This window comes from Mya arenaria, chromosome 12 (genome assembly GCF_026914265.1).
Source record: "Mya arenaria isolate MELC-2E11 chromosome 12, ASM2691426v1".
NCBI classification, from domain to species: Eukaryota; Metazoa; Mollusca; class Bivalvia; order Myida; family Myidae; genus Mya; species Mya arenaria.
In genome coordinates this window covers 14982859-15054947 of record NC_069133.1, presented here as the reverse complement: position 1 = coordinate 15054947, position 72089 = coordinate 14982859, and the positions used below count along the sequence as shown (strand labels likewise).

The window sequence follows — 72089 nt, the reverse complement described above, 5'->3', positions numbered from 1 at the left end:
TGTATAAGTGTTGAAGTCCTATTTAAGAAGTTTTTTTTCAAAAAATCCTTTTTCTGAGAATTCTCATATTTCCCTTCTAAATATGGCTTAGTGAAAAAGGAAAGCGAAAAGAGATAATTATACATAAGTAAGGAAAAAGGCACTTGAGAGACATATTTTATTTGTGTCTTTCATATAGCAACTAAATCATCCTACTTTTTTAAGTTATGTTTTCTTGTTTCAGCGTATGTCTTACAATGGTTACTTTCATGCAAAATATTAAACAAGTCATGACTAAGGTAAATTTTCCTTTGTCCTTGAAGTACCTGTCGAAAAAATACTACCTTTCAATGATACACAAGAATGCATAGGACGTATAACTTATCATTTTAATAAGTTTTAAGGTAAGCATTATTAAAGAATAGTCATAAAAGGAGAATATCATTAATATCTTAAAACAAATTATATCATTTTCCACTTTTCAATCTGTAGAATTGTCCCATGGATGAAGTAAACTTCCTGGATATAACTAAGTGGATTTCAGGATCGATTTAATGTATGTGTTTAAAGGTCAATAGCATTTAGAATGTGCGTTTCAGTATCCTAAATGACATCGTATATCGGAAACAATATTAAGATTTGAAAAACATATTTAGTACAAACAAATTCAAGATACCCCTTCTTCCATACATGATGATACATCAAATTGAAGTTAGACCTAAGATTTTCGAAATAGTTGAAGTATTTACGTATAAAAGATAAACGTTAGATATGGCAAGACTAATATAGTTTTATACTTTGCTATATACTTGTTATAATCATCGACATCGTTTCATGCATGAAAGTCAACATGTACTTATCATCGACAAGGTTCCATGCATGGAAGATAATCCTACTATCGACAATTTTGTTTGTTTGTTTGTTAGATCATCCTACCAACGACAAAATTCCATGAATACAACTTATCATATACTAATCATCCATGTTCCATACATGGAAGATAAGATATTCTTATTATCGATAAAGTTCGATGCATTGAAAATAACATTAACTAATAATTGATAACTTCCAAGCATTGACGATAACATGTACTGATCGTTGACAATATTCCATGACTGGAAGACATGCATGGAAGACAGCATGTACTGAATCATCATTCCATGCATGGACCCATATATGTCCTAAACATCGACAAAGCTGCGTGCATGGAAGATATCATGTATCTACTGGTGTCGTATTTTTACACTTGCACGGACGACAACATGTACTTATTGTTGACTAAGTTCCAAGCACGGAAGACAACATGTAATTATTTTCGGCAAACTTCCGTGGATGTTTGACAACTTGTGCGAATAATCGAGTTCCATGCATAGATCAAAGATTCGATTCAGATGCCGAAACGCTTTGCTCGCATGCCATTCGAAAATATTTTTAATAAGTCTGTATATATTCGCCCTTTCATTATTTTCTAATTTGTCAAATGTCTATGGAGACTGATTTCAACAATGTCCTGTTAGTTTTTAATGGCCCTCTCGGTTATAAGGTCTATGGTGAAAGGGAAAAAATACACACCATGAGGCAATATGAAAACACGCTTTGTTGCCGTGCCGAAATTGTAAACAAGCGCCGAACACCGTTGAGAGAAAGCGTCGAAAACACGAACTGACAGAAATAAGCTACTATAATTGTTCGATATCTAGAGGCTTAAAACAGCCTAGTCACGTTGATATGAACAATTCAAATGGTTGACTTTCGCTTTGGCTAATGACATAGTGTTTATAATTTTAATCGTGTGAAAAGAAAATGTTTATAGTACGTCAAAAGTAATATTGTCTTACTTTATTCACTTCACTAACATGCATGATTTAATATAAAACGCATAAATTGCAAGTTTTAGCATTGAAATGTTCGTTTGGTTTAAACAAGCCAAATCTACAAACAAAGTTTACGGGAATTGCACGTGTTATTTAATTGATACTTGCGGCAAGCATAAACCACTAAAACTCTAACCCTAGCAATGATACATTACGAGAATCAAAGCCTTATAAAGGCTAGTGAATGCTCAAATATAGTAATTATGCATTGCTAATTGTTTCATTGTATTTTTTTGCATTGAACTTTACAGCAAAACAAAACCATGCGTAACACTATTAACACAGTTTTTAAAATGGGTGTTATCAATTGACAAAAGTACTTTCTTGATATCAGGGCCAACTGTTAACAATAAAACCTCAAGGCAAAGGATTTAGTAATAAGGACGTTGACCCATACGCATGGCGTGTTAGGCTGTAGGTGTGTTCTGTCAACAAGTTTCTCAAAAGCTGCACCACTCTCACTGATTGTCAACTTTTTTTTCTTATCTTGAAACAAGCAATGTTTTGCGAAAGTGCTTGATATAAGAATGCTGACAAAAGATGAGATCGCAGGTTTTCATATTTATGTTCACAAATGATGTTTCATGCGTGACTGCTTTAAGTCATTCAATATTTATTTACGAATAGAAATATGAAAAATATGCGATCTGACCTTTTGTCAGCAGTCTATTAGCATTGGTTGTTGGTTGTAATCACAAACATTGGCTCATTCCAGGACCAACAATAAAAAAAGTTGTCAAAAGACATATCTGTGATAGTGCAGCTTTAAAGTAAGAAACATTGCCACAGTAAAGGACGATAAAAAACGTTCGAAATGCAAAGCATATTAGATGATGAGTGATAAATGGTTTGCTGTTAAGTTTGCTTAAGGGGTTTTGAGTATACAAGGACTTTCAATGAGGTTTTTCATTCACATGACAAGTTATGTGGAAGTGGCATTCCTGGCAAATCACTTTTGGTGATCATAAGGTGAAATATATTGCACTGAAACAACGATTATTTTTAGTGTATGCCTAAATTGTAGATTGAAGTCTTTTAATTACACTTGTTTAGAAAAATGAGCCAATTTGTATGCGCACGTAGCGTCATTTCAGAGATGATGTCGTTGAATGCGTGATTAAGCTCTGTGCGCGCTGACGTTTTATTTTGAGCTGGAAGCGCCTTAGATATTTAAAACATTTAAAAATATCATTTTGATATTTTCACTTTTTGAAACAGTGAAATATCAATGTTATTTCACTGATAAATCTCTATATCACACCGGTAATCATATGATATAAACCCATTGATTTCATGTTATAACACATGTAATCAAAGCGCTGATAGCGCTGTATGAACAGGGTTTTATACGGGTTTTCACCATTATGATTTACGATAATAAGGTGCTGATATGTTGCACAGTGAATCTAAGAGTCCGCGTGTAAAACAACCATAGGGGCCGCCCCAGGTTTATTGAAGCATGATAGTAAATGAAAAAATAATATTTTATTGACAATAAAATTAATATGGCTGTGTAAGAAGGCAAACAATGATGGAGAACGTAACCAATCCGAGCAGAACTCCATCATATGGTGTAACATATGAGTATATATATACTAAACTTTACTCATTAGAAAGAGTTTGCCTATGCTATTCACAAAACAACTTCGAAAATAATACAGATTAAAGAGAAATGGTTTCTTAATTAAAATGATGAAAAATTAAAGAATTGATTTCAAACAATTGTAGATATATATACATCATATAAAGTTAGCATAAAATCTTTTATTTCAAAACTTTTTTTTCCTTCATTGTCTATATGGTCAGCAACTCTCTCCTATTTCTTTATCGTCAGGTAACTCGTCAGCACTTTAGCACGTTTGTTATTCCCACGTGGGCTATCACGTGATGTTTTAAGCAGGGAAACTGTGTGATAATTAAGATCAATGAGACCATTGTTGCTTTCTATGTCATTCGACGTTTTAAGATGGGAATACATTTGTAATTCCTAATCGAGGGTGGGTCTATATGTCCAGGTTACCATATGTAGCAGTTAAAATTCAAACAACAAACACAGTGTTCTTCAATATCTCTATATTCAACATTATCGAATGTAGATATAATATCGGAGCGTCATGAAAATATGAATATAAACAATCATAAGATAATGAATAATAATATGTTTATAAGTTAACATCGTAAATAGTCTTATATCTTATACCAGGTATGTTTTAATCGTGTGCAGTGGCAGATTAAATTAAATGGCTAAAGCATATAAAACACACATATAATACAAGCGATTACAACAACACAGTACATCATAAAACAAATTATTGACATATAACTTACTGATTTATGGAATCAAACACTCCTACTCCCTCGTACACCCATGGTGACTTCTGTTTTCCATGCATGTTATCATCAGTGACCAAACCCACATATATTATTATATGGAAAGAGGCTAAACGAATATCACGGAACTGCCATTCTCGGTTTAATTACAAATTCTGCTGATGTCGTAAAAATACATGACAAAACTAAATAAATGCAGCTGAATGAAATAATGATCATTCCAATCCATTGCTAATCCAAGACAAACACAAAAGACTACAAATGCAAATCAATACTAACCATCAGAACATCAGATTCCAAGTAAAACAATCAGGTTTTCTAAAACAAAGTAAAACAAACATCTCTGTAGACTTCGAATGTGCACGACAATCAACCAAGCTTGGATTTCCCGCGTCTTCTTTACAAAGGCAAGGCAGTGAAATCTGATTACCTTACTGGATTATCTCATTATAGGATTATATCTCTTCGACTGTAAATTCACTTGGCTTCATCATTGTGTCACGTGATTGAATGATGCGCTTAGAGTGGATAGTAATTCTTTGTTTACGTTTCGATGTTCATTCATCTTTTGGTGCAGCGATACTACTTTAATGTTATCTTTCAAGTTCAACAGATTAAATTATTTAAACAGATATTGCGTTATGATTGCTTCTTGCTTTGTCAAATCTATCTTGGTTATTTGAAACATAGCTTGCAATTAATATAGTCTGCACTTTCTCAAACTATATTTTTGGTGGTAAATCGGCTGGCGACATTTGTTACTATTAATAGGAATTTTCTGTTGTGAGTGTCGAGTTTGTGGCTACACTGAACAGGGTTGAAAACAACCCTGTTCAAAAATGACGACGAGAGGGATTGGGTCGATGCCTGTTCTCAATAAAGCTATAAATAATAGTGTTAAATTGCACATCATGAAATAACGAAAACAGATGCAGGCGTGGACACAGAGTGACGCACGACTTGAAGTGAATCATCAGTGGGCTGATAAACATACTGTTTGAACACAAGCAGATATATAGGGAATGTTTTAATGGGTAAGTGTTTGCACAATATCAAAGACAGGAACGGATTAAATTTGACATATTTGATTATAAAGCACAGGTAATCATTGATTATCGCTCAAAGCGCATTTAGACAATAACAACAACGTAAACTATTGTTTTTTAACCTGTCATTCATACAAACTAGTTAAATGTTCTTAAGGGAACTGTCTAATTCTGGAATCCCTATACTGTTTTAGTGTTTTTACTTTAAGGATTTATAAGTTCGCCTGTTCACGCAATGCACATTTGTCTTTAAACATTAATCTCTTGGAAATCTCGCGGTTTTGGACAGCCCGGACAGCTGGTTTCTCCTTACATACACGATATATTACAGGTTGAAATTTCCACGTTTTGTAAACCTTTATAAATGGTTACTGATGTTTAGTGAAAAACGATATCTAACTTTTTTCGTGTTAGCATTTAGTTGACCAACTAGCTCCGCCCTTGAGTAGCCACGTGTTATTTTGGCGCAAAAGTAAAACCAGCCGGAGTAAGTTTCGTGAAATTAAGTGTGGAGCAACAGTTAATAGGGTAATTTTTCGATTGAAATTGGCCTACAAATATGTTTAGTTTAAGTAACGTTTGATAACACTCTTGACAGTTATTTGTCGCAGCATCGAATGGTGAAACGATGTTTAAACTACAACATTCAAATATGTACTAAATATGTAGTAATGGCGACATTGTAAATTATGATTTTGAAAGATTATAAGTATTCATACTTGAAGTAAGCCTAAAACTAAAGTTTAAGAAACCTTTGGTAGCACATTTCACTGTTGTTTTAATGTTGAAAGCGTCTACAACACTTTCCAGACAAATCATTATTCACTAACTTTTTAAAGTTGATGAATGGCTTTCAATGTGTTCAAGTGTTGTGTCTACTGGAACTTTATCAAAGATTGAATAATGAGTCAGTCAAATCTTGAGATATTATTGCACATTTGAAATTCTGAGGTTGCCACTTGAACCAAAGGTTTTTAAGTTGTAAGTTTCAAGACAATATTATTTTGTAAACAAAACATCGATAAAATCAAAGCATTGGCGCATTCGGCACTTCCAGAGATTGTCTTACACTACCTATTGTTTCAGACTTGGTCGAACATCAGCCATTTAAATATACCACCTAAAGAAACTGATAAATCAGGCCAAATATCACAACAGACTGACATTGAGATTTTGTGATGTAGCAGCCAGATGTTTATAATGCATTACCAAGTTTTAACGATATTGGTAATGTGGTATACCATTTTATCGAAACAGCCATTGTACAAGGCCGGTATTTAATATTGGTCTTTATTGGATGTATGATTGATGTAGCTAATCGGATCACTTGCTATTAATAACTGACAAATAAAGAAAATAAAGTCATTGCGGAATGAACCAAAATATAATTTAATGTTAAATATGGACTACCAAACATGGACCTTTGAGCTTAACCTATTTGATCCTATAATCTTGCACCATACCACACAGTAGACCCTTGTACTTACAATTGGAGATGGCGTTCACGCATTTATCATTTCAAAGAAAAGAATACTATTTTCTTCATAAGCATGAGCTGGGACCTATCACAAATCCTTCTCCCAAGTCAATAGTACGTTTTTTTCACATTGATAAAATGGCAAGATGAATGTATTTAACATAGATGATGCTTTTTCGTACGATAATTAAGACAATGATGATCACCATCATACCAATAATCGTCCTTTTCCTACTACTGACCATCATCAGTTTTATTATCATCCTCACGATGACGAATCTTATTATCTTATCACAACATTTGCTATGATGTTGATTGTGATGATGTCCAATGCAATAATGACCGTTAGGATGACGACCATCATTATCATCGTAAGCAAAATCTACATTTTCATCAAAACATCTTGTTTAATAATGTCATCTTTATCATCATATAAAATCGAATGAAGACCTTGATGGTAATGCTGGTAAGAGTAACGTTGCGGATAATTGTTGTTGCAGTGTAACATTTGCAATATAGTTCACCGAATGAGCACCAAAAGCTAGTGTCATTTCATTTTGATGATCTTACGGAAAATATATTGCAATCATCCACTGAAGTAAACATGTTTCCATTTATTATATGCATTAAATGCGCACCAATTTGTATGTGAGCGTAACGTCATTTCAGATTTGACGTCGTCGAAATGATGTTCCAGGCCTGTGCGCGCTTACCTGTGATTTGGAAATGAATGTAGGTCTATATAACAGTGAAACTAACTCGTCATACTATTCTTTAACTCGTTGAAACAGTGACACATGATGTTTATTTCAATCTCATTAGATACACAGAATGAGTACATTTAGATCATGATGGTGATGCAGGACGATCGACCATATTGATTCATTTAACATTTCTGATGTTCTGTAGGACAGTGACTCTTTGCGATTCCTTCATCAACGCAGTTCCCAAATGTGGAAGGACCTCTATATTGTCTTGCACTGCAGTTTGATGTTTTAGGCAATGCTGTTTACTGTTACCCACCCACAAATAAACTACAAGACGATTCATAGTGTGTATTAAATTTGTTTAAAAAAAAATTACGAGCAAGCATTTTTTATCAGAAATGATGAAAGAAAATTACCCAAATTACAAAAATATAGCGGACATTCATAAACAATAAAACGTTAAGTTTAAGTTCTTTGTTTTATGTAACTCACATATGTTAACATATTTTATTACATATTCTAAGATCTATAAGCAGAAAGGATCAATGAATTTATCTGAAACAATTATCGTCATCAATCAAATACACGCTCCAGATATGTTTTCGAAACAATGTTGATTATGACGACCGTAACAAACACCATATCCGGCCGAACCGGTCCAAGATCAGCTCATGTATCCTCCGCCATGTCAAAAGTGACCGTGTCCACCGTGTTTACCGTATCCACCTCCACCGTATCCACCGCCACCGTATCCTCCAATGCCACCGTATCCACCACCACCGTATCCACCGCCACCGTATTCTCCAATGCCACCGTATCCACCACCACCGTAACCTCCAATGCCACCGTATCCACCGCCACCGTATCCTCCAATGCCACGGTATCCACCGCCACCGTAACCTCCAATGCCACCGTATCCACCGCCTCCATATCCTCCTCCGATTCCACCGCCACCGATTCCACCGCCACCGTATCCACCGCCACCGTATCCACCGCCACCGTATCCACCGCCACCGTACCCAGCATGAAGGCCACCGTATCGACCGCCACCGTATCCACCGCCACCGTATCCTCCAATGCCACCGTATCCACCGCCTCCGTAACCTCCAATGCCACCGTATCCACCACCTCCATATCCTCCTCCGATTCCACCGCCACCGTATCCACCGCCACCAATTCCACCGCCACCGTATCCACCGCCACCGTATCCACCGCCACCGTATCCACCGCCACCGTATCCTCCACCTAGTCCACCGCCACCGTATCCACCGCCACCGTACCCACCGCTTCCGTATCCACCACTATAGTAACCGCCACGTACATGACCGTAGGATACAGAGAGTGAAAGTGCAAGGCAGATTCCAAAAAAGAAAAGGACCTTCATTGTTCCTGAAAAGTGAGTTTTAATGCGTAAATAATTACAATCAGGATATTTCATGGAGAAATAACTGTAGTAACTTCACCATGTGCGGCTGTAAAATTTGTTGTTGCTTTTAATTACGGGCACAAGGAAGCGCTATGGCTAACATTTGCAAATTTAACGAACTACGAAGGGTCATGTTAAACCCTTCAGATATTACATTTCCGGATTAAAGTGACTTGTTCACGTTTTACGTAAACACACATCGAATAAATTATTTAGTGTAAAATGTAAACATGGTTTATGTTTAAATGATATAGCACCGTAAACAGTTCAAACAAGAGCTCAACTGTGAAGAATAATTTAGAAATGTGTCAGAAAAATTACTGTTTTCCTAGAACTCGTTGGAACTATTAAAAAATAATAATTAAGGTTTAGATTTACAATATTCTGTTCGAATGAGTGGTTGTAAAAAAACCCGTAAAATATCGTAATCAAACAAAGTTTAAACTTATTGTTGCCATCATTAAGTGTTACCATAATCATGCATTAAGACTTATATCGAAACAAATGAAGTTCTTTATGTATGGATAGCATTTTTGTGGCATTTAGATATGATCGACTAAAGGGCCATCATTCATAAAATATCTTTAGTCATTTCTAATCTCAAGTTAATTTCATAAGTTATGTATCTCACTGATCATATGGTATAATGACTTACTATTATCTAATATACATTATATTCATTATTCTTATGTAATATACATGCTTTAAAAACTAACAAGCTGATAGTCCTTTAATTTGACTATGAACATGTTAAGAAATTGTCTTCAGTTAAGAAATGACTTATTATGACTGCGGGGTCTTTGTTCCGGTTCACTGTAAAGTACGGTCCCCGATGGTGCTACCGCACATGCACAGCTATTTCGAGTTAAGATAGAAGAACCATTAATGCAAAATACTACATAATTCGATATTGTTTTGAGTTCAAAGTTATTTTTGTATTCGGTACAAGTACAATAATGAACAAGGAATAAGAAAACAAGTTCAGCAAACTTATATAAGTTCCTCTCCTCTTTATTATCCTAAATTAACACTGCTACCGGAAAGAAACATTTATTTTATATAAAACCCATGGGTGATTTGTTGATTTAGGTACAATCTTATAATATAGTATAAAAATATGTAAAGTGGAGCGTGATGACGTCATTTAATAAAATATTTCGTAAAATCTTTAATCTTGGAAAAATAAGTTCAACCTAAAACCGGTATTGGTGATAAATTCCATTATGTTCTAGTATGTAGCTTTTTTTACAGAATGCAGAAAAAAATATCTTTAGAGAAAAGTATCATACCAACATCCTAATGTTTTGATATTTAAAGAAAGCAAGAAAATCAATCCCAATGATAATACAAAATTGTTTTGTTAATAAATTTAGTCTAAGAATGTTACACTATTTTCCCCTCTACAAATAGATGTACATTTGTTTTAACTTATATATTAATTTTCAATAACCTATAACGTAATTATAGTTAGAAAATATAAATAAATATCTGTATTATGTCCTATTTGTTTGTAATGTTTCAATTAGTTGTATCGTATTTTTTCATGCAATTTTGTCCTGTATCTATGACATGAGTGTTGTTTAATTAACTTGAAAACTGCAAACATTACAACATACCACCTGATGAAATCTATCTTAACACCTTCAAAATGCACATAATTACACCATCATATTTGCAATTCAAATAAGTCTGAGAAAACTTTGAAAATGAAATAATTTGACAACATTACAATTAACATCAACACTACCGAACCGTTAATCAGTAAACGAAACACTTACAAGTTTGCAGGTATCACCGTAGTACCAGGAGACACTGTGATGTTTGCAATTTGAGTAGAGGTCTTATATAATGCCGTGGACCTTTAATGGACTCGGTAGGAACGATTGTCCTCTATGAACGTAGACGCATCGTAATCAATCACCAGTTGTTTGTTTTAATAGGCCCTCATCCATCAATCGTTAATTTGTAGAAATACCGTGTTTTTTCTTTTGACTTAGCTCTTTAATTGAGGGCTAACTCCAATCTGAAAATGAACATATAGAAATGTAAATATTAGAATAATTAATAAATTCAAAGCGTTGTGGTTGGGTGATGAAGGGGTCTCAACTACAAAACAATAGCATTTTATTGGTCAAAATGTCTTTAGTAAGAGTGAGCGGATACAGAACAAGACACCACCAGAATACCTATCTTTCCAAACACCCAAGAAAAGAATGCATTTTGACCCGGAAAAGGTTTCAGACTGGGTCGTGTGTGTCCCTTTAATCGAAATATCGACTATATCTAATAGCATAAGACAAGTGTTGTTTTTTGCTCAAAGCCTATTTACTGTGGTTTTATCGTTTTTATGTTATATCATTTAATGATGGTTATGTTTTTGGTTAATACGATTTATGCGATGAGCCTTTACTTTAAACTACAGTTTTTATATCATATTAAACAGAACGGTTTGTTTTATCAAACCAACTTAGTATAATTGTTACAAGCGAACGGTTTGTTTTAACACATCAACTTTGAAGCGTTGTAAAAGGTGAGCGGATTTATGTGTTGATGACTTTAATGTTATAACTTGTCTATTGAACAAACGAATGTATTTCGTTTATCACCTACATAAAGGAAAACGTGTTTTTTTGGGGTGATTTTATTATGCGATCTATCCCTGAAGCAACTAACTATATCGGGTAATGTTTATATTTGGCACATTCTGTGTCTTTTAAGTCGTGCTTGATTCCTTAAGATCAAATGAAAAAAGTGTCTTGAAACCAAGTCAATTGATGTAATATAATGGAAATATATCAAGTCCTCAACAGTTACCTATAGTGTCCTTAAATGCACTCTTATATTTGTTTATTCACCTTGAAGTTCTTTTTAAGAAGTTTGTAAAAAGACATTTATGTAAGAATTATTGTATATTCCTTCTGATCGAAATATGACTCATTGAAAGTGAAAAGCAAAAAGGGATAATCATATATATGTAAAATGCAGAGAAAAATATTTTAATTGGTGTCTTATATATAGCAATGACATAATCCTTCTGCCTCATGCTATCGTTAGTTGAAGAGTTTCAACGAATATCATTATATGGTTACTTGTATGCAATGATTATTATAAAGTCATAAATACGGTAAATTGTCCTTTATATTGGAAAAATAGCTAATACGCCCTTACAGAATCTGTCTTGAAAATACTACTATTTATTTATTCACAAGAATGCATATGACTTATATCTGTTTTTAAACATATTTGAAGGTAAGCATTAACGATACATAAAAGGAGAATATTAAAAGTAACTGAAATAATTTTTAACATTTTTCATTTTACAATCAGTAGAATTATCTCATAAAACAGGTAAATGTTCCGCATTCAACTAAGTGGATTTCAGGACCGATTTAAAGTGAGTACTGAAAAGTCAATGTCAATGCGAACGTGCGTGTCAACAACCTAAATGTCATCGTATACTGTAAACAAAATTAGGATTTTAAAACTATCTGCAGTACAAGAAAATCAAGACACCACCACGTCCATACATGCAGATATATCAAATTGAATATAGGCCTAAGATCTTCAGAATAGTTCTATTATTAAAGCATCCAAAGATAAACGTAGCATGTATGTATGTGACAAGATTAATATAGTTGTATACTTTGCTATTAATTCCATGCATGGAATATAACACGTACTTATCGTTGACGAAGATCCATGCATGAAAGGTAACATGACCTTATCATCGACAAAGCTTTTTGTATGGACGAAAACATGTACTTACCATTGACGGAGTCTCATGAATGGAAGTAATAATGTATCATTGACGAAGTCTCATGATTGGAAGATAATTAGTACTTATCGTTGACGAAGTTTCATGCATCGAAGATAACATATACTTAGCTAAGACGAAGTTTCATGCATCGAAGATAACATGTACTTAGCTAAGACGACGTTTCTTGCATCGAAGATAGCATGTACTTAGCTAAGACGACGTTTCATGCATCGAAGATAACATGTACTTAGCTAAGACGACGTTTCATGCATCGAAGATAACATGCACTTAGCTAAGACGAAGTTTCATGCATCGAAGATAACATGTACTTATCTTAGACGAAGTTTCATGCATCGAAGATAACATGCACTTATCGAAGACGAAGTTTCATGCATCGAAGATAACATGTACTTATCTAAGATGACGTTTCATGCATGAACGATTTCATGAACTTATCGTTGACGGAAGTATCATTCATGAAAGGTAACATTCACTTATCGTTAATGAAGTTTCATACATGGAAGACAACATGTTCTTATGATTACTAAGTTACGTGCATATAGTTTATCATGAACTTATCGTTCTATGCACGGACGAAAATATGTACGTTTTGTTGACGAAGGTCCAACCTAGGAAAACAATATGATATTATTTTCGGCAAACTTCCGTGCATGTAAGATAACATATGCGAATCATCGAGCTCTTTGCTGACTAGCATGCCATTCGAAAACATGTTGATCATTCAGTTTAGTTTAGCATACATTATCATCTAATTTGTCAAAGTTCTATGGAGACTGATATCAGGAATGTCCTGTTAGATTTTAACGGTCCTCTGGGATATTTGGTCTACGGCGAAATGGCAAAAATGCAACAAATGACGCAATGTGAAAATACACCTTGTTGCGGGGCCGACAAGGTAAAATGCTTGAACGACGGTGAAAGAAAGCACCGAAAGCACGAACTTTAAGAAATAATCCACCATAATTGTCCGTTATCTAGGGGCTTAAACAGCCAAGTGACGTGAATATGATCGATGACAATCGCTGACTATCGCTTTGGCTAGTGACATTGTGTGTATAATTCTAACCGCGATCAATATAAACCATGTTTAAATGACGTCAAAGGAATTATTGTCTTACTTTCTTCACTTCAATAACATGCATGATTTTATGATTTAACGTAAAATGCACATATTTGAATTGCAAGTTATGGCCTTAATCGTTTAATTTAATCACGCATGGCTTATCACATCTTCAAACAAGCTTTACGGAAATTTCACTTGTCATTTGATTGATACTTGCGGCCAGCATATACCGCTAAAACAATAACCACAGCATTGATACATTACGCTAATCAAAGCCTATTAAACTCTAGTAAACGCTCAAATAAAGTAATTATACACTGAAAACCGTTTCATTTAATAGTTTTTGCATTGAACTTTACAGCGTAACAAAACAAGGCGTAACAATTAGTTCACCATTTTTTAAAATGGATCTTGGCAAATGACTTAAGTACTTTTGTGATATCAGGGCCAACTGTTTAACAATGAAGCCTCAAGGCTAAGGATCTAGTTATTAGACATTGATTCATAAGCATGATGTGTTTGGCTGAAGGTGTGTTTGGTTGTCAACAAGTTTATTTTAAGCTTCACCACTTTCCAGTTAAAATGGTTTGATACAGTAACTGAGTTTGTCAAGGGGTTTGGAGTGCACACGGACCTTTAATGACGTTTTCCATTCACATGGCAAGTTATGTGGAGGTGGCATTCCTGGCAAATCACTTTTGGTGTTCAGGTGAAATATTGTTAAATATATTGTTATCTTACACTAAAACAAACATTTCTTTTCTTTTTATTGTTTGCCTAAATCGTAGTAAAAATTCATTTAATTACACTATTTTAGAAAAAAACTGCGAACATTCGTATGCGCACGTAACGTCATTTCGGAGATGATGTCGTTGTAAGTGTGCCCAAGCTCCGTGCACGCTGCCGTTTTATGTGGAATGTATAACAGTAAAAATCAGATATTTTCACTCTTTGAAACAGTGACTGATATGATCAACCGGAAAGCATATGATCAATATATGTATCCATACATTGTATGATCACTCTTGACTTTCCATTACACATGTCAAAATGACGACGAGAGGGATTGGGTCGAGGCCTGCAATCATTAAAACTATAAACAATAGTGTTCAAATGCGCATCGTGAAAAGGCAAAAACAGATGAAAGCGGCGGGACACAAAATGACGGACGACGTTAAGTGATTCAACAATGGGCTGATAAACAGACTGTTTGAACACAAGCAGATAGATAGCGCATACTTTTAACGGGCCGGTTTTTGCACAAACTCACAGACTGGAACGAATTAATTTTGACATAAATGATGATATAGCACAGGTATTCATTGATTATCGATCAAATCGTGTTTAGAAGTGATCTTATAATTTGCATGTAGCATAATGCTTGCCAATCGTGTTTTAAGAGCGTGACTCTGTGGTTGATTCGGTTCAGATGTTACAGCTCGTAATGCTTCAAAATTGCACAGGTGTCATAAGGCATTTAGTTTCAAGGAAAATTCTGGCGCGTTTGGACTGGTTCTCCTAACGTTCATGCTACTGTTTATTTCTAATAATATTAAGTCATGATAACAACAATGTAAACAATTGTTCTTTAACCTGTCATATGTTCAAAATATTTAAATGTTCTAAAGGTGACTGTTGAATTCTGGAATACTTACAAGGTTTAGGTGTGTGTTTGTTTCAGGATTTATAAGTTCACATGTTCACACCACTTGTAATGTTTTACGATTGCACAATTGTCTTCAAAAATTAATATCATGGGAAACCTCACGGTTTGGACTGCCCGGATAGCTTGTTTATCCTCACATACATGATATACCACATATCGAAAATTACACTTGATGTTAACCTAAATTGATAATTACTGATGTATTGTGAAAAATTAATTATATTTGTTTTGCTGCCAGGCTTTTGATTCATAAAATGCGTGTAGAGAAATGGTAAATTTTCGCGGCTTTGTGAATATTTTATAAAAGCAAATAAAAAGGATGAATGTTTAGGTTTTTAGAATAAAAAGCATTGTACAGAACTTTACTGGGATGACCTCTTTTATATCTTTATTCATTATGATCAATTAAAGATTGAATAACTGATATCATATTTATTTCCAATTCGGGTTCATGACCAAGCTTACTGCCTCTAGACAACGTCACCCTCAACGGTGATATAAATAACGGAACTCAAGGGTAAATGAAGTGGCGGATCCGTTGTCTAGTGGTAACACACTTGACTGTCATTCCAGGGTCGGAAGGTTCGAAACCGCGCCGCACCGCTAAATGTACTAATCGTCTTCCTGAAGGGACGTTAAATGGGGGGTCCTGCGTGACAGTTAAAGAACCCGGGTATCTCTAACCAGAGTAATATTCTGTCTGTGCATTATGCCCAAAAAAACTTAAAACGTCTAACAATCTCATCGAAGCACTCGCCGAATGGGCAAAGCCCGAACGCAAGTAAAATGAAGCTCATATACACGCTGAAGGAAGTCTATGGTGTGTATGTGAATCCTATTCAATGCTTAAGATCTTTATTGATAATGGATCATCAAACGCTTACAATTATGCGTTTCAGATAAAAAAAACTTTTCTTGACATCCAGAGCTACATTGGGGAAAATCAGAGCATTAATGAAGCCCCAATAGACCTCAATTCAAACAGTTCAACAAAACTAAAATCATACTGCTTGTATAAACACTTGGATGAGATAGAAAACTAACAAAAACATCCGCAATGCTTTTATAGCATTAAGTGTGATCTTCACAAAACATTGGCAGATATATTTAATTTAATACACCGAAAAACCAAAGGTTATGCTTTAACTGCAATATCATACAGACCGAAAGTGAATTTTATTTTCTTCTTGTGTGCCCTAAATATATTGACTTGAGACGAAAATATTTGAGCCCATATTATTGTCATTGGCCAAATCTACAAAAAATGAAAACCTTATGAATACTACATCAAGAAAAACAATAGAAAATATAGCAAAATTCTTATGCCATGCAAGGAACCTAACCTCAAAAGAATTGCTAATATAAAATCCATCGCCACATGCTTAAATTTGAACAAAAATCAATTTAACTCCAAATGTCATATCATAACCAGCTCCATAAATACGAATTTAATCGTTCTTCATAATTATATGACCTTGATTTTTCTTTTCCGAAATAACAAGGGTAATATTATGGCAAAATCAGCAATAAAAAATAAAAGCTGCAACGTTTCCTAAAATACCAGTGTCAGATTGCAAAACGTTTATATTTATGGAAGACATTGACAGTCAATCAAGTATGCAGTTTGTATTCAAAGATGTTACTTAATGAAGTTTCAATTTACTATGTATTCCCTTATAAAATTAGTTCATGAATACCACACTTTGTACTCGAATAATCAAATGTTACAATAATTTACTTCTGTATTTTGTTAATTTATATTTTCGCATTTAATTTTAATTGCTTGGAGGGAAATGTTTATGTTATTTTTTTCCCTTATTAAAATTGACCATGAAAGTTACTCTTTTTACTTCAATAATATAATGTTATATTGATTTACTTCTGTTTATGGAATATTTAAATGTTCGCATTCTAACTAATTGCTTCGATGAGAATGAAAAAGCTCATTGTTTGTATTTTTGTTTGTTTTTGATATAGGTATGGAAGTACTTGATAACATAATTGAAATAAATGGTAAATGTTTTACGGAGTCATGCCTTTCGATAAATTATAATAAAACGTTTTGATTATTTTACATTATCTTAAACAAAGCTTGTTAAATGTGGTTAAATCCTCACACGTGCATAAACATCAGAAAACAAAATATTGCATACTTGGTTTCACATCATTCAGATGAAACTGTTGAGTGACCTTGATGAAATTGGTTAAACAGTTGTTTATTTACAGTGAACATTCAAACAAAAGATAGTTTGAGGCTGAGTTTGGGATTTCACGAAACGGTGCATATCAGACAAAAAGTTGCTGAGATCCTTAATTTTATTAATAGTTTTATTACATGTTGTATTTTTAATTGAATTGCAATACATATCTTAAAAACATATTCCAGTTTACAATTATTCCTGATTTCAAACGGCTCCAGGGCTATTCATTACTGATGTGATAATTATTGCCTTTGCCTTCGGTGTTCATCGTCAACGCTGGTGCATTTCTGTAAGTAGACTTTCCTGGTAAACCCTTAGTTTCAGCAGCTAAAGCTGTGTGCGCATTTTAGATGGATATACGACTGCAATCGTTCACCGATTTATTCAGAGATCGAGGTGTCTGTCTGAGGTTCTCGGTTTGAATATACCTTAGTCGCAGTAATGATGTCTAGAGCTGTACCGTTTTCCAGATCGTCGTAATATTGTCACATATTATTATTAGGAGCAGTAGCTGTAGCAGTAGCAGTAGCAGTAGTAGTAGTAGCAGTATTAGTAGCGGTAGCAGTAGCAGTAGAAGTAGTAGCAGTAGCAGTAGCAGTAGCAGTAGCAGTAGCAGCAGCAGCAGCAGCAGCAGCAGTAGTAGTAGTAGTAGTTGTAGTAGTAGTAGTAGTAGTAGTAGTAGTAGTAGTAGTAGTAGTAGTAGTAGTAGAAGTAGTAGTAGTAGTAGTAGTAGTAGTAGTAGTAGTAGTAGTAGTAGTAGTAGTAGTAGTAGTAGTAGTAGTAGTAGTAGTAGTAGTAGTAGTAGAAGTTGAAATAGCTGTAGCAGTTGTAACAATGGGGTTGCATTATATTTTAAGATACCTGTCGATTTACTTGGTCGAACATCGACTTGTGAGATATGATGATGATGATGATGCGTAAGGTATATTCACCGCCCAATGATTAAAGCATTTCATCTTTGACACTATTTTCTTTACGATGGAAACATGCCAATCTACGTTTTCATGCAACATGACTAAGTACAGTATCAATTTGCCAACCGTAAATGCATTTCATTCAGTACTTTGATTTATTTGGGTCGGCAAAACAAAACGACACGATGCATTTTAGGAGTTCCGTGCTGTTATCAAATGTATAATTACAGTGCAGTGTGAAGCAATATAAAGCCTATGCAACAATGAGCCAACGGAGGAGCTCTCTGCGTTCTGTCCTGATGGATGAAGATTCCCTAGGAGCTCTTTGCGTTACATAACGACTCATATTGTCAAACATTTGAGCTGTATGCGTTGTCCTTTCACACCAACTTAAATATTGATCTTTCTTCTGGACGCAAAGAGTTACCCACCTCCGATAATGACTGTTATACTCATATTCACTGATATCACTACATTCCATATCATACTTCTTGATGTCTAAATGATCATCATTGCAATCCCTGCGTTACGCGCAAACGTATCTAAACGATCTCAATTTTTTATGAATAAATCAGAACAGAAATGTCTTGGTCAATGTCACTTGGGACTAGCTGGGGCCAAAACATGTTTGGAAAGGTTAGATCCTTTTCAAATATAGGTAGGGTAGGTAGGCTTTATATAGGAAAATTATTGTCAGCATTGGGGAATTACGCTATATTAAGTAATATTCTGTATACAGTTTAAAGGTTTTGAAACTACATAATAAAACACAAACGAGAAATAAGGTATATACAGTCGATGTCGTCGGGACCTCGGGAAATACAAAAATTCGATATAACTGACATTGAAAACTTGTATAACTTATCCCATCATATTCGAAAAAACCCAGCTCAACTTAATCAGAACATCGTTTTATCATACAGTAAAACTGCGATCATTCGAACAAGCTGTCGTTCGAGAACCGGCGTTCCCACGAGGTCGGAGCTTGGTCCCAAACTTTTTTGCTTCTATTTTCATATGAAATATACCTACGCTGCATCGGAACCTAATTATGTCGAGGAGTCGAGCAATATTCTCGGTCCCAAGTACACAAATCATGCACAAAACCTTATTGCTCCCTCGAGGTCATAATTTCACATTTTTTCCCGGACGCGTGTTGCAAAATAAACAAACAATTGCTAGGTATCCAAATTTTCGCAAGTTGTAAAAATTGCAATGATAGTTGAAAGGCAATTGATAAGGTGTGAAAAACCGTTTAACACTGTTAACGCATGACGGATATTAGTTGATATGGGTATTTTAGAAGATGAGACGTAAATGACGAGAAGTTAATTGTGAGAAATGTAAATGAGTAATAAAAATATGAATAAACACAACCGTATCGATTCAACATCGGAATCTCTGAAAATAATTCCATTGAAAACTTGTTTAACTTATCCCATCATATTCGAAAAAAAACAGCTCGACTTAACCAGAACATCGTTTTATCATACAGTAAAACTGCGATCATTCGAACAAGCGGTCGTTCGAGAACCGGCGTTCCCTCGAGGTCGGAGCTTGGTCCCAAACTTTTTCCTTCTATTTTCATATGAAATATACCTACGCTGCATCGGAACCTAATTATGTCGAGGAGTCGAGCAATATTCTCGGTACCAAGTATACAAATCATGCACAAAACCTTATTGCTCCCTCGAGGAGGTCATAATTTCACACTTTTTCCCGGACGCGTGTTCCAAAATAAACAAACAATTGCTAGGTAACCAAATTTCGCAAGTTGTAAAAATTGCAATGATAGTTGAAAGGCAATTGATAAGGTGTGAAAAACCGTTTAACACTGTTAACGCATGACGGATTTTAGTTGATATGGGTATTTTAGAAGATGAGACGTAAATGACGAGAAGTTAATTGTGAGAAATGTAAATGAGTAATAAAAATATGAATAAACACAACCGTATCGATTCAACATCGGAATCTCTGAAAATAATTCCATTGAAAACTTGTTTAACTTATCCCATCATATTCGAAAAAAACAGCTCGACTTAACCAGAACATCGTTTTATCATACAGTAAAACTGCGATCATTCGAACAAGCGGTCGTTCGAGAACCGGCGTTCCCTCGAGGTCGGAGCTTGGTCCCAAACTTTTTCCTTCTATTTTCATATGAAATATACCTACGCTGCATCGGAACCTAATTATGTCGAGGAGTCGAGCAATATTCTCGGTACCAAGTATTCAAATCATGCACAAAACCTTATTGCTCCCTCGAGGTCATAATTTCACACTTTTTCCCGGACGCGTGTTCCAAAATAAACAAACAATTGCTAGGTATCCAAATTTTCGCAAGTTGTAAAAATTGCAATGATAGTTGAAAGGCAATTGATAAGGTGTGAAAAACAGTTTAACACTGTTAACGCATGACGGATATTAGTTGATATGGATATTTTAGAAGACAGACAGACAGACAGACAGACAGACAATTTATTTTGACTTGTACAATGTACATCGTCAACAACACATAATGATATAACATATAATGTCAACGTGTATGTAAAGTAACAGATAATGCAAACAAATTAGTATATATATACAAATATATATGTACAAGAGTATTCAATACTTCTAAGTAATTAAATTAAATAAACTAATATATATATATATATATCAGAGGATGAACATTAAATAGAATTATGTTCTAACATTAATCAAAGCGGATCTTTCTTTGAGAGCATTTTTAACAAACAGACATAAGTTAATCAGTTCAGCTCTATTGTTAGATTTCAACAGCTGCATATATTTAAATACAGAAGGTCTTATAAAGTAACAATTGTTGATATATTTCTTTCTTAAATTGCTAAAGGATTTACAAACACAAATAAAATGATATTCATCTTCGATGTCATTAGAGTTACAACACAAACAATATCTTTGGTTGCGTACAACGTTATTTCTATTGTATCTACCAGTTTGAATATGGAGTGGGTGCACGGACAGCCGTAGTCTACAAAAGAAAAAACGTAAGCTCTTTGGTAAAATATCTAAATAAGGTTCATATTCCAGACAGGTTTTAAAATGTCTATACACATCTAACACCGTGCTATTTTCTATAGTACTATACCAATCTTGTTTAAAAGTATCGATAATTCTACATTTGAATTTTTTTATGAATGATTTAACATCAATATTGTAAATATCACCAAAAACATAACTAAAACCATAATCATTTAATATCTTTTTAACATTATACACCCAATTACGGCAACCTTTATCACTATCACTCTTAGCCTGATTGTATACAGATTTTATGATAATATTATCACTGTTAGCAACCTTAAACCAATAAGACAATATACGCACATATCTATGAATATATAATGGATATCTACCCAACTCTCCGTAAACAGTGGCATTGCAAGTGTTTGTTTTAACGTTCTGTAATCTTTTACAAAATTTCAAATGAATTCTTTCTAATTCCTTTGATTTAGTATACCCCCAAACCTCTGCCGAATAATTTAAAATAGAACCAACAAATGCGTCAAATAACTGACACATAATTTTGGGTTTTAAGTCATAATCTTGACATTTACAAAATAATACGTTCATTGCCTTAAGTGCTTTGCCATTTAAATGTTCTTGGTTCAGGTTAAAATTTCCAGTATAATTAAAAACAACACCCAAATAATTAAAATCATCAACAACTTGTATATCATGACCATTGTAAGTCCATCTTTCATTGGGAAATAATCCGCCTCTTTTACGAAACACCATGATTTTCGTCTTATCAATATTCACCTTTAATCCCCAGGTATTACAGTAATTTTAGAAGATGAGACGTAAATGACGAGAAGTTAATTGTGAGAAATGTAAATGAGTAATAAAAATATGAATAAACACAACCGTATCGATTCAACATCGGAATCTCTGAAAATAATTCCTTTTTGTCACTTTGCTTTGCAATATGGCCATTTTGTAAAAAAAAACGATTTATTGATATTTCTTTTACATTTTATATTTAATATACATAAAGTAGTAAACGTCAGCCTTTGAACATATGAGCGATTTCCACAACGCAACACATAATAAGTGTCTTAGTAAACAGACTACTTCATACTTGAAATATATTTCATAACAGACTGGAGAATTGAAAATCGGGTCGTTCGAAACATCGGTTCCCTCTAGGTTTAGGCTCGGTCCCCTGCGACCTCGAGCGTTCGCAGTTTTACTGTAGTTCGACATTGCGAGTTTCGACTGTATAAAAGAACGTAAAATATTTATATAGTTTAGGTCTAGATAACACGATAGGCGTTTCGCTACTGAGACCATCATAGGTGGCGCTACGACCTTTTTGTAAACTGCATCATTTATCTCTTACAGTACCTTGTTTAAGTCTTTGTCGAGCATCAGCAATTCAAATATAGCACGTACAGAAACTGATAATTCAGGCCTCAATATCACAACAATACTTACATCAAATCTCAATCGCAGTCTCAACTCATTTAACTACATAATAGCATTTTGTATCATACAAAACCTATATGTTTTAATTATGTAAAATATACATTTTCCCATAAAATGTGTTGATAAAAACCTTTGTCATTAGATCGAAGAAAACTTATTATAAGGCAAAATAATTACTTTCTTAACTGTTTATAAACGTTGAGTTGTACTCAATTACAATAAATCCTGTAGAATCTTTTTTCTTTTGAATCTTGGCCAATGCTTTTAATCAACAAATCCTATGAGAGAACCTTTACGGGTAAAACGATATACCATTATAATGTTTTTGTTAAAAAAGTTGAGTCTGAGATTGACATTTGACTTAAGCTTTTTTGTGATATTGGGTCCAGAAATATAAATATAATGCTGTTTGAAATTTTGAACGTTATTGGTAATGCGGTATACCATTTTATTGAAACAGCGCTTGTTCAGGGCTGGTATTCAATATTGGTCTTAATTTGATCTAAAAACGATGTAGCTAATCGGATAACATGCTATTAATAACTGGACTGGTTCTCCTAACGTTCATGCTACTGTTTATTTCTAATAATATTAAGTCATGATAACAACAATGTAAACAATTGTTCTTTAACCTGTCATATGTTCAAAATATTTAAATGTTCTAAAGGTGACTGTTGAATTCTGGAATACTTACAAGGTTTAGGTGTGTGTTTGTTTCAGGATTTATAAGTTCACATGTTCACACCACTTGTAATGTTTTACGATTGCACAATTGTCTTCAAAAATTAATATCATGGGAAACCTCACGGTTTGGACTGCCCGGATAGCTTGTTTATCCTCACATACATGATATACCACATATCGAAAATTACACTTGATGTTAACCTAAATTGATAATTACTGATGTATTGTGAAAAATTAATTATATTTGTTTTGCTGCCAGGCTTTTGATTCATAAAATGCGTGTAGAGAAATGGTAAATTTTCGCGGCTTTGTGAATATTTTATAAAAGCAAATAAAAAGGATGAATGTTTAGGTTTTTAGAATAAAAAGCATTGTACAGAACTTTACTGGGATGACCTCTTTTATATCTTTATTCATTATGATCAATTAAAGATTGAATAACTGATATCATATTTATTTCCAATTCGGGTTCATGACCAAGCTTACTGCCTCTAGACAACGTCACCCTCAACGGTGATATAAATAACGGAACTCAAGGGTAAATGAAGTGGCGGATCCGTTGTCTAGTGGTAACACACTTGACTGTCATTCCAGGGTCGGAAGGTTCGAAACCGCGCCGCACCGCTAAATGTACTAATCGTCTTCCTGAAGGGACGTTAAATGGGGGGTCCTGCGTGACAGTTAAAGAACCCGGGTATCTCTAACCAGAGTAATATTCTGTCTGTGCATTATGCCCAAAAAAACTTAAAACGTCTAACAATCTCATCGAAGCACTCGCCGAATGGGCAAAGCCCGAACGCAAGTAAAATGAAGCTCATATACACGCTGAAGGAAGTCTATGGTGTGTATGTGAATCCTATTCAATGCTTAAGATCTTTATTGATAATGGATCATCAAACGCTTACAATTATGCGTTTCAGATAAAAAAAACTTTTCTTGACATCCAGAGCTACATTGGGGAAAATCAGAGCATTAATGAAGCCCCAATAGACCTCAATTCAAACAGTTCAACAAAACTAAAATCATACTGCTTGTATAAACACTTGGATGAGATAGAAAACTAACAAAAACATCCGCAATGCTTTTATAGCATTAAGTGTGATCTTCACAAAACATTGGCAGATATATTTAATTTAATACACCGAAAAACCAAAGGTTATGCTTTAACTGCAATATCATACAGACCGAAAGTGAATTTTATTTTCTTCTTGTGTGCCCTAAATATATTGACTTGAGACGAAAATATTTGAGCCCATATTATTGTCATTGGCCAAATCTACAAAAAATGAAAACCTTATGAATACTACATCAAGAAAAACAATAGAAAATATAGCAAAATTCTTATGCCATGCAAGGAACCTAACCTCAAAAGAATTGCTAATATAAAATCCATCGCCACATGCTTAAATTTGAACAAAAATCAATTTAACTCCAAATGTCATATCATAACCAGCTCCATAAATACGAATTTAATCGTTCTTCATAATTATATGACCTTGATTTTTCTTTTCCGAAATAACAAGGGTAATATTATGGCAAAATCAGCAATAAAAAATAAAAGCTGCAACGTTTCCTAAAATACCAGTGTCAGATTGCAAAACGTTTATATTTATGGAAGACATTGACAGTCAATCAAGTATGCAGTTTGTATTCAAAGATGTTACTTAATGAAGTTTCAATTTACTATGTATTCCCTTATAAAATTAGTTCATGAATACCACACTTTGTACTCGAATAATCAAATGTTACAATAATTTACTTCTGTATTTTGTTAATTTATATTTTCGCATTTAATTTTAATTGCTTGGAGGGAAATGTTTATGTTATTTTTTTCCCTTATTAAAATTGACCATGAAAGTTACTCTTTTTACTTCAATAATATAATGTTATATTGATTTACTTCTGTTTATGGAATATTTAAATGTTCGCATTCTAACTAATTGCTTCGATGAGAATGAAAAAGCTCATTGTTTGTATTTTTGTTTGTTTTTGATATAGGTATGGAAGTACTTGATAACATAATTGAAATAAATGGTAAATGTTTTACGGAGTCATGCCTTTCGATAAATTATAATAAAACGTTTTGATTATTTTACATTATCTTAAACAAAGCTTGTTAAATGTGGTTAAATCCTCACACGTGCATAAACATCAGAAAACAAAATATTGCATACTTGGTTTCACATCATTCAGATGAAACTGTTGAGTGACCTTGATGAAATTGGTTAAACAGTTGTTTATTTACAGTGAACATTCAAACAAAAGATAGTTTGAGGCTGAGTTTGGGATTTCACGAAACGGTGCATATCAGACAAAAAGTTGCTGAGATCCTTAATTTTATTAATAGTTTTATTACATGTTGTATTTTTAATTGAATTGCAATACATATCTTAAAAACATATTCCAGTTTACAATTATTCCTGATTTCAAACGGCTCCAGGGCTATTCATTACTGATGTGATAATTATTGCCTTTGCCTTCGGTGTTCATCGTCAACGCTGGTGCATTTCTGTAAGTAGACTTTCCTGGTAAACCCTTAGTTTCAGCAGCTAAAGCTGTGTGCGCATTTTAGATGGATATACGACTGCAATCGTTCACCGATTTATTCAGAGATCGAGGTGTCTGTCTGAGGTTCTCGGTTTGAATATACCTTAGTCGCAGTAATGATGTCTAGAGCTGTACCGTTTTCCAGATCGTCGTAATATTGTCACATATTATTATTAGGAGCAGTAGCTGTAGCAGTAGCAGTAGCAGTAGTAGTAGTAGCAGTATTAGTAGCGGTAGCAGTAGCAGTAGAAGTAGTAGCAGTAGCAGTAGCAGTAGCAGTAGCAGTAGCAGCAGCAGCAGCAGCAGTAGTAGTAGTAGTAGTTGTAGTAGTAGTAGTAGTAGTAGTAGTAGTAGTAGTAGTAGTAGTAGTAGTAGTAGAAGTAGTAGTAGTAGTAGTAGTAGTAGTAGTAGTAGTAGTAGTAGTAGTAGTAGTAGTAGTAGTAGTAGTAGTAGTAGTAGTAGTAGTAGTAGTAGTAGTAGAAGTTGAAATAGCTGTAGCAGTTGTAACAATGGGGTTGCATTATATTTTAAGATACCTGTCGATTTACTTGGTCGAACATCGACTTGTGAGATATGATGATGATGATGATGCGTAAGGTATATTCACCGCCCAATGATTAAAGCATTTCATCTTTGACACTATTTTCTTTACGATGGAAACATGCCAATCTACGTTTTCATGCAACATGACTAAGTACAGTATCAATTTGCCAACCGTAAATGCATTTCATTCAGTACTTTGATTTATTTGGGTCGGCAAAACAAAACGACACGATGCATTTTAGGAGTTCCGTGCTGTTATCAAATGTATAATTACAGTGCAGTGTGAAGCAATATAAAGCCTATGCAACAATGAGCCAACGGAGGAGCTCTCTGCGTTCTGTCCTGATGGATGAAGATTCCCTAGGAGCTCTTTGCGTTACATAACGACTCATATTGTCAAACATTTGAGCTGTATGCGTTGTCCTTTCACACCAACTTAAATATTGATCTTTCTTCTGGACGCAAAGAGTTACCCACCTCCGATAATGACTGTTATACTCATATTCACTGATATCACTACATTCCATATCATACTTCTTGATGTCTAAATGATCATCATTGCAATCCCTGCGTTACGCGCAAACGTATCTAAACGATCTCAATTTTTTATGAATAAATCAGAACAGAAATGTCTTGGTCAATGTCACTTGGGACTAGCTGGGGCCAAAACATGTTTGGAAAGGTTAGATCCTTTTCAAATATAGGTAGGGTAGGTAGGCTTTATATAGGAAAATTATTGTCAGCATTGGGGAATTACGCTATATTAAGTAATATTCTGTATACAGTTTAAAGGTTTTGAAACTACATAATAAAACACAAACGAGAAATAAGGTATATACAGTCGATGTCGTCGGGACCTCGGGAAATACAAAAATTCGATATAACTGACATTGAAAACTTGTATAACTTATCCCATCATATTCGAAAAAACCCAGCTCAACTTAATCAGAACATCGTTTTATCATACAGTAAAACTGCGATCATTCGAACAAGCTGTCGTTCGAGAACCGGCGTTCCCACGAGGTCGGAGCTTGGTCCCAAACTTTTTTGCTTCTATTTTCATATGAAATATACCTACGCTGCATCGGAACCTAATTATGTCGAGGAGTCGAGCAATATTCTCGGTCCCAAGTACACAAATCATGCACAAAACCTTATTGCTCCCTCGAGGTCATAATTTCACATTTTTTCCCGGACGCGTGTTGCAAAATAAACAAACAATTGCTAGGTATCCAAATTTTCGCAAGTTGTAAAAATTGCAATGATAGTTGAAAGGCAATTGATAAGGTGTGAAAAACCGTTTAACACTGTTAACGCATGACGGATATTAGTTGATATGGGTATTTTAGAAGATGAGACGTAAATGACGAGAAGTTAATTGTGAGAAATGTAAATGAGTAATAAAAATATGAATAAACACAACCGTATCGATTCAACATCGGAATCTCTGAAAATAATTCCATTGAAAACTTGTTTAACTTATCCCATCATATTCGAAAAAAAACAGCTCGACTTAACCAGAACATCGTTTTATCATACAGTAAAACTGCGATCATTCGAACAAGCGGTCGTTCGAGAACCGGCGTTCCCTCGAGGTCGGAGCTTGGTCCCAAACTTTTTCCTTCTATTTTCATATGAAATATACCTACGCTGCATCGGAACCTAATTATGTCGAGGAGTCGAGCAATATTCTCGGTACCAAGTATTCAAATCATGCACAAAACCTTATTGCTCCCTCGAGGTCATAATTTCACACTTTTTCCCGGACGCGTGTTCCAAAATAAACAAACAATTGCTAGGTATCCAAATTTTCGCAAGTTGTAAAAATTGCAATGATAGTTGAAAGGCAATTGATAAGGTGTGAAAAACAGTTTAACACTGTTAACGCATGACGGATATTAGTTGATATGGATATTTTAGAAGACAGACAGACAGACAGACAGACAGACAATTTATTTTGACTTGTACAATGTACATCGTCAACAACACATAATGATATAACATATAATGTCAACGTGTATGTAAAGTAACAGATAATGCAAACAAATTAGTATATATATACAAATATATATGTACAAGAGTATTCAATACTTCTAAGTAATTAAATTAAATAAACTAATATATATATATATATATCAGAGGATGAACATTAAATAGAATTATGTTCTAACATTAATCAAAGCGGATCTTTCTTTGAGAGCATTTTTAACAAACAGACATAAGTTAATCAGTTCAGCTCTATTGTTAGATTTCAACAGCTGCATATATTTAAATACAGAAGGTCTTATAAAGTAACAATTGTTGATATATTTCTTTCTTAAATTGCTAAAGGATTTACAAACACAAATAAAATGATATTCATCTTCGATGTCATTAGAGTTACAACACAAACAATATCTTTGGTTGCGTACAACGTTATTTCTATTGTATCTACCAGTTTGAATATGGAGTGGGTGCACGGACAGCCGTAGTCTACAAAAGAAAAAACGTAAGCTCTTTGGTAAAATATCTAAATAAGGTTCATATTCCAGACAGGTTTTAAAATGTCTATACACATCTAACACCGTGCTATTTTCTATAGTACTATACCAATCTTGTTTAAAAGTATCGATAATTCTACATTTGAATTTTTTTATGAATGATTTAACATCAATATTGTAAATATCACCAAAAACATAACTAAAACCATAATCATTTAATATCTTTTTAACATTATACACCCAATTACGGCAACCTTTATCACTATCACTCTTAGCCTGATTGTATACAGATTTTATGATAATATTATCACTGTTAGCAACCTTAAACCAATAAGACAATATACGCACATATCTATGAATATATAATGGATATCTACCCAACTCTCCGTAAACAGTGGCATTGCAAGTGTTTGTTTTAACGTTCTGTAATCTTTTACAAAATTTCAAATGAATTCTTTCTAATTCCTTTGATTTAGTATACCCCCAAACCTCTGCCGAATAATTTAAAATAGAACCAACAAATGCGTCAAATAACTGACACATAATTTTGGGTTTTAAGTCATAATCTTGACATTTACAAAATAATACGTTCATTGCCTTAAGTGCTTTGCCATTTAAATGTTCTTGGTTCAGGTTAAAATTTCCAGTATAATTAAAAACAACACCCAAATAATTAAAATCATCAACAACTTGTATATCATGACCATTGTAAGTCCATCTTTCATTGGGAAATAATCCGCCTCTTTTACGAAACACCATGATTTTCGTCTTATCAATATTCACCTTTAATCCCCAGGTATTACAGTAATTTTAGAAGATGAGACGTAAATGACGAGAAGTTAATTGTGAGAAATGTAAATGAGTAATAAAAATATGAATAAACACAACCGTATCGATTCAACATCGGAATCTCTGAAAATAATTCCTTTTTGTCACTTTGCTTTGCAATATGGCCATTTTGTAAAAAAAAAACGATTTATTGATATTTCTTTTACATTTTATATTTAATATACATAAAGTAGTAAACGTCAGCCTTTGAACATATGAGCGATTTCCACAACGCAACACATAATAAGTGTCTTAGTAAACAGACTACTTCATACTTGAAATATATTTCATAACAGACTGGAGAATTGAAAATCGGGTCGTTCGAAACATCGGTTCCCTCTAGGTTTAGGCTCGGTCCCCTGCGACCTCGAGCGTTCGCAGTTTTACTGTAGTTCGACATTGCGAGTTTCGACTGTATAAAAGAACGTAAAATATTTATATAGTTTAGGTCTAGATAACACGATAGGCGTTTCGCTACTGAGACCATCATAGGTGGCGCTACGACCTTTTTGTAAACTGCATCATTTATCTCTTACAGTACCTTGTTTAAGTCTTTGTCGAGCATCAGCAATTCAAATATAGCACGTACAGAAACTGATAATTCAGGCCTCAATATCACAACAATACTTACATCAAATCTCAATCGCAGTCTCAACTCATTTAACTACATAATAGCATTTTGTATCATACAAAACCTATATGTTTTAATTATGTAAAATATACATTTTCCCATAAAATGTGTTGATAAAAACCTTTGTCATTAGATCGAAGAAAACTTATTATAAGGCAAAATAATTACTTTCTTAACTGTTTATAAACGTTGAGTTGTACTCAATTACAATAAATCCTGTAGAATCTTTTTTCTTTTGAATCTTGGCCAATGCTTTTAATCAACAAATCCTATGAGAGAACCTTTACGGGTAAAACGATATACCATTATAATGTTTTTGTTAAAAAAGTTGAGTCTGAGATTGACATTTGACTTAAGCTTTTTTGTGATATTGGGTCCAGAAATATAAATATAATGCTGTTTGAAATTTTGAACGTTATTGGTAATGCGGTATACCATTTTATTGAAACAGCGCTTGTTCAGGGCTGGTATTCAATATTGGTCTTAATTTGATCTAAAAACGATGTAGCTAATCGGATAACATGCTATTAATAACTGACTAATACACTGAATCAAGTCAATGATGTATGAACCAAAATAATATGAACTAAGGCTGCGTCTACGAGCTTGGAGTTCTTTTTATGAAACACGTGTTCTAAATACATCGCGGCCGGCATATTTGGCCTCCCGGGCCATCAAGAACAACTGGCTGTTTTATATAGACAAGTCGAAAAACTTTTCAGTATTAAAGTTAAGCACAGAGCCTTAATTTATGAATATTCATATGGCAAGGACGAAGAGGCTTTTTTGAATGTGCCTTTCAGCTGTATAATTATTTTGATATCGGGTCTACACTCCAGTTACCAGAAAAACCATTTTTTGAAGAAGTAAAAGACACAGACCATTATTTGTCAAGATTTAATGAATACTAGTATGATAATACAGGCATATCTCTATTGTTCGCCATCTTCCTTGCCACATACTTTGCATGATCTCTCAGTATTTTGATCAGTAATTAAGACCATAGTGAAAGAAATCGGCTAAGTAGTGTGAAGAAAATCGTTCCTATTACCAGATGTGGTCTTTCACACCTTCCATAAAGCAAGCAGTAAGTATTTCACAGTTTATTCATGAGTCCTTAATTTACATAGATACACTATCTACAAACATTTATAAACTAAAGCTATAAAATATGAGATAAATATGCACATGGCCATTGTAAATGAGTAATGTGATAATCATACAGTTATGTTGCAGTAGACAAATTATTAATTATTATAAACAAGAACTAGGTAGCATATAATAATAATGAGGATAAAACATGAGCAATCAGCTGATACTAAAGACATTTTTTTTTAAAAGTAAAAGATGAATATATGGTCACCTTGGTGCAAGAACACAATATCTGCTTCTATATCTATATGCAGTTATTGAGTTATTGCACTAAGGTGATTTATTATATTCTTGTAGCAATAACATTCAATACTCATATTTGAAGACTTAACTTCAACACTATTCATTTCATAAAATATGTCGATTTAACTGCAACATCAGTAAAACATTCCTTTGACCAAATGCATGAGTATAATCCCTGATAAACAGTCAATAAAACAATTCTTTTTAATATTTGTCAAGAGCATTATCACATTTGAAAAAAACTATATTGTTTACACAGAAAAAAATAAAAATAAAATAAAAGTTAAGGAAAAATATGAATGCAATAAATTGCCCATTGAGGTCAAACATAAGAACATTACTCAACTTTTATTAAAACTTCAAACCAAAAGATTTAAGGGGTTTACTTCCATTTTCAAAAAAAACTAGTAACTAGTATATTTTTTAAAGCACATTTCAATATATGCACTATATTTCCATCACATAAGTGTTTTGTTTATAGTAAGTATAATTGTAGAATAAGTCTGTAATTAGAATTGTGAAAGAAACTACATGGTCTTAATTAAGCAGTGTAATGTAATGTAATGTTTGTCAAGTTTAGAAGTTGTTAATAACTTTCCTGTTTGTACATGAACTAAAGCAAGTACTTTTTGCTTTTGATTGTTTTCCTTTAAAGCATTGATATATAATAAAGAAAAATCGATTATGGAGGAAAATATCAAAATGCCATAAAAGTTTTGCTATTACTTAAAGCTGCACTCTCACAGATTTACTGTTTTGACAACTTTTTTTATTCTTTGTCTTGGAATTAGATTTTTTTTTGTAATTATCTGCTTACCAGTGATGAAAGACTGCTGACAAAAGATCAGATCGCAGATTTTCATATTACCATTCCAAATATAATGTTTTATGACTTGTACCGTTACTAACGGTTTAATAAAAATCCATAAAACATCGTTTTTGGGACGGAAATATGAAAAGCTGCGATCTGATCTTTTGTCGGAAGTCTTTTATCATTGGTTTGCAGATATTTATGCAAAAACTTGTTCATTCAGACAAAAAATAAAAAAGTTGTCAAAAACGTTAATCTGTGAGAGTGCAGCTTTAACATCAGATATCACAATAAATGAAAAAAAGGTATAACACATGTTAGAAAATAAATTACATAAAAAGCTGTTTAATTTCTGATAAAAATAGGATAGAAACCCTATCGCTAAACTATGACAAAAATAGTGCTATTACTTTGATATATAAAGTCTTCTTGATGTTTTTTGTTCTGAGTTATATCCTAAAATATGACATTATATAAATATTGCATGGCTTCCAGTGTGACAGTACAGTATTTACCCGAATGTTGACAATATGTACTGTCACACTTGAAGCCATGAAATATTTATTTTATTACACGGATACATTTATATACATATATAAGATTTTTACCATAACACAACTTTCAAGTTTAATCAATTCATTCTGTAATTATTGTTTGTTTACATTAGCTGTCATTTTTTGGAAATGTCGTTTAGAAATAAGGCAAACACCGGTTGTAACCAGATTCACAATACATTTTAATACATGTAAGCAATTTTCATAGTTCCACCGACAATGATTTTTCCAATTTTTACACAAAAAACTATCAGTTTTTGCAATACAGTGTCAAATTATGTTAAGCTCTATGCCACCTATTTCTTCTCTTTCATGCAACTTTAATAAAATATTGATACTTGAACACAAGCACTCTTTTTTCTGTATTCACATCCGGATCTTAGTCAACGGGGGGCAGATAACTGTGGTCTTGAGCCTATTGAAGCAACAGTTTTTCAGAAACATACTTCAAAATTCCTATAGTTCAACTTCAGGCTATATGCAGTCTATATGCAACACATACTGAAAGTTAAACAATGATATATTAAACACTAAATGAATGAGACAAGTATTAGCACCTGTGGTATTTTCATAAAAAAAAACCAGAAACAGCCATTTCCCTTAAATGGTAAGCCGCAAACCTTTGAAGAGCCATTATTTCCTTATGCATTGGAATAATTTAACCAAGTAAAGTTTTCCTTGTAGCTTTCAATAGTGTCTATAGAACAGACCACAAAAATGGCCTGCCTTCTCTTTTAAGATTTTTATCTAAGCAAAATAAGGTGTTTCCACTTAATCGGCTTAGTGTTTTATATAAAAAAAGACAAAGAGCCAAACTGAAATGCTTCAACTTGTCAAAATTTTGCTTTTCTGGTCCACTTATATACAAAGGTAACAGAACTGTTCAGTTTAACAAAAGAAATTTAGTGATCATGTGTTTATAGACAGTCTAAACACCACTATATGTCAAATTGTTTGCTTCTGGGACAAATGGCGCAACAAAGGAAATGGCAAAAAACACCAAAACTGAAAGATTCATGACAACTGCTAGTGTTTTCATGTATGAGGTGGCTACATGATGTAGAAAATGCAGAGATAGCATTAATATGCCCATTTTTAAAAACTTATTACTTTAAGTATCTGTTTTGAAGGCTAGATTTGGCATAACATTCAGAGTACAGCATTTCACCATTGTCCATAAGTTGCTTATTTACACCTGATTTGCTATAAATCTCACTCTTTGGAATCATTTACATACAAACAAGTACTACAGGGTTGACTAACATCTTCATTCTTCTGTATTATTGGATTCAGAGCTGCATCTCCTGGATTCAGATTGCAGGACTACCGCCGGGGGGGGGGGAAGCCGCAGCTAACTGGAGCTTATTGGCACATCATGATCTGCAAGCAAGACACAAAAGCAATGTTTTACACTAATAAAACTATCTGCCACTACTGTTAAAGTTTGAAAAAGGCCTGTAAACACTCATTTGAGGCATACACAATCTTTTATGAATCAAAAATGTGATAAATATGTAGAAAGGTTCATGAATTCAAGGATTTTCAGGACAATTTTATGAAATATATTGTCTTTTGGACATTTTGCAATCAGTTATTAACAATTCAAAGGTTAATCTCATCTTATTGAGTACCCAGATGCATTTTGAAAGCATTAAAACCAGACATGCTTAGAATTTCTTCTTACTTGGAGACGGTATTCCTTTCTCGGAAATCGTTGCCGAGAACCGGTATGGAAAACCACACGAGACCACATTTTGACCAGCACTGGTTCTTGTCCTTGAAAATTCCTCTGTGGCTACAGCAACCAGGCTGGCTGTTGAAATAAGCAATAACTTAGGGTTTTAAGACATTTATAATGTAAGTTTTTTTGTTTTTTTTAAATACATGAAAGGAAAAGGCTCTTATCTGTATGAAAGCGGCTCACTTTTTTATTTCGTTTGCCTTGAGAAATGGCAAGTTTTTAAATGTATAAACTGAATAAATGAATGAATATATATGAATTAATTAATGAATTAATGAAAGGTGGCATTATTTCTTTAAAATAGGGATCTCATTGTGTTGCTGTGATTGTTAAAGTATATGTTTAAAGTAGATGTTTTCTTGTCCATAAGCTGAAAATCATATGCACACTAATGCACCAGTCAATTGTAACCGCGGTCCCTCAGTTCTGGGGGTATACCGGGGAAAAGGGCCGTGTTTTTACTTCCAGGTGGTCCCGTAGGGCCTGGTGACCGCGGAGGTTGGGCCTTATATAGAATCTCTGGGGTGCGGGGGCATTGGCCGGATTTAACCATCAGTTTGTCCCCGCAGGCCGGGATTTTACCCGGGGTTGGCTGGACCAAAAGTCAAAGTCCCGGCTATTCCCCGGACCTGGGGGGGGGGTGGAGGGGGGGGGGCTTGGTAACAATTGACTGGTGCATGAAGAAAACATGTTGCTGCAACAAATGTGTAGTAAGTTTTGATTAATGGCTTATAGAATTTGCAATTAATGTAATGTTTGCTTAAAAGAGCAAACAAAATGTGCAAATAGATGCACAATACAGACCATGGCATACGCCAAGTATGGCTCGGCCGGGTGGCGGGCTGGCTGTCTGGCTGGTTCATCATCGTTTCCTCCCGGGTCTGTTTAAAATAATAAGAAATGAAAATAAATAACCGCACAACACCTACTCAAACATACAATAATTGACACCCTTATAGCCTATACAACATACTCAATCAACACATTTCTGGCATACCAGTTTAAATTGATGGGATTCAATATCTATTTGAGAGCTGGCTTTAATTTCACACAGTAAAAAATATATCAATATGTTTGAAACAGTGAAGGATTGTTTTTATTGTTTATAAATGTCTATAAATCACCACAAAGCATATATAATAAAAATGTTTTGAATTTTGCTATGCCTATGCTTTACTATATTAGAGCTGGCATTGTAAATGTCTTGTTAATTTTACATGAACAATATTGTTTTTTTAGTAATTCATATAGACTGTGTTTTAAGAACAAATTGAGAAGAAAATATTTCTCTACCATATTCTATTTCAGCTGTTTTAGCTGTTAGGAAGAGTAAATTGCACACCTACAAGCATGTTAAAAAAATGAAAAATATTGCAAAAACCGCCACTGTTTTTGTGCTGAACTGATGACCCCGCATTTTCTGATTATATGCAGGAGAAAAAAGGTTTTATTAACATTGCTTGTCGGGAGGGGAAACCCCTCCCGAACCCACCCCATTTACATAATTAATAACTTAACTGTCATTGTTTTACTTTGTAGCAAATAGTTTGTCTAAAACTGTCTTGCATGTGAATAATTTTGAAAAGAGGTTAACTTAAAGAAATTCTGTGCGGAAATATGTGCCAGTTTAAGCACGACATGTCAATACATTTCATCTCGTCTAAAGGTATCCTTATGAAAACCTTTGTAACAAAAAATCACCAGTAAGACACTGTAGCTCTAGTGTTATCATGTGTTATCATGTAATTCTGCCAAAAAGAAACACTGCCTTTTATGCTGAAACTTCCCCTGTGTTCATAATCTATAATGCTCACATTATAATGCTTGTTGAAACCAGTTCAAACATGCCAAATTTGATGGTTGTCAAACCCTCCCCTCAAACCCTCCCCTCTAAAACAAATTATGAATTACTAAACATTTGATTTCATTATTTGTGCTGAAGTATTTTTTTCTGTAATTTCATTCATACATCTTTATCGCTTAAAGTATTCGCGAGTCATCTGCCCCACTCTGCCATGACAATTTTTTTTATTCAATAAGCATTTTTTATTTTTAAACTGGGCTGAAGTGTGTTTGGGTTAGGACCAGCTGCCGAGTTAGCTCTGAGTAGCTATATAGAGTTCCGGCTGCGGTGTTGTGTTTAATCACCTCACTGGGCATAATTACACTCAGGTTACCCACAATCGTGGCAGCAGTAAAAGAGCAGAAGTGCCTACATGTTGGTCTAAATGGTTAAAGGGACTGTGTCACAGATCTATAAGCACCAAAAAAAGTTTTTTTCTGTAACGAATCTCAGGACACCGACTAGCTAATCACGCATAAGGAATGAATTCTACCTGGTAATCTTTTTTGATGGAAAAATATAAAATATCTCCTGAACTTAAATACATTGTAAACTATGTGATACTTCAGTAAGTAAGTTTCAATGCATTGTACACATTGATGCCAAATTTATGATATTTTTCGACAATTTTCATTTTTTTTTCGCTATTTTATCATCTGTGAGACAGCCCATTTAATGGGCGGACAAGTCTAGTCTGTGAGAGTTGAAACCAGCTGCCCATTTAACTCAGTTGGCAAAAGCGCCGTGCTAGTGTTCCTGCGGTCGTGAGTCTGAGCCCCACACCAGGCTCACTTTTCTTCTCAGGTTTACCATAAGCATGCACAATGGTTTTTAATGAAAAGGAAAAAAAAAATTAGTTTTCACTACTTAAGTTTTAACATTTTTATTCAATACTTTAATTTTACAATACAATAAACGAAGTACACAGTCGCACAGTTAACAGTTAGTTAGTTTGGCATGTATAGTGATGAGTCATAAATTATGACCTGAAGGTCATATCTGGATACCGATTGCATCAACTTAGCTTGTTCATTATCCGTAAAAACCAACGTTATGTCATTATGGTGTCCAAACAGCAACGTATGAACGATTGAATTTACAATGACAAGTATAATTCTAGTACAACTCACCGTGAAAGCAACGTTAAATCCGTGTTATTGCACCATGGTGAAAGTTTCTATATAGTAGACACATTGAAGGAAAACGTCACGCGCACCTGCAATGTGCCTATATGCAAATCATTGTTTACATTAGCTGTCGTAAAATGCGCATAAATACATTTAACTTCATTATTTAGATATCAAGTTTAAATGGTATTTTTTAAGATGTGGGGTAAAAAAACACAATTGTTATGACAAGCCCTGTTCGTTTTGTATTATTATTGCAGAGTTATGAAATATAATTTCCGGTGAAAAAAGTACTCTTTAGACGTGTATTCATTATATGTGTTCTCCACTCCTTTTATGGAAGTGCCGAAGGTGGATTGTACATGTACCTCGGGTATTTCCGTATTGATTTTCATTGGTTAACGGAGGTCAAACCCCGCCCTAAACATGTACAATTTTCTTGCCGGCATGCACGCGCTTTATATGAACAATGTATGACGAGCTTTTCTGGTTTTCATTTTCACGGTTCAGTGGTGCCCAAATTTTTTAATGCCTATCACTCCGGCAAAAAAAGATGTAGTCCCTTGCATACACGTACAAACCGTAAGAGGGCTTGTACAGACAAACGCTTTTGTCTTCAAGCCCGTATTAACTGCTCAAAAACCATACCACACAGTAGACCATTGTATTTTAAGTTGGATATGCCGTTTACGCATTTATCATTTTAAAGAAAAGAATACTATTTAAATCATAAGCCAAAGGTACATTTTTATTTCTAATTGATGAAATGGCAAGATGAATGTTTTAAACATAGATAATGATCTTTCGAACGATGACTGAGATAATGATGATACCCATAATCGTCCTTTTCCTACCTCTGATCATCATCAGTTTTATTTTTATCCTCACCATGATGACTTTTATTATCAAAACATTTGCTATAATGTTGATTGTGTTGATTGAGATGATGTTCATTGTGATAATGACAGTGCGAATGATGACCATCATTATCATCATAAGCAGCATCTACATTTTTATCAATATCTTTTTTTTAATTTTATTACCTTATCATCACAGTAAATCGAATGATGATATTGATGGTAATGATAGGGAGAGAGATATTGTGATAATTGTTTGTTGCAGTGTAAGATTGCAATATATTTCACCGACTATTTTTCAGTTTTTTTATATGCCTTTAAAGCGCGCCAAACTGTTAGTGTGACGTTATTTCGGATTTGACGCCTACGTTTGATTTGGAAGTGAATGCAGGTTTACCAAACAGTGTTTTTTTCAATCATTGGAACAGTGAAACATGATGTTTTTTTCAAACTCTTTAACTTTACGAAAAGAATACACTAAGATCATGATGGTGATGCAGGACGATCGATATTGTTGATTCATTGAACTTCTCTGATACTTTTTGGAACAGCGGCTCTTTCCGGTTCTTTCATCGACGCATAGAGCTCCCGGATGTGGAAAGATCTCTATATTGTCTGGCACTGCAGTTTGATGTGCGAGGTTGTGCTGTTTACTATTACTCACCCATAATCGAACTACGATTGCAATTCTTGCGAAATTTGACATTTAAGCTCTTCAATATCAAGCCTAAATCGCCGGGCCTCGGAAGATTTACGGCGCTCCTCAACCAAATGTTGGAGGGTAGCCCTTTCTTCTTCCAGAGCTTCAAAGTCTTGCGGAATAGGATTCAGTCTGGGTCTCAGCAGTTTCAAGTGTTTTATAATCCTCCTCCTCACGGTCCAACTCCGAAATTTGTGTTCTTCGAGCGACGATGGCCTCTTCGAACGCGAAGTTTTGGGCCGAGCTCCCGAATACGCCATGAACAAATATTAGACGACCGTTCCCGCGACTTAAATTCTAAAAATGAATGTGAGCGCCAAATTAAGAAAATCAAACGTAGCATTACCGAACAGGAATTAAAGGAACTATAGGTACAAGAGTTAACTCCCTTATAATTCAGATTTTTGATGCAAAAATTGCAAACTACAAGATGCATCATAGCGTGTGGTATATTTCATTTCTAGAGACTTGGTAAATTAAATTGGTTTAAAAAATTGTGATCAAAAAGATAAACAAACACACTTTTTATAGTAATGATGAAAGAAAAAAAGACAAATTATATGAGTCCAATTATTAAAAACTGGACGTTTGTAAACAATAAAATGTTTTATGTTTTTTAAGTAACGCAAAGTTGTAAACAAACAGTGTTAATCATACTTAGATTTACAAACACAAGATGATCAATGTAATTATCAGATACATTTTTCGTCATTACAATCAAATAAACGCTCCAGATATGTTTTCAAGACAATGTTGATTATGACGACCGTAGCCAATACCATTGACGTATGCGATCCGTAACCATCATAATATCTGGCTCAACCGCTCCAAGATCAGCCCATGATTCCACCGCCATGTCCAAAGTGACCGTGTCCACCGCCACCGTGTCCACCGCCACCGTAACCTCCACCGATTCCGCCTTTTTTTCCACCACCACCGTATTTACCGCCACCGTATCCTCCACCGCCACCGTATCCTCCACCGCCACCGTATCCACCATAACCGCCACCGTGTCCACCACCACCGTACCCACCCCCACCGTATCCACCACCACGACCGCCACCGTATCCACCGCCACCGTATCCACCGCCACCGTATCCTCCACCGATTCCACCGCCACCGTATCCACCATGACCGCCACCGTGTCCACCGCCACCGTATATTTTACCGCCACCGTATCGACCGTGACCGCCACCGTATCCACCACCACCGTATCCTCCACCATGTCCGCCGTATATTCCACCGCCACCGTATCCACCATGACCGCCACCGTATCCACCGCCACCGTATCCACCGCCACCGTATCCACCGCCACCGTATCCACCGCCACCGTATCCACCACCACCGTATCCGCCGTATTTTTTACCGCCACCGTATCGACCTTGACCGCCACCGTATCCACCGCCACCGTATCCTCCACCGTGTCCGCCGTATATTCCACCGCCACCGTATCCACCGTGACCGCCACGGTATCCACCGCCACCGTATCCTCCTCCGTGTCCGCCTGATATTCCACCGCCACCGTATCCACCGTGACCGCCACCGTATCCACCGCCACCGTATCCACCACCACCGTATCCACCAACACCGTATCCACCACGGTACTTATAGCCATAGGATACAGAGAGTGTTAGTGCAAGGCACATTCCAAGGTGGAAAAGGACCTTCATTGTTCCTAAAAAAGTGATTTTTAAAGCTAAATAATTACAATTAGGATATTACACGGGGAAATAACAATAATGTATTTACCATGAGCAGCTGTCAAATGTGTTTAAATATCAATATTAATATTAAGAAAGCGCTAGGACTTAGATTCACAAATTTAACGAAGAATCATGTAAAACACTTTAGATATTAACATTTCCGTATTAAAGTGACTCGTTCACGTTATATGTAGACATACATCGATCGAATAAATAATTTAGTGTAAAATGTTAACATTAGTCATGCTTTAATGATATAACACCGTATACAGTTAAAACTAGTGCTCATTTGAGGAGAAGTATTTAAAATATTTCAAAAGGTACTATGTTCTTTAAACGCATTGTAACGCTATCACAAAAAATGGCTTTGATTTACAATATTCTGTTCAAATGAGTTGCTTCAGGCGTTTGTTCATAAAAAGACCGTAAAATATCTTGATTAAAAGACAGTTTATAAAGTGTTGCCTACATTGGAAAGTCAAAGAGAGCCTTTAAGTCATATGAGGTTAGTTTCGTCTGGATAGCTCTTTTGGCATTAGGACATAATCGACTACAGCAATACAAATTTCCGACAAGAACGACAAACTACGAGGGCGGCTTTGACTTTTATCACGCAATATGCACCTTCATATTAGATTAATGAAAGGACGGTTCGAACAGTCTCTGCGGGTTCAATGTTCCGGCACATTTTAAACTACCGACCGCTAGTGTTATTGCACATGCACAGCTATTTCGAGCTACTAAGGTCGAAACAAACTTGAAACAAAATCCCATAAAATTCGATATTGTTAAGAGTTAAAAAAAAATATTTTATCAAATCATATGAATTGGCGCAATATTTGATTAAAGCTTGATAGCTGAACACATTTTTTATCATAAAACGGTAAAAGATAAACAAAAAAATAAACATACACAAAGTTAACACGAAAAGTTTTTTTCAATTTCTCAATTAAGCAAACATTAAGTATTTAATTCATGCGTCAATTACATTCTTTAAAGAACATTGTTTTCTCGATTTAAAAAAAAAAACCTTTTGATAAACAACTTTTTACAGTAACTTCTCTATAATTGTTAACACTAGATTCTGAACATTTTTTATGGAGGTGAATACCAACACATTCAGTCATTATTCAGGAAAGTAACCAGCATTCAAAATATTATTGTATAAATGTACATTATATATTACGTATATCATCCAACAAAACACATATTTGCGAAGAAAGAATATCTATAGTAGCGATTGAATATCATATTAACATATAATTATTGCCATAGTTTTTACATTGTTCTCGAACAGAAATAGCCCAGTCGAGTTCTGGGACAAACGTATAGGTCAACTAAAGTCGATAGTATACTTAAAATATTCGGCATCATAGTTATTTCCACCAAATGTGTTGGTACCTAACTTTGAAGAAATTCATGAAATTCATAAAGTGTTACTTTATTTGGTTTATTGGAAGATGTGGCCTTAAGAACTCCCAAACTCCACTTTGGTCTTTTATCCTCAAGTGGTCAATATCTATCATTATTGTTCTATAATCATTTGTTTATTCGAACAATAATACTTATATTTTCGGTCACATAAAATCAAACTGCTCTAAATACTAGCTTCTTGAATGAGTTTATTCATGGTAAAACAAAATTGTACCAGTAGTTGAAAACTTCAAATTTAGTCTTTATATAAACATTATTTAGGCAAAAATTAATCGGATACACCACAACGTGTGTTAGTAAACTTAGCTAGTAAATTGGTAGCAGACTCTTCACTCGAATAATCTGTAGAACCAACAACATTATTAAATGCAGTCAAACTTGCAATTATCCCGGCTAAATTAGAACATATTTATTTGGGTACATTCGCATATAAACAACAAGTGCACTAATACTTGAGTAATAAGAAGCAAGTTTAGCTAACTTAACTAAATTCCCCTCATCTTCATTATCCTGAATTGAAACTACTCTCGGATACAGACATTCATTTTATATTTAATCTCTGAGTGATTTGTTGTATTTGGTATAATATTGCCATATATCAATAAACTATGTAAAATGGAGCGCGATCACTCCATTAATTAAAACATTTGTAAAATCTTTAATCTTAGAAAATTAAGTTCACCTGATGAAATCCATGATGTACTAGGTTGTAGCTATTTTACAGAATATAGAATAATATTCATTAAGAGAAAAATCATTACACAAGTATCCTAATTTTTTGTCATAAAAATATGTAAATTCCTCAAATGTATTGTAAATAAATTTAGTTTAAGAATGTAACACTATGTCTCCTCAACAAATAAATCTTTTTTTGTTTGAACTTATGTATTGGGATCCAATTGAGTTAAAACTTCTTAATAATTAGCAGTGCCGTAGCCAGACTTAAAAATACACCGAGGCAGAATGCTCCCCCCCCCCGATTATTTTTTTTGCAAGAAGCGAATTCCTGCATTCTGGAGTATCTTTAATCAATGGTTTGCTTACATTGAGGCAAATGAAGTTGGTCGATAAAACATAATTTTTAGAGCCATAGAATTTGTTGTATGCCATAAAAACACCGAGGCAGCCTCGATGTGCCTCAGTGTAGCTACGGCACTGATTAGAAACTCTAAATACATATCGTTATTATTATGTCCAACGAGTTTGTAATGCCTCATTATGTTGTAAAGTATATTTCCATGCTCATTTTGTCCTGTATTTGTGACATGAATGATGTTTAATTAACTTGAAAACTTGAAACTTGATAACAATATACCACCTGAGAAAATCTATCTGTACACCTTCATAAAATTGACCAAACTGCACAATCATGTACGCAATGCAAATACGTCTGAGAAACCCTTGAAATGAAATAATATGACAACATTCAAAACAATTCACACCAACACCACCAAAACTTTAATCAACAAACGAAACACTTACTGGTTTGCAGGAATAATCGTTACATCAGGAGACACTGTGATATTAGCCACTTGAGCAAAGGTCTTATATAATACTGTGGACCTTATTACTGATCTCGTTGATAGACTACGATAGAAATTCATGTCCTCTTCTTAGCCGCAAAACGTAGTCATTCATGATTTTTGTTTTAATTGGCCTTCATCCATCTCTCGTTAATTTTTAGGAATAACCTTTTCTTTTTTGATTAAGCTCTGTAATAGAGGGCTTTCCCCAACCTGAAAATGATCATATAGAAATGTAAAAACAAATATGAGAAATTTTAATTTTCAACACGCGAGGTAGGTGTAGGGTGAATCTCAACGACATTGATATAATCATTTCATCCTTTAAAATTTCTACCACGTGAGTGAGTAGAACCATAACTAGTCATCTCAAGATGATCTATCCATGTGTCCACCAAAAAGATCCAATAATAAACCGGAAACAATTTCAGACTGGGTATTGTGTGTCCTTTAAATCGAAATATCGACTAAATCTAATATCATTAGATAAGTGCTTTTTTTGCTACAAGCCAATTTACTATGGTTTTATTATTTTTGTTGTATCTTTTTATGATAGTAATGTTTGTGTGTTAATTATATTTATGCGATGCATCTGTACTTTAAATTGCAGTTTTTATTATCGTTAATATGTTTTGTTTGTTAGGGCATTGTAATCAGCGAATGATTTGCTTTATCCAATCAAATTAGGGGCGTTGTAATAGGTGAACGGATTTATTTGTTGATGATTTTAATGTTAAAACTGTTGAACAAACGAATGAATTTCCTTAACAAACGAATGTATCACCTACAAAAAGGAAAACATGTTCTCTTTGGGGGGTTTTATTAAGCGATATATCACTGATGCAACTAGCTATATCGGTAAATGTTTAAGTTTGGCTCATTTTGTGACTTTGAAGTCTTGCTTGATTCTTTATGATAAATGAAAAAAGTATCTTTAAATCAAGTAGATTGATGTAATATGTTGGAAAAATATTATTTGAATTGAAATTAATTTCTCAACATTTTTTAATGTTGTCATGAAATAAAGTCTTCATTTTGTTTGTTAGAGTTGAATACTTATGTGAACAACTACACACACAAGTCCTATTTAAGAAGTACTGTCAAAATACATTTTTGTGAGAATTTCGTACTAAGTCTTGTATAACCCCTTTGATCGACAAATGGCTCAATGGCAGGGAAAAGCGAAAAGGAAAATCATAAATAAGTCAGTTAAAATGAAATTAAAAGAAATAATTGAATTTGTGTCTTATATATAGCAATTGGATCAGCCTATTGTTTGTTGTAGAGTTTCAGCGTTTGCCTTAATATGGTAACTTTTATGCAAAGAGTTAAAACAGTCATGAATAATTTAATAATATTTCTTCATTTTGGTAAAAAATAGCCAATACAAGGGCAGTAATGTCAGGTGCGTCCAGGTTTCCTGGTTCATTGTTTTGGGTGAAAAACGGCGAGTATTACCATTGTTTCCTATATGTTTCAACGATATTTTTAGAACTTTGCACCAAATGAAGAGCAATTGCTTGTCTAATATGACGCTTGTTCTTGATGAAAATTATGTCTGTATTAAAATATCTCGTGGAAAACAATGCACGTTCTTACTAGGCTTACCGACTCACAAATGCACTTTATTCTTCAAAACAACGATTTAATACCGTTCTACCGCGTGCAAACCTCACCAGATACTTTGTTTTGGTCAATGACAGTATTGATATTGTTTTCCGAGTGCAGATAGCCAATTTTGGAGATAAATCGGCACATTTAAGAAAGTGCTTACTGGTTCATTCTGTACATTTTAAGAACCCAGGTTCATCCCAAATCTAAAGGGTCATTTTAAACAGAGCTCTCTGTTTAAAGAAGAACTGTCTTTTAGGTTATAAAGTAAGTCGAGACACGGTTAAGTCTTTATTTAGGACTGTATTTAAATGAGTTTTGACGTACTACATTTAAGACCTTACATTGTTGACTGTTTCCTGAAGGTTGTTTCCCTTTTTATTTCGAATGCGAAAATTAAACATATCGCTTTAAAACATCTGAATACTCTGTAAAGTAGTAAACTCTTTGTTTCTTTTCATTGTTTTTTCCTAAAAAGGCAATTTTGAATAATCCATGATTTTACCTTACATTAATTATTTTGATTATACCTTTCAAATATCTTAATTATTAATTTTATCACTAATTTCAGTTAAAAATGTCAGCTGCATCTGTCTTTCGTCAATGTGGGGAACTCTTTAAGAGTATCCTAACACTACGCCAGCACGAAAAGAGACATACCAGGAAAGAACACTACAAGTGTGATGTATGCGGGCATGAAATTGCATCACGTTCGTTGCATGTTTAGTTTAAACCTATTATTTTACAACGATTGTATAAAAGTTAACACAACGTTATATCAATCACTCTCGTTGGCCCGATGTTTCGATAGAGTGTGGTCTTGTGTTGTGGGGGAAACCGAAGTACCCGGAGGAAACCCACGTTTCCGGCTTGGTGACCACAAACCAAACTCTTCGCATGAATTACATATGCAGCGAAACAGCGAAATCACCATCATGACAAGTGTTATGTTGGTGAAAGATGTTGATATTTATTTTCGACTAAGTTCGACCTGAAGAGACACAATGGCAGAGAGGATAAATTAATATTAAAGTACTCTTGCAAGTTTTGTGAGTAAAAGGCGGAGAAAAAAGGCCGATGTACAGGACCATGAAGATTCGCACACCAATGAAAGTCGACATGTTTGTATGGTTTACCGTCACCACCAGAGTTTGAGGCGACACGGTGCTCAACAAGCGGAAAGGATGCGCCATGCAGTCTGTTCAGCTCTAAGCAAGCTTTCGCCATCCACATAAGAGGTGTACTCCCGCAGACAAAGAAAACATGCCCATTATGTTGCCAGTGCATAGCAGCCAGCTATCTTCCAAGGCACTTGCAAAAATGTTCACAATCAAACAAATGCATAAAACGTGTAATTTTTCATCGGTGAAAACTGTGAACTAGTACAATTACAGGATATTCGAAACATATTATTTTCAAACTTGCCAAATGTTGTTAATATTATAAGAATCTCTCAAATATCTTTATTGTATAATTTTCATATTGTGCATGCATTTAATGCTGCTTGTTTATCAATAATAAAAGCACATTTGTTAGTTTTTTAGAAATGTTATGAGGTGTCACGCAATACGAAAACTTACTTTGATTAGCAAATATGACGTTAAACATTCAGCTACTCAGTTCATAGTTCATATTATTGTTTAATCATATATTTAGATACTTTGATATGTTCCTTTAGCCGGACGTTGTGCGACACAATTATACACTCTGTCTTTGATGAAACCGCTGAGCAAGTTATATCCTCTTCGACCAAAGGACACTGCAACGTTATTATATTAGGATCTCGCAAAAAATCGAGTGTCCTATAGTTGTCGCCCTGTCACTCTGTCCGTCTCTCTGTCAACATATGTTCATGTTTTGTTTTTTTCTGAATAATTATACAGACGTAGAAAATATCAATTTCAAACTCCATACATATCCACAACATTACAATATACAGTGTCTTTCATGACTATTTAGAAATGAAAATCCTAATATTGTGATTTGTGGCCCTTTTTGACTTTTTAAATCAAAATTTAAAACAAATATAACATATATGTTGTGGTCACATTACAATATTACTTCTTCCCCAAATTCGGCTATGAAGAAGTAAAAGTGTAATGTTACCACAACATGTATGTTATAAAAACATTTTTTTACACATTATTTCACAGGTAAAGGCTTTTGTGTTCGGGTATTATTGAAAGGAAATTAATGAAATAGGAAGAAGGTTGATTGTATTATTAAATACAATATTATAAAAAAATAGACTGGTCTTTTTTGGTTGTGTATCGGAACATTGTGCTGAGATTTTTTTTGGATACTTTCAGCAACTTGAACAATTTCCTTCAACTAGATGAGAATTATGGTTGCAATTGAAAGATTGGAGGGTAATATACATGTTGGCTGCATGTTTATGTTGCAACTTTTCGTTTGGGTACTTTTCTTGGCATGTTTATCGTACTGAACACATTTGGATCAAATCAATGATGTTTCACTTTCCTCTTTTTAGGCATTTGGAGATTTTCTGACATTGTTAAACTGCTATAATTCATAGTTATTTTGTTCTAGATAGGTGGTAGGAGTTACTACTTTGATAAATCTGAAGAAAAAATAACTATTTTAGGTTAAATGTCACTAAATTTTGTACAGGTCAAGTGATACCAAAACAGGAGCTCATTCCCATCAAATTACTGTGAAACAGATGAATATAATATTTGTTTATTAGAAATTTTCACCATACTATATATTAGCCAGCGTTACATTTGGGAACCATTTCGTTATATAATACAGTTGTTTTTCAATGGACATGGAGGCAATATCGAAAATAGAATATCTTTCCTCAGAAGAATTTTGGTTATTGATGTTAAACCTGTGATTGGGCGTTTCGCAACCATAGCTTTCTCAGCTTCAACATTGCCAACAAGAGGATATACCTTTTTGAATAAGGTCCGACGCGTTAACGATCTGCATAGGATACTCATAGAACATATGGACAGAAAATAATTATGTGCCTATATTTAAAACGGATATTATGAATGTTTAACACAAGAATAATGCATTGATCAATGTAGTACGTCACAACTTAAACACTGTTTTAAATAAAGACTTAACCGTGTCTCGACTTACTATATAACCTCAAATACAGACATAATTTTCATCTTAAACAAGCGTCATCGTAAACAAGCAATTGCTCTTCATTCGGTACACAAGGTCGTTTCTCGTTCAAACATATAGACAAAAGTGGTAATACTTTTTATCATAAAAATTCCATTAATTAATGATAAACAATGATGCGAATGACTTGTAAGTAATATTTTTATTTTAACATGTGGTATGATTAGCAATTACGTTTTATTAATAGATGTGCATCAAAAGAGAATATCATAAATAACTGAAACAAATTTTAACAGTTTTTACTTTTCAATCTGTAAAATTAGCTCATATAACAAGCACATTTGCTGCATTCAACTAAGTGGATTTCAGGACCGATTTAATGTATGTACTGAAAGGTCAATGTCAATGCGAACGTGCGTTTCACTATCCTAAATACCATCGTATATTGTAAACAAAATTCAGATTTCAAAAATATCTTTAGTACAAACAAATTCAAGATACCACTTTATCAATACATGATGATACATCAAATTGAATTAAGGCCTAAGATCTTCGCAATAGTTATCTTATTAAAGTTATAAAATATAAACATAAGATGTTTATATGCGACACGATTAATATAGTTGAATACTTTGCTATATACATGCTATAATGATCGACGCAATTCAATGCATGAAAAAGAAAATGAACTTACCGTTGACGAAGTTCCATGCATGGAATAAAACATGTACTGAGCATTGGCAAAGTTCTATGCATGGAAGAAAGCATGTACTTCTTATCGACAAACTTCTATGCATGGAAGACAACATGTACCTATTATCGGCAAAGTTATATGCATGGAAAACAATATATACTAATCATTGGGAAAGTTCTATACATGGAAGACAATATATACTAATCATTGGGAAAGTTCTATACATGGAAGACAATATATACTAATCATTGGCAAAGTTCTATACATGGAAGACAATATATACTAATCATTGGCAAAGTTCTATACATGGAAGACAATATATACTAATCATTGGCAAAGTTCTATGCATGGAAGAAAACATATACAAATCATCGACAAAGTTCCATGCATGGAAGACAACATGTCCTAGTCATCGACAACGTCCCATGCATGGAAGACAACAGGTACTAATCATCGATTAAGATCCATGCATGGAAGATAGCATGTACTTATCGTTAACAATGTTCTATGCATGGACCCATATATCTTATAATTATCGACAAAGCTTCATGCATGAAAGATAACATGTTCGTATCGTTGACGAAGTTTTATGCATGGAAGACAACATGCACTTATCGTTGATGAAGTTCCATGCATTGAAGACAACATGAACTTTTGAACGCCAAAGTTCCTTGCATGGAATATGTCATGAACTTATTGTTCTATGCACGGACGACAACATGTACTGATTGTTGACAAAATTCCAAGCACAGAATACAACATGTAATTACTTTGGCAAACTGCCGTGTATATATGCACTTATCAATGTTTAAGCGTTTTTTCTTTAGGTTTTATAAGTTCGAATGTTCACACCCCTTGTTATTTTTTTCGATTGCACCTTGGTCTTAAAGCATTAATCTCTTGGAAAACCTCGCGGTTTTGGACTGCTCGGACAACTGGTTTCCTCTAACATACACGATAAAATATAAATTAAACATTTCACTTTATGTAAGCCTAAATTAATAATTACTGATGTATTGTGTTATAATGATAATGTTTCAACTAGTTAATGCAAACTTAAGTTTTCCATTGTATCACGTGATTTAAATACGTATTTGTTTATAGTCTTGGTTCTGACGGCCGCATTAAACGGATCTAAGGATTACAAGTTGGAGGCTGTTTTTGATTTTCCGTATGCAATCCCCAGCTGTTGTATTTGTTTGCTATTGCGTGGCCTATTTTTGTTAAATGTACATATTCTTTGTTGACAACTTGGTGCGTCATTTATTGCCTTTTGTTACTTGCAGAGACTCTCGTCTGAATTAAATCTGTTAATGTGTAACAGAACATTAACTTTTAGGCGTGTAAGGGTTTAATAATACAACTCTCATAAGGATATTAAAACCGATATTGAAAGTAATTGTTGTTGTTTTTTCTTTTCAAACTTCATCTTCCCTTTCCTTAATTTATCAACTGCATGTGTTTTTGTTATGCATTTAATCATTACGTAGAACAGTTAAGAAGAGAACTTAAACTAAACCACAATACGGTTTCATATCAACCAGCTACTTGATTAATTTCTATAGAGATTGAAAAAACAATGCTTTATTGTACGGCGGTTTTAATAATGAAGGGTTTTGGAGTTTTCATTTATACCCAACATATCCAATAATTATTTTTTTTTAATATGTATATCTTCTTAAAAGCTTAGACACTACATTTACTAATTTTGTTGTAATATTCTTGACAAGAATATCACATTTTATATAAATATGTGATACCTTAAGTAAACGTACTAAAGTTCAGAAGACTTCTATATGGTGTGTTAAAACCAGTCAGAGTAAATGAAGGTCCTCTCACTTGTGCTTTATTTTTCTTTCTTCTTTTTACTGTTACATGTATTGTTACAATAACAGGCCTATGGAATCCATTACGGCCTCAACAGAGGCTAATGGTTTGGACCTTCTGGAAGTAGAAGGTAACGATGACATCAAACAAATCCAGGAAATACAGTGTTGGTTTAATACCTACCCTATGGATAAATTGTTGATCATATATTGTTGTCATACCAAAACTCAGATCTCGTGATAGAGGAGGTACGTGCAAAACTCTTCGAGGTCCTACGCCAGAATGACGATTACCCGTTTGAACGTAATCGTGAGTTGAAGCGAAAAATGAACTCACACCTTGGAGACAGCGCTTGCGTGAAAATGGCACGTGATATACATACCATTACTTCAGTGATCGAGGGAGACGACTTCCTTTTATTGACCGAACTCCTTGACAACCAAAAGAAGCATAAATCACGACCGTCGACTTTCGAAACACCGACGTCTCAAGGGACGACAACGTGTAAGTGTGCCGCAGATGTTCAGGTCCTCAAAGACACCGTTAAGTCTCTCCAAGCTGAATTGCTTCTTATTAAACAGAAGCAAGCAACGATCGACAACGATAAAACAACAGATGTTAAATCGCTTAAAAGTATGTCGACACAATGCAAGAAACCATGAATAACTCGGAAATGTATATGTCGGCTACGTGTACAAACTTGACGAAACATTTACAAGATCTCGATTCCCGGTTCTCTAATGATCGCTCCAGGTGTAAGGAAAAATCACTTTCAGACACGGAGTGTATTAAAACTATACAACATAACATTCTAAAAATAAACGCTGTATTGCCGCATATTCAAACATCTATTGGGAATATTCAAGGTTTCATACAAACCAAATTTCACCAACTCGACACTAACGTACGACAGGGTACACTGTCCCCAAACGAGTATAATGAACCAGAGAGACGTCATGAAAACAGTCGATGCCAGTCTTCTTTTGACGTTGATGTGCCCGCTCAACCAAGATACAATGCTGAGCGTATAGACAATTCCAATCAAATGACTGCTAAAAATAGTCAAACAGCAACAACACCTCAGAGTCCTATCGACAACGCGTATTGCAGAAATGACACAAGTGATGGGTCAGATCCAAAGCGCATCCCGGCGCGTGTTTCCGCCAGAACGACCTACAAGAAGAGAGCACTTCCAAAACATCAGAAGCAAGACATTGCATCTTCGGCTCCGAACATCAACTTTGATGTAATAAACGGTGAACGTTCTAGGATACAAGAACGCCGAAACCATACATTTAATCAACATAACACTCGTCGAATGTATGACGCAGACGTCGCTGAGCACACCGATATGGGCGACAGTGATGGCGAATTCGAGCAATATGTTCGAAAGCGAACCAAACATTTATATATAGGTGGTTTTAAACCATCCATAACCGAAGACAAAATTGCCAACTATATCAATAAACGCGGCCCAAAGGTTACTCATGTAGCTATATTTCCAAGCCGGCGTTACAACAAAGTCGTGGTGCGCGTTAACGTAGAAGACGATGATACGGCCACTCTTCTTACGGACGACCCGGAGTTCTGGCCACGTGGTATAACGTATCGGCCTTGGGCCAGGCAGAGATCGAATAGGTTTCAGGGCCCACATGAAAATGACGTCACTTCCGGAAACAGACGGGGACCACAGGCTTTAAACGAAAACCTCCAAAACCATGGCTTCTTTGACAGTAACCAATACGAGGTGTTAAGTATTGAATAACATTTTCTTTTGTATCATGACACTTCAAACATTAAATGTAGCAACCTGGAACGCAGCAGGTATAATGTCTAGTGCAAGCAATTTGAATGAACTTCTTACAATGAATAATATTGACATATGCGGTGTCTCTGAGCATTGGTTGTTTCACAAGGATTTACACTTTATGGCCTGTATACACAGTAACTTTTCACATTATTCAGTGGCAGATCCAGATTTATTAACTGTGAGTAAGAGACGTGTTGGTAAAGGAGGACTCTTAATATTATGGAACAAACGATTTAATGATATTGTTTCGCCGCTTGTGCTTAATTCGAAGTATATTAAAAGCATAGAAATTAATATTAGCCCAGGGCATTTTGCATTTGTATTTCAAGTTTATGTACCTTGTAAGAACCACAATATAGCACTATTTGATAATTGCATTGATGATAACTTGTTGATTTAATGATGCGACACGAGTTGGTCGCTGTAAATGGTTTATCGATTTGTACAGGAGCGGAGTTCAGTAATGTACCATATAATAGTACGAGAGAAACTCTTATTGAGAGTGAGAATGTTGATAATGTTGAATATTGTAAAATGCAAAATGATAATTGTATTAATGTATCAAGCCACCGTCCTATCATTATAAACATGAAAGTACAGGTAACAGTACAGAGAAAATTTAATACAGACATTATAAATTGGAAGAGCATAAAAGGTTCTTTTATAACTCAGTATACTGAGTGCGTGCAGAATAGTGAATTTTTTATATAATTTGTTAGAGAAGAATATTTACACAACAGATGACATTGATTGTTTGTATCGTACCTTAGTATCAACGTTACATACGATTTCTAAAAAGTGCATCCCCAAACCACGATATAAACCATATTTAAAGCCATATTGGGACCAGACTTTGGCTGTTTTAAAAATAAATATATGCAAATTCGACGAAAAAAATGGATAGATGATAATCAACCAAGGGAGGATGAATTTTATACGTACGTCGAATACAAAAATGCAAAGGCTCTGTTTAGAAGAAAACATAGAGAACGCGTGCAAGTTTATATTGAAAAACTAGAAGCAGAGATTGATGAAGCTGCTGAAATTGACAATAATGAGTTTGGGCGCTTAATTAACAAACGTCGCAAGTCAACGACTAACCAAAAAGTGTTTGAAATGACATTTGGCGACCGTAGATGTAATAATTCTCAAAATATAAACAATGGTTGGAAAGAACATTTTTCTGATCTATACAAAACTGACATTGATCCGAGCTATGATGATGAACACCTTATAACATGTGAAGAAATGTTGAACATCATCAAATCTAATCAGCCAGTAGGAAATTATGTTTACTTCCATCTAACAGAAAAAGTAATTTTACAATGTTTGAAAACTTGCAAAAAAGGAAAAGCAAGTGGCTATGACAAAATTAATTATGAACACTTAATATACGGCGGACAAAAAACAATTCTGTTATGATTACGACTGTTTTACAATATTACAAAATTTGCTCATTTCCCTATTGACATGAAAAGAGGCGTTATCACGACTTTATACAAAGTAGGGAACAAAAAGAAAAGCGATCTTGCTTAATCATTGTGCTCTACAGTACTGAAACTTTATGAAAAGGTTATTATATTTGACATGAAAGGTGAAGACTGGCTTACGAGCAATAACCTCCAAGGTGGCTTTCAAAAACATTTTAGTTGTATTATGACGCCATTTCTTGTTCGTGAAAGCATATATTTCACAAGGGAAAACAATAGTAAGCTGTATACTTGCTCACTTGATGTTCCTCAGGCGTTTGATCATGTTAATTTTACAATTCTGCTTACAAAGTTATACGATGCCGGTGTTAACCCATATTTGTTTAAAGTTTGCATTAATATGTTGGAAAACGTTCATAGTTGCGTACGAACATAAGGGTGGGTATCCAAATGGTTCCCTATACAACAAGAAACGAGACAGGGCCAGTGCTGGAGTCCATTTTTGTATCTCCTCTACATTATTAATCTTATGCACACTATTGAGAAATCAAGGCACTCGTTGACTATATTAGACGCCAGTGTAGGTTATCCAACGCATGCCGACGACATGGTACTACTCTCGCTCACCAAAAATGGCCTGAGCGAACAAATGAACATTTGTTATTCTAATTCAATCAAAGGACGATATCAGTATAATGCTAGTAAAACAAAAGTAGTTGTATTAAACGAATCAAAGTCGATGTTCACACGTAGTGAACGATCGTGGTGTTTAGGAAGAGACTGTGTAGAAAAAAACAGTCAGTTACGTGCATCTCGGGGTACTATGCGACAAGTATATGAACTTAAATAAGAGTATAGATGATGCATGCAGTAAATTAAGAAAAACGTATTTCGGTCTAACAGATTGTGGGCATCAGATGACCAAAGTCTACACCCCCTAACCATGAAACATTTGTACGAAACGATAGTACTTCCAAAGGCTTTATACGGTTGCGAGGTTTGGTACAATATCTCAGTAACACAATTAAACTCCCTTAATCGTGTCCATAAAAAATGTATTAAGTCGATTCAAGGATTTTCACGCGCATGTAGATCAGACGTTGCACTAGGCTATATCGGTATTTTATCCATTAACTACATAATAGACAAAAGAAAACTTTTGTTCTTCGGACAACTTTGCAAACTGGACCCCGCGAAAACCGTTAAACGAATATTCATATACAGACTTCTTGAATTCCTCGAGAATCCAAGTCAAATAACAGGTTTTTTCACCGACATATACAAAATATTATGCAAATACAATTTTTTGGTTTATGTAAACCAATATCTAGTAAATGGCACGTTTCCAGAAATGTGTACGTGGAAAAACATAGTTAAGAAATCTATCTACGAAGTTGCTAACGCAGAATATCAATCAAGGCTACTGAGTGAAGACAGTTTGCGTGGTTTTCTGTCTATAAATAATGAAATATCACCATGTATTATATAGAGGTTTAGTCAAATATATCGCGAGCAACTCAAATATAGCAGGACGGTGGCTCTAGCTCTAAGTTAATGTTTCAGTAGATCCTACGTTACTAAGTACACACTATGTTCTGATCAAACGTATTTCATTTCAGAACATGTTTTGTTATTTTGTCTTTGCCTTTGGTTAAAATTAAGTTTAATGTTCACAGCAAATCAGTATGACGAATTTTGTCAAATGCATTATTCCGAACATTTATTAGATATGATGTCCGGTTTCCGATCTTTTACGCTCAGCGACCACAGTCGAGTACATATTTTCAAGACGGTACTACGATACTTACATTTTCTCAGCAAGCCACTGGCTCATTTTTTACCGCATAAGTAATTACATGTACAATGTGTCTAAACATACCCTCATTTGAAGTCTTGTTCATTTGGGTTGTTTTTGTAAAGTAACTATCTATTTTACTATGCTTACTTTACTTATAAATATCACTCCTTTTATATCATTGTCATAACTATATCTAAAATACAGGACGATGTGTAATGTACGGACATGTCATTTATTTCCCATTCTTGGTATTGTTGTGTACCCTGAAATTGATGTCATGCATATCATTTTCCTATTCTTTTCTATGTTATGATTATATATCAACTGTATATTCATGTATTGTATGTTATAACTATGTAATGCTCTCCATTGTTGGAGGAATAAAAGAATCTATCTATCTATGTTTGTTGTTTACATAAAAACCTGTATACTAGCATATACATGTATGGATGCTAATATATGCTGGAATGCTGGAATTAATGTATAATGATGTGTCTTTTCTGTTAGCAAATTATCATACAATTTATTGCACACAACATGGATTGTCATTAGTTTTTAGTATGTTTTTCAAAAAATAGACAAACTAAGTAATATAGGTAAGAATGTGATTTGTGGAGTTTATAACCTAGCGTTATATCCAGAATAAGACTATAACAATTATAAATAAATGATTCAAAATGTCAAAGCGAGGAAAAGGTTGCTTAAGATCTTTAGAAATTGTATCGCTTTCTTTTATAACATATTCACAGTGTATGAAAACAAAGGTCAATGATCATGATATTATGCAATATTGTATTCCTGTGTATGCTATTAATGCTGTGATAAAATTTGATAGATCATAAATACAGTTTGTAATTAATGATGAGTTAAAACTATATCATTTGATACTTATTAATCTTGATATTTTAAAATTACAACTTTATATGACGGAAGATGATAAAGATTAGTTTTAGAAACTGAGTTAAATGGATTAAGACTAGAGCAGACTGGATAGAAAATGGGGAGGAGGCTACCTCATAATTTTGCAATTCAGAAAAGAAACCTATTTCTGATAAGCGTAAACCAATAATTGAAAGAAATGATGGTTCTTGTATATGAACATTATGAAATGTTGAAGGAGTCTTATAAATTCCATGAAAATCTTTACAGCATAATGGAATCCGTTGATATGAAGAAGAGCAGGATAATTGTGTTAATTATGTATTAAACAAACGACAGTTAAGCTCCTTGGAGGGCCTTCTGACATGTGATGAAGTATCATGTTCTCTTATAAACATATGAACAATTATCACAGTCCAAGATGTGATTAATTTATTGTAAAGGTTTACAAACATGTTTTGAAAAAATCGCTAAATTTGCTGTCAGAGCAAATAACCATGCTTTTAAGTATAATTTATTTCCAAGAAATGTTAAAGGTACGATATTGTGTATACCAAAGGAAATTTATCTAATCTAAGTTCTTTAAAACAAATGGAGACTTTGCTTAACCTCATTCATAATATAGCTTCAGGTAGCATAGCAAATAGATTGAAAACTGTATTAGATGTTTTAGTTTTTAAGACTAAACTGAATTTGTTAAAGGTCGGAATATAAGTAAAAACACTAGATTATTGTATAATGTAATGCAATTGAGTAATGAAAAGCAAATAATTGGATTCATTATGCTGATTTTACTTTGCAAAGGCGTTTAATTATATATCGTTTAGATTTATTGAGAAAACTTAAGCATTTTATAAGTATGGCGATATGTTTAAAAATTTGATTAGAATGTTTCTATATAATGCTGAAGTTCCTGTTCAATTAAACGGATATAAGTTAGAATGCTTTAAGATAGGTAGAGGTGGTAGACAGGAGATCCAATTTCTCCATAATTATTTATTTGTGCAGAATCCCTTTCATTGTAGAGTATTAAAGGTATATGTATTGATGGGGGAATACCAGATTTCCCAATTTGCAGACGATTATTCAATGGTAAAAAGAAAACGCTGAAAACTGTCTTTAAATTTTCACAATAATTATTAAGTCAAAAATTTAATTTTAATTAGACAAAGTTCGTTTGGATTGGAATACTATTATAGTCTGCCAGGTTCATTAAAACAAAATTCAATTTGTCATTGGGTGATACCAGATTTGAACAACTTGGTGTACATTTTGATGTAGATTTTGATAAAATGTGTGAACTTTACTTTGATGAAAAAACTGTTGAAAGTGAAGAATAACGTTCGATTTTGGAAAACACGTAAATTAACACCAATAGGGAGACTAACTGCAAAAATTTCAGTTGTATTACCACTGTTTACAAACCTATTAATAAGTCTACCCAATCCATATGATTTATTCTCTGAGTTTGTATTGGATGGAAAACTTAAATACGGTATTTGTAAATGACTTCACAACTATGTGTTAAACATATTAGAAATGTTGCAAGTTATATTTTAAGTTTAAAAATAAAATGGCTTAACAGTTATATAGTTTATAATGATAGTTTCTGTTGCAAAATGATGGCTAGCTTATTTGATTTGGTTAAGATGTTTAATTGTTGTAAAATGTTTTGTAAAAATATTTGACAAAAATTGTCAAATAATTTTTAGACCTATTTTTTACAGATATGTTCTATGTTTATAAACAGTAAAATTATGTAAAGACAATATAAAACGGTTTTTAAGTATGTTTTGTCTTTGTTCTATAACTATTACTTTAAAAATGGAAATTACATGTTCTCAGCTTTTTAGCTTGACTATTCGAAGAATAAGGCGGCTTTACTACTCGCCCCGGCGTTCGGTAAAAGTTTAGGGCAAGTTTGCATTTTCACTTATAGCTCCAATACCCTTCATTCAGTTCACTTAATACTTCACACACCATCACACACTAAGGTTACATAACACCATATTGTCCTGAATACAATTTATGGCCCCTCATTTACTTAGGAACTTAAGTTGAAGTTTTGGGGCCAGTTGGGACTTTACTAATAACTTATATTCTCTTAATTCAATAGACTTAATACATCACACATCTGTTGGCGGTCATCACACAATTAGGTTACACAACACCATATTATTCTTAATTCAAATTATGGCCCTTGATCGACTTAAAAATTTTGGTTTAAGGTTTAAGGCTGCCGTTAACTTTGACTTTCAACCTTGTTCTATGGTATTATGAGTCCTGTAGTTGTACATACAGATGTAATTCGCCGATATAAGGCCGGTTCGTTTCAGGAAAAAGCACGTGATTTTATACCTGAATCATGGCATACAGCATTTGACGCTATAACTCCGTGCCACTGCGGTCGTGCTGAAGAGGTAGGACCTTATGCGACAGTGGTAGTTAACGGGCTCGTCAGAGACGTCGCCAACCGTGTATCAATTTGTTACAGAGAATTTAGACTGCAACAAACTATACATAGTTTGCCCACAGGAATTTCAGTCTACTGAGATAAGTGATCGTATAAAGGTGCTAAATATGGTATGTTATTTCTCTGCTTAACCTAAGACCAAGTATGTATGTGGTAAATGGGGATAAGTTTACAGTTTAGCCTCAACTAATATGATTTCTTTTCCTGTTAAGGCATCGAGAAGCTAATGTGTTAAACATATTAGAAATGTACTACTCATGGTTAACTCATGTTTCCATAGCAACCACGATCTATAGTAGACATTTTAATGTCCAGTAAAATTAGCTTAATATCTATGAATTTCTGTTCATATTTTATAAAGTTTTGCTTTTCCAGAAACGCAAATTTGTTCCAATTACGTCGATTAAGGCCGTATTGTTATTGTAAGTCGATCGCATCTCAATGTGATCTTGCATGCGTTCATAAGGCAAGGATGTCACTATAACATTCGTCCGGATACGGCGGATGTGAACGTTTCAACCGGTCTTTACTTAAAATGTTTGGAATCTAGACGGAAGACCCGAAAGTTTATTGGCCGACGTACGTTTGACTGTTAGTGTGGGCATATCAGGCTACAATGCATGACAATACAGAATTTTTGATTCTTTAATTGTTATTCGGGTGACATCCTAAGTTGTATGTTGGTGCATTTTAATTCATACAATCTTCCCTAACATAACACTCAGGAAATACTTTATCCTACATTTTAACCCGCTGACCGAAAGTGTGCTTTTGTTTATGTACCCATAATACATTGCCCAGTTCCAGTTAAAAATAAGCATCCAATCAGAGCCACCTTCCGGTCAGCCTAATTGAAATCACTCTCGTTCTTCGGCGCCTACAAATCAGACGTATATTACTCGCTCTCAAATGTAGTAGGACATTTTGAGGTTTCTTATTATGTACTCCTTATAAGTGTTTATGTAAGCGTCATTAATGTCACAAGAGGCTGTCAGACGCTATAAAGACCGGGTAGACGGAGGAATTCTCGAGTTCGTCGTAAGGTAATGTGTCCAATAATGGCCAAAACGCCACATAAGAAGTTTTAGATATTATACACTTGATCAAAAACTCAATAAATATTTCGAATCTGTAAATTCAAAACTTCACCGATTGTTTACATAGTTCAGTTTGAATAGTACTTCTTCTCCCTACGTGTCTCATAGGAACAAACAATCTGGGGACGAATCGCATTCGGTTTACGATGACATTTTATCTATTTATGATTGGAATGACATAGTCTTTTCTAACTAATTTTGACCCGGGTTCAAATGCAAGGAAATGTTTGATAGGTATTTGTGGCGATGATGCCGAAATAAGTCCACGAAAAAAGATGGCATATTCATTGACAGTTCACAAAATGATGTGCTTGAAAATGGTTACAGAACTGATACTCCCTCTTTTAGTGCATTTAGTGAAAATGAAGCTGATCTTTGTCCATTTGAAAACCTATTGAGCCATTGAATGAAAGTTGTCTCATTAAGCGAAATGTTATAGAGGCAGCTTTCTCAAATACAAAAGCTAGGGGCAAAGGTTATATTCACAGTCCAGCAAAATGGTAGAAATAATTTCTTACAAAGGGTCTCATGCAGCTCGATATGGCATAATCATTCAGCTGTATATTCAACAAAGCTTTGGAAATGTGTAACAAACTATATAACCAGACTCTTTTGACAAAGAAAAAGCTGAGAAGCAAATAAAGGATTTTCCATTGCTACTTAGGGTATAGACCAATTGGCAGGGCAGGTGCTTTTCACCACATAGCAAGGCCTGCTTTGGCAATGATTAATACAGCTTCGTATGAACTGAATGATGCTAGTTAGTGTCAGAATTTGCCTTTGACAAGTAACGGTTTGTTTGGCTCGGAACTGGAAAATCGTTTGAAAACCAGTAAGGATTAAAAGAAACTAATTGACGATTTAGTTCCTGACATTTATAAAAGGACCGTTTGAAGCGCAAATCGTATACCTCAGACATGAGCCCTCTAACAAAAGGCCATGTTATGTTAAACCCTCGGCATCAGCATCAACATCAGGTGTTTGTACTTTTCGTATTCTCAAAAAGCCAAGGTCAGGAGATGGTTCAACAAGACTAGCTCGCAGTTCGACAGAAGGCCAGGCTTTAAATCCAGTATGGATTCCGATGTTTTACCAAAATGGGAAAATATCAGTGGGTACTGAACATAATAAGAGAGGATTACAAACTGGAATTCATTCAGAAACCTCCCTTTTCGGGCATAAAGGAACCACGAGTCGGAGTCAAATACCACGTTTAAATAGATGCTGATTAGATTTAAATTTTAAGAACTGTTGAACAAAAATGCAATAGAAGTTGTTCCAAACAGCAAATTCAGACAGTTTCATACAGAACGTTATTTCTGGTTCCAAATAAAATGGGGTTTCACCAACGTCACAACAGTAGTAGTGTCGTATCTTCGAAAACAAGGTATTCCAATTGCTATTTTCCTAGACCATTAGTTAACTCTGAACCAATCATTGTTACATCTTCTACAAGATCGAAAGATACTTAGAAATCTTCTTTCCGAACTAGGATTCATTGTGAACAAAAAGATCAAATGCAAACTGTGACCTACATAGGTGGTCTATTTTGTTCAAATGAAGGGATAGTATACCCAACATTTGAGCGAGTTGTTCGGGGTCAGAATACAGGAAGAGATTACCTAGTTCTTTTGGGCAAAACAGCATCATGCATAGATCTTGTACCAAATTAAAGGTTGTTTGTTTATGCGGCCAATATAGCTCCATTTGCTGGAAAACTGGAGTCCCAGGAGAATGTCACTTAAACATCAATTTCCATTTATTCTCAACCTAAATTCACATTTTCATTGGTGGTTACAGGAAGTTTGCATTTTCAAGGGTCGTTGTTTTTAACAAATTCATTCAAATGTTGTACTGACTATAGAAGCCAGTAGTACATGGGGCTGAGGTTGCTGCGCAAGGTCGTATGACATCACTGCAACTGCTTCATTGCATCAAGTGTTTTGAGATGAAGGCAGTGATACTGTCGGTGAAATATTTTCTACCCTATCTGAAAAACAAAAAAAATTCTGATACGGTCCGACAATACTGCCGTAGTCTAGTATATAAACAAACAAGGGGGTACAAAATCACTTAGTCTTTGTCACAGAGTAGGGATCTTTGGGTGATGGCTTTAGAGAACAAACTGAGCCTGACGGCAACCTACATTACTGTCAGTCAGGGATACGGAATGGTCTCTGAACAAAACAGTTGTGTGAAATATATTCGGGGTTACTCACTGAAGGATCTATGTTCCACTATAAAAAACGCAACTGTTCTATACTTGGATCCCAATTCCGCAGGCGTAAACTATGGATGCGCTGTCCATTGTATGGAAAAACATCGTTGCGTATGCGGTTCCACCAATAAAAGTAGTTCCGAGGGCATTGTCTTACATGGAACAGTTCAATTGTACTGATATCCCTTAATTGGCTGAGAAAACTACCACTGCAGTAAAATCTGATGTCGCAAGAAAATGACAAGCTATTACAACAAGACTCTCAGAGTCTAAATGCATGACTCATATCAACAAACGTCTCGCAGCAGAGGGATTTTCAGAGAAGTCTCGGATTTGCTCAAATTATCATGGAGGAAAGGAACTCAGAAAGATAAAAGAACTAAATTCAACTTGTTCTGTAATTAGTGTAGTGAACAAAGTATTGATCCGTATGCAGTATCTTTAAAAGATTGTGTGAATTACCTTACATACAAAATTCATCAGGGAACTGCATATATAACTATATTGATATATATCTATGATGTCATCTGTGTTACCTCATGATGAAAGAAGTTCATGTAGGTCAACATCCATATGTTATAAGGTCACTTCGAGGTGTTTTCAATGAAAGGCCACCAGTAAAGAAACTTGTGTCTGACTGGGATCTTCCTCTTGTTTAAGGTATGCAGAAAAAAGCTTCATTTGAACCCCTGAAAGAAGCGTTCCTGAAGCACCTGACGTGGAAGACTTGTTTTTTGATAGATGTTACGTCATTCAGACGCTGCAGTGAACTACAGTATTTGAGGATTGGTGAAACGTGAAGGTTCAACAGAATGGTGTCACATTCATAAGACAAGGTCTTTCCAAAAAAGATAGGCCAAACCATACGCCAACACCAGTTTTCATTCCATGTTTTCCTGATAACAAATACCTGGCTCCAAAACGATGTTTAGCCATACCTAAAAAAAAATCAGAAATAAGTCTTGGATTGATATAACACAGTTAATTTTGTCAACAAAAAGTCCACATCAGCCAATTTTAGCTCAAACTATTTCTAATAGATAAACTATCAAGTATGCATATAAAAAATGGCAAATCAGTCAAGAAAGTAAAAGGACTTTCAACAGAGGAGTTAGTTAATCATGGGCTCTTTTGATAGGGGTTTCTATTTAAAAATGTGATGAAGTCTGCTGATTGGTCTAAAGAGACTACATTTATGAGACACTACTTAACAGCAGTGAATATTGACTTTTTAAAGTAATAAGCAACAGTTAGTTGCCAGTCGTTCCCGGCGGGTTGCTGAGGGATAGCATTTGACTTTGTGTATGTTTCCTCTATAGGGATAATATATAACATAATGTATATACATTATAACAAAGCGTTGTTATCTATAGATGATATACAACATACTGTTTATTACATAGGTATGTGTGTAAATGCAAGGCAGGATTTTTTTGTAAATTGAAACAGTTGATATTTGTGAATAGAACATTGTACATATGGGAATACAGTACATTGTGTTGAACGGTATAAAAAATGCATTCCTAGCAGACATATGAGACACTTCTTATGGTAAGTGTTTTTTTTTATTTATTACTACTCTTAATAGGGATACCCATTGACACTTAATAGCCCACCTCCAAGAGTAAAGCTTGCTCATCAGAATTAAAACTGACTGTAATGTTAGGTAAGATTGTATAAAGTAAAATTAATAAATTTGAATTTAAATACTCATTTTATAAATTTACTATACTTACCTAAAATTACATGGAACCCACCCAACCCTCCCCAGAACAAGTTTCCATGGCAATTTGTAGTCGCCGAAGAATGGAAAGAGATTCCTAGTGGGCTGTCAGGAGGGTTCTGATTGGATGTTTATTTTTAACTGGAAGTGCGCAATGTTTTTTGTGTACTTAAACAAAACCACACTTGCGGTCAGCGGGTTATTATGTAGGATGAAGTAAATCCTGAATGTAATGTTAGGTAAGTATTGTAAATTCATATAATTAGTATTTGAATGCATTTTTTGTAAACACAGTCAAGAATCAGACTGATCAGAATGAGATCAGGCCACTATGTTGAGCGGCTGAAGGGGTACTTGCGTAACAGCTCGCTGACCAGAGTGCACAGAAGTGCGCGACTATAAACAAAAACACTTTCGAGTCTAAAGTCGGAGAGAACCGTCTGGATGTTTGATACATAGTGCTATTCCCGATAGTAGGTTTCAAGGGCAAACACAAAGTAGGTTTCAAGGGCAAACACAAAGTAGGTTTCAAGGGCAAATACAAAGTAGGTTTCAAGGGCATACAAAAAGTAGGTTTCAAGGGCAAACAAAAAATAGGTTTCAAGGGCAGACACAAAGTAGGTTTGAAGGGCAGACACAAAGTAGGTTTCAAGGGCAGACACAGAGTAGGTTTCAAGGGCAGACACAGAGTAGGTTTCAAGGGCAGACACAGAGTAGGTTTCAAGGGCAGCCACAAAGTAGGTTTCAAAGGCAGACACAAGGTAGGTTTCAAGGGGAGGCACAAACTGGCAGAAGCGTGATATTGATTAATAGAACATAATTTTATTAACTTTAACTATACAGTTTTTGCAGTTTGTGGCATATAAATACATGTACATTTAAGCAAATTAAACTACAAGACATAAGGTAATAGTACATAGTAAGAATGGATATTATATTGAATATATAATTTTTAATACTCCACAAGGTAAAGTATTAAACATGTTCACAAAACATATAAACTTGGTTTATAAAGTGTTTAGTTCAGAAAATGGTACACAGCAGAATAATAAAATATCAAAACAAATTTCTCACTGCTATGGATGTAATGCACGTGCACGTGAAGCTTTATATACGTATACTTAACATAACTATTTCAAACTTTCGTTCAAATTTAAACATACTAGGTCGTTTTGACTTGTACATGTTAGGTATTTTCAATCCTTCCTTTATGTCATTATTGCAAATAAATCATCACATACGTTTGATTCAACAATAAAATAAAAATATCCGCATCTACATTGTCAACAATTTCGTGAAACTTCTAAACATTCAGATGTCATTTAAGGGATCTATTATGCCGGATCCGATGAACTAAAACATCCCTAAACGCACCATTCCGGTGACTAGGGTAACAGCCAAAATGGAAAGTATCGACAAATCCGATACAAGTTTGTCTGGCAAATAGTGACATTCAGTGCAAGGTTCCGAAATGGAGAAACGCTGACAACAGAGAGAACACCATCGTCTCACAGGGGTAGGGTTATCGTACGTTACATGCAAAAAATTACACCTACTGAGTATTTGTCAGCTACTACCTCGCCGTCACGGTCAAAGACCAAAACAAATGCAGCCGCCCTTCCGGTTGAAAATCCCACCGTCTTCCTGACTCTTGAAGCTTCACCTTTACCCGTGCCTTACACCATTCGTCCCTACCGCCTCTGCCACCGGAAGTCCCTGTTGGTGAGTGCCGGCCATATTGAGAGAGGGATACCCTTAACATACACTGGACGAGATTAATTTATTTGATTTGATTTGCATTGATAAATATTTTGCAGTGTTTATTAAGCGCGATCGACGGCAACTACGGCACTTTCTTTCGTGCACTTCATACATACCGTTCGAAAATGAGTGGTAAGATCTCGTATGAATACGCATGAAGCATGGGAGACAACTCTTATTCCAATAAAATCTATACCACAGTTGCATTTGGGATCTGGGATCGATGACTTATGTGCCGTAATCGACAAGAAAGTTTAAGCTAGGAGACCAGAATTGCATATGCATCACGAAGTGTTCTCAAAAGAAGTGTTCTCAAAAGAGAATCATAAAGTGAAATTGATTAAATTTTATGATTTTTTTTTAATTTAAACACAAGTGTTGTTTTATTGAAAGTGTTTATAAGATATTTATTATCTCTACTTCACAAATCTTCAGTCTGCAGTTATGCTTATTTATTATAAATCATAGAACATGAGTTAGCCTAATAAGTTCTGAACAATTAGGTGTATATGCACACAACAGCTCATCTTGCAATTCTATCTCAAAGGATATAATATTAAAGTATAGCGCATTTTTGTGCTAATTATGCTGTGAACTGTTAAACTGCAATATAGTGAATATATAACAATTTTACAGCATATACATGTATATATATATATATATATATATATATATATATATATATATATATATATATATATATATATATATATATATATATATATTATAATCAATCACTAATGTTTCATGGATTCATCTATGTGCTTATTCTTTTTTAATTTTATATATGTCTTGTTTTTAATGTTAATAATTCAGTATAAAGTCTCATACTTAAAATAATTGTTATATTCAATGATTGAATGGCGTTAACAACGTCAACTACAGGGGATTCATATTCATTTGAAACTGCTGAGGGGGTCAAATCATTTTCCGGGTTATTTGCAGAAAGTTAAAATCTAAACTACACACAATGCTGTTTTACATATTAAACTAGTACAGGTTGATTGTTAGATAATTGTAGAGTCTGAGATAATTAATTTTAAGTAATTTAAAACTCAATCTGTTTTATTTACCTTGTTATATCTAATGTGGGAATCATTATTGTGTACTATTACGCGCTTGTATTATATCAAGTATTGTAATAATTAGTATATGTCGTCACCTTAGTGCAATAACTCAATAAATGTATATAGAAATAGAAGCAGATATTGAGTTCTTGCACTAAGGTGACGATGTATTGTGTTTGTATGTATGAGTTTTTTCAACCATTAAAATATTAAATTTATTTTGCATTGGCTTTACTTGTGATGTACCTAAATGATAAAATTGGTCATAGTCATATACTTGGTATGTCCTTTAAAACAATTTTGCTTTTTGCACTTGTGTACCTAGGAAAATTGTACGGCATTAACAGTTTCTGTAGTTGATAGTATTCCAGAAGCCCATCCAAGGCAGTGCCTTATTTCATATTATATTTTAATTTATATTTTATTTGTTGTTATACGGAACCGTTTTCCTGTTCTTTAATTATACAAATAGTTTGACATTCACTTCAATCATCAAAAGCCATATTCCTACCCTTGGTTTTGAAACGTTTTCATTCATTTTCATTCAGATACATGATATTAAGGCAAACTGCTGTTCGCAAAACCACAAAATGTTTGCTATTTTAATTGTTGTCCATTGTTTAATTGTCATCCTTTGATGTAGGTCGAAGTTGATACTGTTCAGTGGAGGATTTGGCAGTGTGTGATTGTTCTTCTCTTAATTGGTTTTGAAGATATAAATGTGATTAAAATACCGATGTTTAAGTGATTTAACGTCCTAACATTGATTGCTTACGTTCGTCGTTTGATATTTTGATATACTTATTCATAAACATATGATCTATATACTTTATTCTTTCCTGTATGGTTTCATCCTTTGACAAAAAATGGATATATTGAAAGGGGGTGGGGCATTATTTAATTAATAAAACCACTTCTTCTACATAATTGCTCTGCAAGATTGTGTAGGGTGGGATAACAGAACCGAAAATATCATTCAATGAAACATATCAAAACTATTCTTAAATAATAGTCTTATTTAGCCTGTGTTGCAGAAAATACCAGATACCCCATTTTTGCTTCGCTTCATGCATAGTTAAGTCTCTTTGTTATGTTATCTGAGCACATTTAACCATCGGGTGTTCTTATACATAAAACAATAACGACACTTATTCAAGTGTATTTTATTCGAATAGGCTGATTGAATCTAATAATTGTTCTAAAGAATATAATATATAGCAGCAATGCTTCAGGCCATGGGAATATACTGATTATTCAATTCAACTAAGAATAATGGGGCAATAGTGCTAAAACTGTATTTAAAATAATCGAAATTTAAATTCACATTTAAATAAAGTTAAACAGGGTTGAGTGGTCTAATATTATAGGTGTCCGCCTCGAACCTAAGAGGTTGTGGGTTCGATCCCCACCATGAGTACTTTCCCACGGTCTCTCAAAATGTACACGTGTTCTGATTTTTATCCAGGAAACGGACTCGAGAGTGATTTTGTTAGCTATCACTTTTTTGTCATCATCGAGCTTAAAAAATAAGTATAAACTATAAAGTTAAACTGCACTTGCATTTGTTGTATGACAATTTTGATAACTAAATGTAACACTGTTTAATAGAGTAAAACATCGAAATACCTGCATACCTAATGTGACTAGCATCGAGTTTTAAAAGAAACTAATCATGTATCAATTCGATACGTTGTTGATTACTGCTTTGAACAATTTTGCTTTAATTATAATTCATTTTTGCGAGCCTTGTAATTACTACAAAAGCTGAGAAAAAACACATTGGAGATGACCACGTACGAGGACATTTTAAAGGAGAATGATAACAAAAACTGGCTGAAGTGTTTCCTTGCTCTAAGAATTACCAAGGAAGGCCTTCGGGACCTAGTGGACAGTAATGACATACAGCAAAGGATACACTCCACTGTCATCAAAGTGAGGAATCTTAGTCCGGGGACAACATGTTCACAGTGCTTGACAGAAAATCTATTTCCTTGTCCTTCGAACAGAACGTGCTCCAGTTCCCGAAACTGTAAATTCCATGACACTCCAGTTAAGATTTACAGGCCGTGTCCATCGCTAATATGTGAAACTTTCCGTGATGAAATATGCCGACTCCACAGATACTTGGCGCCGTCATGAAAGAACAGCCGTGCCGACCGTTGGTGCGTAAATCACTGGGAGATTGCGAAGTGTTTTATGCAACCGGAAGGCTGTAATGTGTCTTCTTTTTCTAAGACAGACTTTAATGGGATCGGCAATGTACTGATAAATTGTCTGGCATTCCAGCAAAGTCTTTTGGTTCAAGTACACACCATGCCAAATACTCTAATACAGGTAATTTTATTATAAAATAGTGGTATTCAAAAGCAGGTTGAAGTGCATTGTGTGTCAGCTGTACTAAATGCTAAGTAATCCTTAATCAAATTTCATCTTGGTACCTTGGCACTGGCATTGTTTCCATCCGTCGTTTGACTGTGTTTTACCTGTTACTTAGACATTTTTAATCTGACTTTGATCAAACGTCAAAGAATGATGACAAGATTGTTCGCGCATGATACACATGTGATCGTACGATCATCTCAAAGGACAAGGTCACTAACATGTAGCAATAAGGTTTACAACCATAACCCTTTTACTATTCATGGGATTTCAAATTAACCTCACAGACTTATTGAATACCACAGGAAATAGTGATTGTTATAACATTTGTGCTCTCAACTTTTAGGCAACAGTTACCCACGGAGGAAAGTGTTTAAAGATATGGATATCATGACAATACTTTGTGTCTGAGCTATAATTTCCATTCTTTTCAACGAGTTTCAATAATGTAATTAAAAACTGTATAACACAATTTGTCACGCATATAAAATGTATGCTCTCATAGTCATGTTCAATGGCACAAAATATAAATATATATGTCAATGATGCCCTAATTATAATAAAACTCTCAGCTATTGAATGAGGTTATGAATGGGATTTTAACCATAAATTGAAGAGCATGATGTAAAAGTTTGTCATGCATGAATCGCGTACAAAAAATCATACAGTATTAATACAAAAAGCTATACATTCGACGATGTCCAGTCGTTGGTATTAGTCATGTTAATGTGACAGCTTTCGTTTACTTTTACCTCAGGCTCGAGAAATTGGTCGGTTAATTCGTCATTCATCGGACCTTAAGGTGACAGACGCTGACCTGAAAACCTACTTTACCACACTTACAACATTGTTGTCTGACCCGAAATATCTGAGCAGCAACCAAAAAGCAAAGGAGGCGTACAAGAAATTGAACAAGGCAAATTTCTATGGGCGATAAAGAAAGTAATCAATATATCCAAACACTGGCTCGTTACTTGATATTATGAACATTGTAACTTGATAAAATTATATATCAAATATGAATGACTTATTATAATAGAAGAACTAAGTTCACCGACTGCATAGGTGTACACGATTTGAATAAACGACTTGAATATAACGAAATTGATAAAATCAATCACCTTCAAAAAATAACCCAATTATTTTACATGCAATTAAATGTATTTTACTAACTGTTAAGCTTCTGGCTTTCAAGCTTTGAGCAATTATTCACAACTTTTTACAGCTTCAGGCGGACACGCTTTACATATCAAGTGAAGACGTTCAAAACGTTCTGAGTGAAGCTACGATTAGCATAGAAAAAGGGAAACTTTAAATAAAACAAGCAGTGGCAGAATGCAAGAATTCCTTAGAAACATAGAAACGTCAAATAGATCAGACAATGGCAGAAAGCAAAAACACCATATAAAAACGAAAAGGGGAAATAGACGGCACAATGAGAGAAAGCAAGGACGCCATATAATTAGCAAAACGTCAGCTTGAAACTTCAGTGACAGAAGGGGTAAAGAAACTTAAATTTCAAGGCGATGAAGCCTCTAAGAAGATACTTACTGACATTAAAAGTTATAAACAAAGGTTTAAGGATGCAAAAGAAGCTACAGAGCAAGCTATCAAAAATGCGACGGAGGCTGGAAAACGCGAAATAAAGAAACACACATCGGAAGGTATCAAAGCCGTGGACGTGGCGGTTGCGGTGGCCATGGGAAAGCTCAGACAAACGACATTTTAAGGATAATCAATCTTAATTGCAGTAATGTTTAAGGTTTATATGAATTGCTAAGAATGTTAATATCATTATTAATAATTACATCGTTAAATTGACAAAACCATCTTGATGAAAGAAGAGTAACTGAAAAGGGCGTGGGTATCTGGCTTCGCATGACAAAATAAATCAGCTATTGTCATAAT

At 34.4% G+C, this 72089-nt stretch overlaps 2 protein-coding genes and 1 long non-coding RNA gene across 3 annotated transcripts; all 3 read right to left on the bottom strand.

Annotated features, from left to right (window-relative positions):
- Nucleotides 1–7878: 7878 nt before the first annotated feature.
- LOC128211795 (acanthoscurrin-2-like) lies at nucleotides 7879–10693 on the bottom strand. Its single transcript, XM_052916865.1, has 2 exons — nucleotides 10619–10693; nucleotides 7879–8803 (listed from the first exon to the last, which is right to left on the bottom strand). Exon 2 carries the CDS (start codon nucleotides 8796–8798, stop codon nucleotides 8103–8105), a length of 696 nt encoding a protein of 231 aa, XP_052772825.1. The 5' UTR covers nucleotides 8799–8803; nucleotides 10619–10693; the 3' UTR covers nucleotides 7879–8102.
- Nucleotides 10694–31718: 21025 nt separating this feature from the next.
- Nucleotides 31719–36669, bottom strand: LOC128211797 (uncharacterized). The gene is made up of 4 exons (XR_008257346.1): nucleotides 35936–36669; nucleotides 35075–35203; nucleotides 34654–34770; nucleotides 31719–33891 (listed from the first exon to the last, which is right to left on the bottom strand). It is a non-coding gene; the product is annotated as an uncharacterized LOC128211797 (long non-coding RNA).
- Nucleotides 36670–40032: 3363 nt separating this feature from the next.
- Nucleotides 40033–44435, bottom strand: LOC128211794 (uncharacterized). The gene is made up of 2 exons (XM_052916864.1): nucleotides 44278–44435; nucleotides 40033–41333 (listed from the first exon to the last, which is right to left on the bottom strand). Exon 2 carries the CDS (start codon nucleotides 41326–41328, stop codon nucleotides 40492–40494), a length of 837 nt encoding a protein of 278 aa, XP_052772824.1. The 5' UTR covers nucleotides 41329–41333; nucleotides 44278–44435; the 3' UTR covers nucleotides 40033–40491.
- Nucleotides 44436–72089: the final 27654 nt, after the last annotated feature.

Excerpts from the sequence above, each read along its gene's own strand:
- LOC128211794 (XM_052916864.1), bottom strand. The coding sequence starts at position 41,328 with ATGAAGGTCCTTTTCCACCTTGGAATGTGCCTTGCACTAACACTCTCT.
- LOC128211795 (XM_052916865.1), bottom strand. The coding sequence starts at position 8,798 with ATGAAGGTCCTTTTCTTTTTTGGAATCTGCCTTGCACTTTCACTCTCT.